A 72,089-nucleotide genomic window follows, 5' to 3' on the forward strand; every position below is an offset into this window, starting at 1 on the left:
ACAAACATGAACAATAAAAATGTATTAACACATATAGATGTTCGAAAATCTTATTGATCGGATTTTTGCATTCACAGAAGTGTTGGCCATACATGATTGCATAATATATAAATAAGCGCCATTGATTCGATGTATTCACTCTTCTTTCTGTTCAAGCTTTAGCATATACATTATTTCATAAAAATACGGAGTTGAGATAACTTAAGCATTAAGTAAACGAAACATCTCTAAATTTCAAATCAAGTAATATTTTACCATATTGTTAGGAGAGGGAGTAAATATATGTTAGCAACTTTTTAACAAGTTGGAATTAAATACGGATTAATACTTCCGTCATTTTTAGTATTTAAAGCTTTTTCGTCTGCCTCCTTAGCATCCGTAATACACTTAAGTTCGAAAGCGTCACCCATCAGATTCTGTATGACCATCCTCACATCTTCAAGGGTAAAGTCATTCTCCCTTTCGTTCTGTACTTTACATAAAACAATGAAGCCCACATATTATTATCAGTAAAGACATTCCCCTCAACATCCGCTAGACTTTTATTTAAGGCAGTGGCAGGTACATAAACGCAATAAATCAAAAACACGACTACAGCCTTGGTCATCGCCTCAGAACGGTCAATACAAATAAAATGCAAATACAACAAACAATTTATGACGCAATGTGATTTTTTAGATAGACGAACGTTTAAACTGTTAGCTTTTTAATTAAAAAAACATTGGTTCAAATCTCCATGGCACTTACTTATAAACCATTTGTCTGCTTTTAAATTTCGTTTTTTTAATGTTTAGTTCAGATCGATGTATAATTATATAATTTGAGAACTTTAATGGCAAACTTCAAAGCAGGGCGAAACTCTGTAAACGCGTACATTTTGATTTATAATTCATTGATTTTAAAATTCTACTGAACAAAACTAAACTACTTAATGATATAATTCAATTACATTGTGTATGTTTAATGAAAATGTTCATAAATGCATCACATTTGTTATAGTTGCTTGTTTACTGGCCTTTTCGGCGAAACATCATAAGCAAGATGCATTTTCAGTGTACTGTATTAAATAAGAGGGTTCTGAACAATAATGACTTAGTCGCCTGTTCACTCATCTGTTTCATTTTTTTTATATTCACAATAATAGTTAACAGTGTTGGTGTCTGGTGAAGTGGTGGATTTAGTACTGTATGGTACTACAGAAAACTTGTGTATTTGGTAGTGTTTGATAAAACGCCTACGTTGCGAGAACATACTATTTAACATCGGTACAATATCGGATTCAAAATGTTATGCATTCTTTGCAAATATTCGATTGGTGGTCCAACTATGAAACTATTTAATTAGATGACAGTAAATAAAATACTCGAAAATGAATACTTTTACCAGCCTATTTAGCGATATATTAAATGATCCCAGAATATTGATTAAAGCACTGGCATTTTTTTATCTGCGTAATACAGATAGAATCGTTCTTCAATAAGAATCAATTTTTAATGAGTTATCTTTTAAATCAACCTTAAACGTAAATACTAATGTTTTCGTTTATAGAAAACGGGTATTTATTTTAGAAACACACCCATCATACGTTGCAATCTTGTAACTTGGTAATTAACCGATAGCTAATTACATGACTGTTTAGCTCTAATTAATTTGATTCTCTGTCAGATAATCTTATCAAATAGGATCATATTCAAACAAGTTTATTGTATTCAAACTTGAAATAACATGTATACAACAAAACTACTTACCTGGGTTTTATTTTTCTTTATCACCTCAAGCAATGGCCATAATAAGCTGAGTTCAGAAATCTTAAATACCAAAAGCAAGCCACATTATTCCCGTTTGCGAAAACAATATATCCAACTGTCAAAATAACTAAAATATAATCGAACTTAGTATTAATTACTTGTTATTAAATACCAAAAGCAAGCCACATTATTTAAGTTTGCGAAAACAATAAAGCCAACTGTCAAAATAACTAAAATATAATCAAACTTAGTATAAATTACATGGTATTAAACTGAGGTAATCAATATGTTGTTGCCTCAGTAAAATAAGTACCGTTTCATAGAGATAAAGAAGTCGTTGTTTAGTAAGAAACGTTTTCAATCTGACCCCATTGTCCAAAAATAATTTAACGAAGTCAAACAGGTCGAGCTGAATCGCAGCAAGCATAAACTCGTCTAAACAGCCAATCTGTAAGAAAAGTGCTTTACAAATCACGTAAATCACATCTATTATACGTATTTAATAAAAAGTATTTAGCGTATACGCGCTTCCGAAATAAGCTTAATTGACAATATTGTTACTATACCTTTATTATGAGATAAATATTCAAATGATGCAATATCGTGTTATGCAATACATGAAAGTCAGCTTAAACTTGTTACCTTCTTTGAATTTTCATCGGTGAAAATGTAACTTTTGGCTTCGTCAATTCTGTTAAAAGCCATGGTCATTCGCAACATTTCCATCACGTCGTATTTATTGGCTGTTTAATAAACAAAAACAACACATAAAAAAAAGAAAAACGTAACACAATAAGTCACCTAAGAAAATATGAAACTCAGAAACTCACATATTTTATAACGGCATATGTTGTCGCGTGAATATGTACTGCATAGAGTTTAACAAAAGGCATGATTATAATTGTAAAAATGGATATCATTAGGAATAGTTAAGTCCGTCATTAACAGTATACCTTTTAATAGAGCCTGCAATATGGTTGCATCAATCTCCTCCTTGTTATCAAGGTCACACACATATATATGGTCAGACTTCTCCAGGCATTTCTTGATTCTGTCCAGGTGTTCAGTTATATCGTCTGATAAAAACTCAAGTCTTAACATCTCTCGCACAATTTCTTCCAATGAGGCCTCTGTATACCGCATTTTCCTGGTGATCGTAATATAAGTCAGTATTTTATACGAAAACAAGTATTTTTTCATTATTTGAAACCTCTGAACTTGTCTATTGCGTGAAATATGTAAACACGTATTTCTTATAATATCACCTGCATGATATAAATAATATCAATATATTGCCTTTTTTCTCTTCCGTGGGAATTTAGATAGGCATATGCAAGAATAAACGCAATTCCTTTTGATCCCTTCACGACCACAGTTGGAATATTATTTTGCAAGCCATGACAGACGGTTTCCAGAGTTTCGTATCCGCCACCTATAACTATCTGGATAATCGGTATTTCATCTAAAACAGAGTAATTTAAGTTAAGATGGATTATAATTTTACAATACTAATAATATTGTATTGACACTAAATTAAGTTTGACGGATTTACCGCCGCTAATGACTAATCATTGGTTATATACTTCTGTCATTTATTGTAGAAATGTTCTTTTCAAGTTCAGCCCGTTGTTTTGCGTCTTTCACAATGATGAAGTGTGAGTGATTTGGGTCGAGAAGCTCTGAGCATTTAGATGACAGAAAACCCTCTTCCAGTTCAACATTGTTTGATGAAATAGAACCTTCGCTCTGAAATATAATCATATTGATTACCACATTCGTCTACACACACACACACACACTTTTCAACGATATTATAAATGATGATTTGTGTTTATATATTCATTTTTGTATAAACAATTCTGTAAATATTAATTCGTATGTGCTTATTATTCAACGTTGTTTACTAAACACGTTTATGTTCAAAATTATTTTGACTTGAATATCCCATTACAGTGCTTAAAAAATAAATCTAGAAATGCACCAACCATACAATCAATGTACCAAAAGAGGATTTTATACAAAATAATCACTAGTCAAATAATTAAACATTCTTTGTCCCAGACGAAGTTACAATCCAACACGTGGTGTAGCATGATATTGATGTATTACATGAGTAATGTATATATATACACTATCTTCTGTTGATGAGCTCATGTTCTGTATGTAATCCGTAGTTACGATTCCGATCACCACCGTTTCGATGGTTGTCTTCAATACTTTACCGACAAGTTTCGCTACGCCAGAATTAGTTCCACTCGTAAGAATCCAAGCGCCTGTATAAAGTTAAACAATATTCACATATTTATTTTATTTTAGTCTTGTAAGTATACATATGTTTTCAATACAATGATTACTGATGCAAATGTTAACGTTAAAGTTATGGTTACACGTGCATTCTCCATAGCTCGACGTGTCCATGAAAAGGCCAACTATTATACACTACCTTGCGTCGAAGTCGGTATTTGTTTTGTCGACTGTGTCTATACTTATATAATGCCTTACCGGTATATTAGTTGACCTAAAGGAATGGATTGATGTATTCTTTCTAATTTATCAACAATGTGCATTTAATTAAATACAAACGCTTTCTTTAAACCCGTAATCAGCTTCGATATCCGGTCTAAGATAATGGTCGGTTTAAATAAATAATTATTGATATTGCCCATTTAACATTTTGCTTTTTCCACAATGGCTTGAATCGTCAGTATAAGATTTCTGCTTTTTAACTCACATTCTCGATAATATTAAAAGCGATATAATATTTTGAGATAGCAATAGTTGAGGCGTAGGCAGTTTCTCGTAAATAAGACAAAACAAATAATCTATGTCAAAATAAATGAATATCTGTATATGAAATTTTATAAATGTGTAATGTATTCGATTAAAAATGAGAGAGTGTATGTAAATCGAGTCGAGTCAAATTCGATTTTGAGTAGAAAATAAATAATCTTTAATAATTAATAATTTGAGAACTTCAGTTTTATTTGAGAAAGTGTTGATAGACGTATGCAATACAAAATATAAAAAACCCATTATACAGTGTATCTCATAATAATCAACGAGTATCACGTTATCATGACTATTTTCAAAAGGCTTTTTAAATCCAACCTGCTCCAAAAGCTGCCGTCCTGAGACCACTTCGGACGCTGTCATACAGTAGTTTGTTCGCATGAAAGTCTGATTCACTTCCATTGACTGATATTATAAGACTCGGCTTTTGGAGACCCCAAGTCATCATCATCTTCTCAAGTATGTTATCCCTGCAATTTTCCACTGGTATATACTGTAAATAAATACCAAATAATAAATAAAACCTATGATGTTGTAAAGATCGCTGCAAATGGAAAAAAACACTTAATGATGTTTTTCGTTCGTTGCCGAACCTACATGAAACTAGGAAAGCAATAATTTATTAAAATCAAATATAGTAAATCTTAATTGTTACATTAAAGGTATATCCTAAATCTTAATACGATTCCGGTACGTTCAGTAATGATAGCACTAAAGAACGCATCATTCTTGCGTATAAAAGCAACAATACTAGTTAATCATAATTTATAAAAATGATTATAAAACTAAAAACAAAACAGCGAATGCCGTTAATGTAAGAATCTATGCCTCCGAAGTATTTTTTTGACAAAAAAGTGATAGTGTCTATCTTACAAATACGTGGAATACAGCTATGATCTTTGTACTTTAAACAATCGTTCAGTAGCCCTAAGTATTGTATGAACATTAATTTATTCCCTTCAAAAATAAAAGAATATTCCTTAATTAGTAAATGGCAAACAATTCAATAACACTATCGAAGGTATTTAACATTGGGAAACATAGATATACATATTAAGAAACGAGTTTAAGATTTTTACACTATGCCCTTCCTTTCCTCTTTAAAAAAAAATAATTTTGAAGTTTTGGTATGACTTCTTCAATTCTGTTCGAGTTATATTCTGCTAATCAACAATAAACTGTTTTTTTGTGATCTGCTCTAGATTTTGTTTATTAAAATACCACTTAAAACAATGGCGAATGAGTTATGGCTTTTGAATTGTGAACTTTCTTTCAATATTCTCTGTAGATCTATTAAGTTTACTTGTAATACATGACGAATTAAGCCTCTCACAAGAATCATACGAAACACAAAATACAATTGGCAATAAATCCACAATACACTTGCATACGATTTGTAGGTCGTGTACTCTGAACTATAAATCAATAGCCCATATTAGCCTTAATAAATATTAAAGTTTAATCTAAATACATTTAATACTAAGTTATGCCATGAACAAAAACAATACATCTTTGAATAATTGATTGAATCCATTCGATACTTTCAAATAAACGAAACGTGTGCTTAAAAGTGCGTTACTCGATGACGAGAGCATTTTACAAATAATTTAGTCTTGGGAGGAATTGAAGGTTACCGAATTTGTTATAAAGTGTGTGTCTACAAACATATTAAGCAGATATTGTAACAAAAGGATTAATCATGTTAGACTTAGATTTCACAAACTAAAATAAGGGAAAATTTAAATTTAACAATAAGATTAGGATGATTATCAAGATCTGCATTTAAAACATGTGTATTACGTTTGGTGAAGATCGGATGAAAACCATGTGACATACAAGGCAAAAAACAACTGAAAAAAGGTAAAAAATATAATTCAAGTGTTATAACTCAACGCTAGCAGGAACGTCTGTATTTAAAATTTAATTAGATAGTTTTATTGTAAAAAATGTAAAGTTTGGTAAAGATAATAACAACTATTGGACGTTCATATCGACCTAACTCAACCGTTCTCAATTGATTATACACATTCATCATGTTTATCAATTCGTACATATTGATCAGAGCTGAATTCCTAAAATGTGACTTTCGACATTAATATTTCCCTTTATTTTAACAAAATATCAATCGCAGCGTGCTTTTTTCTCTTTGTTTTAGCATTTGAAAATAAATTAATGTAAGACAAATTTGCTTTTTCCACATTTGAACTTGAATAATGACCGTGACCTTAGGCTTATAATTTGTTACATGTCGTCTTACTATGTCAATTTTTTTTGGCCAAATTAGTTGAAAATGTATTCATGCTTGAGTTAGTTGTGCTTGAGGCATTTTTTGTTTTGGACAGATTTCTTACTTATAAAGATTGACATTGCCTTTGCCAGTTTAGCTTTTAATTAAGGATTGTTTTGAACTCGATACTTATCATGTCCCCCAAGTCTATAAATGCGAACAAAGTAATGCAATCGGAATGTTGTTAAGGACTGTTTGAACAAAATTAACATCTTATATTGAAGTATGGCACTTATCTCGTATCTAGCGATCCGATCTTGAGTTCGACACTCTGTAAGACTTTTTAGTATAAAATCGATTGTTACTGGACAAAACTGTTCTCTGAACGATGTATTTAAATTCTTAAATGTGGTATTTGACAATCAATTTTGACCTTGAACTGGTTCTTTAAAGCTACACTGAGTCTTATGATTCTAATTAGGTTAAAAGTCCATCCGTGCTTTTAAAAGTTTTGCACCGGACACAATGTTCATATTTTATTTATACGTTTGACATTTTACGTTCATTGTAATTTGGCCTTTGGATTTTATACGCGACCATTTGTCTCATCGCTCTGTAACTTTCAACTAATGTAAAAGCCACCCATGTTTATCAAAAGTCCATAACGCAGGTCAGTAATTAATACGTCCGTTTTCAGATAGAAATATATACCGGTAACGAATCCTACACTTGGTCGCCTGCTGAAATCCTTTGATTACCCACCTTCGCTATTGTCTCTCCATTCCTAGCGAACTTTATCCCCGATGCGTCATTCATCGTCATTGAACTACTATCGTGACTGCTTGTTAGGCAGTCGAAGTTGCTCTCAGGAATCTTATTTTGTGGTTATAAGTTAAAACGCTCTTGGAAGCTATGAAAAACGAGAAAATACACATTGGTCGCTTCACATCATTCATATAGCACTCTTAATGCAGCATATGTTGTCCTCTGAGCAGAAGACTGTAAAAACAGCTATTATTTGATTAATTCTTGATACGTTTGATATATTCTAACTTGAGCACATATCCAATGTGCAATCTATATAATTGTCTCACCTACCAAATTTAAAGAAAACACAAATAATTAAGTTTACTGGTAGAACTTGAACAGCTTTGTAAATACCTATCACTTTATATCTACCTGATCCGTGCTGGCTTATTATCATAAACATTAAACATGTGTGATAATTGGTTCATAAATGAAATGTACACAGCTGAAATACACTACATGTACTGGTATATCACCAATATCCCAATCTGAAATAAAGAAATGTATCCGGATGGCGCATGTACTATCAAAGGGTAAATATAATAATTAGCTAACCCCGATCGTCGAACAAAGTTTTCCTCAATCTTAAGAAAACATTTAGGTACCAAGTGAATCTTTGTCTTAGAAAATATCACTTTTTACATAAATATGTCTGATTTCAGTCTCAAACATAGTCATTGTTTGCCCCCCCCCCCGCCAATAACTCTCTACAATGGGAACAATAGCATATATCTTTTAAAACCGAAGGTATTTTTTCTTATACACATACTTCACTTTATTGTCTCTTTCGTCAAATGATTCGTAAGAAAAAAACGCATTACACGTATTTTAAATTTGTCAAAGAAGTTACTTTGATTTTTATAAGTGGAACTATGTAAGTTAAAACACAAACGGAATACATACACAGATTTATTGGTCACTAATAAATAAATAACTTGAATAACATATATACCTCACTTTGATTCATTAGCGGTGTTTCATTCAAACTGGAAGAGACCTATTGACATCCCAAGTGCATTTGCCCTAAACGAATAAACGCCCAGATAGGGCTTCAGATTTCATATTTCCCGAACAAAAATGGCTTATGTATGAGTCAGAATTTAGCGACCTTCAGTAAGATATTTCGGAATTTGACGAATATTTTGCCGATACTCAATATGACCAATGTGTTTGAAATAAGGATTGGTAAATATTTTCTTATATTTTCTTATATATCTTATTGTTTTTCATGAACGTGTCGGAATTAAAACACAATTTAACTTTTTAGTTCGTTGATTGAAATTATACAGTGCAGTCGTGTTGACTACAGTATACGGTTCATAATTATTAACATAGAGCGGATACGTTCAACAGTTCTGAATGCATAGGATTTTTCTATCGACAAAATATTAACTTAATTTGTATTTCCAGGTTCATATTGCACGCATTATTGCCTGCATATTGAATTCAAATGCTTTACCATGAAGTGCTTCACCGAGCGTCCCATGCGAAATGTCTCCACCCTGATGATATTACAGTTTCTTTCTAGTAGTAAATAATCCCATCGATGATAATGGATCAATACATGAGTAAGATATGATAGATTTTTTAGATATTACAATAAAACCATGACTTCACTTCATTAATAATACTGTAATTATATAACAAAATCGTCTTTTCTATTTCAAAAAACACGCAAAATATATCATTGTTTTATCATAATTTTATATAAATATGTATACAAGTTTAGTCAGTTGGTGGATTTTGTGCACTTAATTACCAATTTGCTGCACTATGATTTGTAGTTGCTAAAAAGGGTGTTTCCGATACGTTTCCAGCTAACCGATTTCTCTCAAAGATCAGTAGCTTTGTTTTATATAACTTATTAATTTTCATATTATGACATCCGTATCCATTTAATTTTAGAGTCTACAGATTCATTGCACATCGGATATTGACTCTTTGGATTTGGCAGCTTATAAACAAGATCGACCGAAGACCGCTAATTTAATGCGCTGTGTCAGTCAATCGCCGAAGGTTTCCGCACAATGCGAACACTGGGTTTTCCTATGCACAAACTATCCTTAACCGTAAAGGGCCTCACACTTTATGATCTATTTTGCAGATTACGACAGTGGCGGGGAAAACAAAACATTAGCCGTGGCAGCACTTGCGTTCGAATTACTATTCATCTATTATTTAAGCCTAATGAGCTCAATCATCGGTTCACCAACAGATGCTGAAAATGATAGTTTTCAATTTGAATATCGATCTTTTTTTTTTGCTTTTTGGTTGTGAATTGTAACACAATGCATGGTTGTCGTAGTGTTGTCTTCAAATATGCATACAATCATCAAGGACTGAAAAAAAATAACATTTTCATTATAGACTGCATGTGATATATTTATTTTCATATTTTATATAATTTTACTGCGTGGTCACAAACACGAGACTTGTATCAGAATTATTATAACGAGTAAATAAAGTCCCATTATCCCGCACAAAAAAATTATTCTGGTCGGGCCTCCTACATGTACACAACATTCCTCACAACCGAATAACTACATTTACCCTGTCTCTGTTGCAAACATTGACCTAATAAACCAAGGTCGGATAAACTAGTTGATCTCCGGCAGTACCTCACGTGACCGCAATCGAACAGTAAGTATGTATTCCTACGCGCCGATTAACATGTTCTAATATTTGACCTTTGAAATTTATTGGGACGCATCATGAATGTTATCGTTATATTATATATCATCCTTTTTGTCTTCTTTAAAATATATCACCGAACCAGCTTTCCGTATTTACCATTTTCATTGACTTGATTACGCAATTTATGACGTATCTAGTGTGACGTCATATCCCAGACGAAACATACGAACTAGTTTCTCTCAGGATTTTAGGGACAACAATTTTGACGTGGTGGTTTTAACAGTATTTCAAACAAAAATATTTTTAAAGCATCAAAGCAATCATAAACGTATTTCGGATTGACGGAATGTGTGTTTGTCATTCATAATTGTTCACTTCGATAGGAATAAAATAATACGCTACGACAGGATTACGATTTCGTTTATCGGGTTTTGGGTCAGAGTGGTTAGCATTCGATACAAACGCTATTATAAAATAGTGTGGTTTAAAATACATTTCGACAATAGAGATGGAAGAACAGAACATGGATTTCGACAAAGGGATGGAAGAACAGAAAATGGATGTGTATACCGTTGTAACTTTATTGTTAGATCTATAAGAAATGCATTTAAGTTGTCATTACGGTAAATACAATTAAGTTTTTGTTTTGCTGCTGCATGTTTTCTTTTTTACAAAGAAAAATATCACATTCTAGATTCGTTTTTTATTTCTTCTCATATTTTCAATAGGAAAGTATTAAATGAACAGTTTAAAGTGGAACTATTTTTCAAGAGACACAATCGGCAGTTATTCGGTCGTCATGAATGTTGTGTACATGTAGGAGGCCCGACACGGACAATTATATTGTTATGCCAATTAATCATTTTTCTCTGATAAAATAAGTCAACGGCATGAAGCAGGATAAATCGAATACATGGTTGGTGCCGAGAGGAAGTAAGTTTATCTGGTTCGGCGCGAAAAAGACAATAGGGCTCGTTAAAGCTCGCCCAATTTTCTTTTTCTAAGCCTCATAGGATAAACTTTCTCCCTCTCGGCACCAACCATGTATATTCTCTATATTGTGTCACGTAAAAATGGGTTCCACATGAAACTGTTCCTGTTAATACTTTCCTGTTGAAAATATGAGAAGAAATAAAAACTGAATCGAGAATGTAATATTTTTATTGTTAGAAATTGGGGAAAAAACAACAGCTAAACAAAAACTCATTTGTATTAACCTCCATGACAACTTTAATTCAATGCTTTTAATATGACAATATAGTTAAACCGATATGCGATTCCATTTTCTGTTCTCCCATCCCTTTATCGAAATGTATTTAAAACCACGATATATTTTGAAAGCAATTAGCATTTGTATCGAATGTTAACATTGATCCAAAACCGGATTTACGAATTATAGTACTCCGCGTTACATCGTATAGCGGAGTACTTTTGTCCTGACGGACATGAGAAAACAAACCGGTTTTGCGAGTTTGTTTTGTGTATTGCTATTTATAGAAATAAATAGCGATAGAAATCAGTTCTAGCGAAGGCGTCAACGTGGCAAGATCGTGCACCGAAAATGGAGGAACATATACACCTGATCAGCGAAATAGTCGATGAAAAGTTGAAATCTTCTTTAACTGAACATAAGAATGCAATGCTTCATGACCTGGAACGCATTGTAGAAAAGATAAGTTCAAAAACTAATGTTACTCAGTTAACTCAAATTTCGAACATTGTATCAGGTATACCATCTTTTAAACGAAAATCAAGTGAAGAGCAATTTAAGCATAATGCGAAAGTAAATTTGGCATTAGAGGAAGTAGAAAGTTCGTTGTCGAATAGAAATATTGAAGAAACGCGAAACAAAATCGCGGAAGGTCAGTATTGGAAAATAATTTTATTTACTTTATTGCGTCATATACATAACATATATTTATGTTTAATCGTTTGACGAGTCTTATGAGATTAATCTATTTGCAGTCAAAGCTATGGTGGCTCACCGACAGAAGCTAATACGTTTAGCTGACGAATCAGAGTTGGGGTGGAGGTTCGTAAGCGAATACGAGTCCAACCCGCTGGCATCTGACTCCGAAGACGAAAAGAGGATGTACAGGGCAGAGGCGCGGGCAAACAAAAAGTTAAAAGCGGAAAAATCGAAAAAATCACGAGGCGCGCGCAACGGGCCGTACCGGAAGCCGATGGTTGCACAAAACAATGCAACCCAGGGGATGTCGATGAGACAGCCGTTGAGACGCCCAGGGCTGTGTTTCGCTTGTGGCAAGCCGGGGCATTGGAAAGGGGCAGCTGAATGTCCAGCAAGCAGCTCTAACAATAAGATAAGTAGTTTTATGTTTGGGACACCGCTATCCATAAAATGGGTAGTTCCTATTCCGTCGGAAAAAGGTATCGTACTTAAACATGTAAACACAGAAATTGATCTAAAGGATCCTATTAAAGAGATTGATACCGGAAGTTCTCCGGTTAGTAGACTGAAGGCACACGTGGCCAAGTGGCAAGAGGCTACTGATAGTAAGTATATTTTAGATGTAGTAAGTGGTGGGTACAAGATTCCATTAATAACTGTACCCAAACATTCTCAGATGAAAAATAATTACTCAGCGAGAGTAAATTCCGTATTTGTAGAAAGCGAAATAAAAGCTTTATTAGACAAAGGTATTGTTTCAAGATGTAACGAGATTCCACATATTGTTAATCCGCTAACAGTAGCATTTAATAAGAAAGGGAAGCCACGATTAGTTCTAGATTGTAGGTATATTAATCCACACTTGCACCAGTTTAAAGTAAAATTTGAAGACATTAAAGTTGCTGAAACTTTGTTTGAGAAAAATTCCTTTTTATTTACTTTCGATATTAAAGGAGCATATCATCACATTGATATATTCATGGAACATAGAAAATATTTAGGTTTTAGCTATCAAGACAATAGCAAACAGTGTTATTATGTGTTTAACTCGCTTCCATTCGGCATAAAAACAGCCGGTCATATATTTACTAAACTGCTTAGAGTTGTAGTAGCATTACTTAGATCAAAAGGACTTAAAATAGTTATGTTTTTGGATGATGGTATTGGCGGAAATGTAGTATATGAGAGAGCATTGTGTGCCAGTGAATTTACGAGAAATACCCTGGTAGATTTTGGCTTTTTATTAGCCGAATTGGATTCCTTCTCAGAGAGTAGAATGGCTAGGGCATGTGCTCGATATGCATACAAATCGGTTGTTCATTACTGAAAACAGAGTGGCTAGACTAGAAAAGAGTATTGATTCGATGATCTATCAAATTCATCAAACGAGAGAAAAAACAGTGCCAGTAAGATTCGTAGCTAGCATTGTAGGGCAGATAATTTCACTTCAGAGTGTTGTTGGAAATAAAGTTAGGTTGTTAACAAGACATTTATTCAATTGCATAAATACCAGAGCTAGTTGGAGAGCTCCCATTATTGTGACAGAGCAAGCTATTTCCGAACTTACGTTCTGGAAAGAAAACGCTAGGAAATTAAACAGCAGTGGAAAATATTTCAAACACAATCAAGTGTGTTTGTTTAATATATTTGCTGATGCAAGTAGCACAGGTTATGGAGGTTTTATAGAAAGTTGTAGCTTTCAGGTAGATAGACAAAATGATATTCAAGTCTACGACTTTCATGGAAATAAACGAGAAAATTTGAGCAATTTGATGTATTCACTTGACGAACAGAGTAAAGGTATGTACTCACGGTCTCTGAGTCCTGAAGATGAGACAACAATTGTGTTGTAACATTACGTAAAGACACGTATCCACCGGAAGTTGGTTTTCAAGATAAAACTTTGCATACGGATATAAAAGGTATGTTATCGCTCCCGGAAGTGAGCAGAAAGATTATGCTATTGTCCCCAGAAGTGGACATGGAGACTAGTAGATTGCTCCCGGAAGTGAGCAGAGAGCGTATGCTATGGTCCCCGGAAGTGGACATAGAGCCTAGTAGATTGCTCCCGGAAGTGAGCAGAGAGCGTATGCTATGGTCCCCGGAAGTGGACATAGAGCCTAGTAGATTGCTCCCGGAAGTGAGCAGAGAGCGTATGCTATGGTCCCCGGAAGTGGACATAGAGCCTAGTAGACTGCTCCCGGAAGTGAGCAGAGAGCGTATGCTATGGTCCCCAGAAGTGGACATAGAGCCTAGTAGATTGCTCCCGGAAGTGAGCAGAAATGGTATGTTATTATCCCCGGAAGTGGACACAGATTCAGTAAGATGCCTCCCGGAAGTGAGCAAAAAAGGTATGATTTGGTCCCCGGAAGTGGACAAAGATTGCAATACATGGCTCCCGCAAAGGAGCCATAGCGAATATGGTAAGCCCGTCGAAGAGGACGGTTAAGATAATAGACGGTTGTCAGAGATGTTTTGTAGAGTATATGGTAAAACCACAGATGACGAGATTTATCCTTTTTGTATAAAGGTTGATGATAATGCGGTTAAAGATGTAGAAGTAATTGGCATTTGGTCTGATATAGAAAAATCACGCAGCTCCACTTGGCGGGAAGCGGAAGCAGTTAACAGAATTGTTAAAACTTTTGGAAATACTTTACAAAATTCGTACATAAAAGTGTATTCAGACAATAAAAATGTAAAATCTATATTACTGAATGGTAGTCGAAAAATGGATATCCATGACATAGCTTTAGATTTAAATATGTTTTGTGATCAAAATAAGATATCATTATGTCCGGAATGGATTCCAAGAGCAGATAATGAAAAGAGCGACTATTTAAGTCGATGTTTCGATTCAGACGACTGGCAGATAGATAAATGTTATTTTATAGCATTTGATAACATATGGGGTAAACATTCAGTTGACAGATTTGCATCGCATGCAAACAATAAATGCAGAAGGTTTAATTCCCGATGGTGGGTTCCAGGAACAGAGGCAGTAGATGCCTTAGTACAATATTGGGGAAACGATGTAAATTGGTTAGTTCCACCACCTAGGTTGGTTCCGAACTGTATCGATAAGATGATATCGGAGAAAGCAAAATGCACCCTTGTTGTCCCAAAATGGGTCAGTTCGCCTTATTGGCCAATGCTTATTTCGTTAGACGGCATATTTAGATATTTTGTAAAAGATTGTAACATTATTGGAAGAGATTGTACGATTCCTGGGAAGGGAAATAACGGTTGTTTTGGCGAAACTAGATTATCATTTGATATGATAGCATTAAGATGCATACCATAATTCATGTATTGATGCATATATCACATATGGTATTGGTTTGAGAGGAACTCTGACTGAGCGATTAGAGGACGCAGGTTTGCATGGGCAACACAGAGACGAAATGGCGGACAGAATGGCTGGATATTTGATGCAGTCAAGAGCAGACAATACGGTGAAGAAATATAATTCTTCTTTTGAACATTTCAAAACTTACTGCGAAGACAATTCATTAGTCGCCATGCCAGCCTTACCCATATCAGTGGCAATGTACATGACTCAATTAATGGATCACGGAAAATCTAACAACGTTGTTTCATCTGTGTTCTACAGTATAAAATGGGTTCATTCTATGAATGGTGTAAATGATCCAACAGAAAATAACATTGTTAAGCAATTATTAGAAGCTTCAAAACGTGTGTGTTCAAAACCTGTTCACAAGAAAGATGTACTTTCATCAGAAATGATACAAACATTATGTTTGATGTATAAGGATTCTACTGATGTCATTGATGTTAGAGATTTAGCTATGATCATTTTAGGATATGCTGGTTTTATGCGTATGAATGAAATAAGTGAGCTTCGTTGTAATGACGTACAATTCAAATCAGATCATTTTGTTATTAATGTGCACCATAGCAAAACTGACATTTATAGGAATGGTTCAGAGATTATTATTGCAAAAGGCACGACTTCAGCTTGCCCATATGGTATTTTAACAAAATATATGTCATTAGCAAACTTGTCTAATGAATCAAATGAGTATTTATTTAAACCAGCTTTTCGTTCTAAAGCTGTATCTTCCTTAATTAAGAAAGATAAAAAATTAAGTTACACTAGAGCAAGAGAATGTATTGTTAAAAAATTAAAACTAGTTAGTCCCGAACTTGATATTGGTACGCACTCACTGCGAGCTAGTGGAGCCACTAATGTGGCAAACGCTTCGAGCGTTTCTGAAAGATGTCTTAAGATACATGGGAGATGGACAACGGACATAGCAAAAGACGGTTATGTTCAAGATTCTATAGATAAAAGATTATCAGTTACAAAAACCTTAAACTTGTAATTTGTTACAATTTGTGTATTCGTTTGTACAACGGATGAAATTATGTATGACTATGTATGAATTTGAATTTGATATTTTATCCACTATACTTTGTAATGCCTATATGCGTCTCTCGCAAATCGCACAACAGTGTTGTTGCTTGTTTGTTTGAAACATAGTTAGGACTTATAGTACTCCGCGTTACATCGTATAGCGGAGTACTTTTGTCCTGACGGACATGAGAAAACAAACCGGTTTTGCGAGTTTGTTTTGTGTATTGCTATTTATAGAAATAAATAGCGATAGAAATCAGTTCTAGCGAAGGCGTCAACGTGGCAAGATCAAATTCAAATTCATGTTTTGTATGAGTACATTTTTATGTATATATTGTATATCCATAATTGTTTTATTTTATTTTTTATGTTATGTATATGCTCGGATAAAGGCCGTAATTCCGATATTCTGAAGAATGGTCTAAGTGCATTGCTACGTGCCCCACGTTTCTTCCTAGGTAGGGAATAAACCCACCATAAAAGGGAGTTGTTCGTGGGCGGCTACCATTCTTGTGACGAATATATGGTTAAATCTGTAGTTGATGCTTTATCGTAATGCGGTTTAATTTTAAACACAATTTACTGAATATTTACTACAGATTTTACCTGAGCATACATTTATGCGCATGATGAAAATGCGCATCAATTATACTTGTAATTTCGTATTACTGTACCTGCTTTATGAAAATCAAATTGTCTTGAAACTCTGTGCACATGCGGCCAAAATATATGCGTCTCTCGCAAATCGCACAACAGTGTTGTTGTTTGTTTGTTTGAAACATAGTTAGGACATCGTAATCATGTCGGAGCGAGTAATTATATTCATATCAAAATTAATAATTATGCATGATAAACGCACAATCCGAAATACGTTTGGATTCATTCGATGCTTTAAAATATTAAATATGTTTATACTTTTATAAAACCACCACGTTCAATTGTTGTCTCTATAAGCACGAGAGTCTTGCTTAAACTAGTCTTTTTCGTCAGAAAAATGACTTCACACGAGATACGTAATAAATTGCGTAATCAAGTGAATGAAAATTAAAATACGGAAAGCTGGTTCGGTAAATTATTTTGAAGAAAAAAATGACATAGGATAATATGTAATATAAACGATAACATTCATGATGCGTCTCAATAAATTTAAAATGTCAAATACTAGAACATGTTAATCGGCGCGTAGGAATGCACACTGACGATAGATCGCGGCCACGTGATCTACTGCCGGAGGTAAACTAGTTGATATGGTGTCTGCTTTATTAGGTCACTGTTTGCAACAGAGAAAATCACTGTTATATTAAAATGTTCTTATGTATTTTGGTGATTTGAATCTAATGAGGGCGTCAATAGGCTGTCTTGTAAGGGTCAACATAAAATTATTTTGGTCAATTTGATTTAAATTTAAACCATTAAATATACCAAATATAACTTGTAAATGTCTATTCTTGCATATGTTTGTTTCTACCAGATTCCTGTAGATTCCGGAATTTCCAGTAACCGCAGGAATACAAATAAGCCGTTTTTGGATTCAAAGGCCTGACAATATAACTTAATAATAGTTCGACAGCCATGCTCCCTCTACTTATGATTAGCCAGTATTTGGCATTTACTTACATGAGACTATTATTCGCTTCCTGCTAAACAGCTTACATAGGAAATTTGAAAGTAAATGGTCTGGCTATTATTATAATCTTATGCTAAGTAAAACAAATTGCATCACTGTAAATATCAAGCATAGATTTACGACATACCGGTTTCAACAAAGGCCCCGTGTTTCTCTGGTTTGTTCTTCACTGGTTCAATGCCTTAATGATTTTTTTGAAGCTGTGTATTCCTCTGCTTTAGGAAATATGGTTGAAATAGCCCCAAGCCTTAAGTTTGAGCTTTATCTCCATTCCAACATAACCATCTATTTCCCTGTTCGATTTGATAGCATGAATAAATTCCTTCTTAAAAATTTAGTCCGTGTGAACAGTGAACAATCCATTGTTTCCCGTCGCCAGGACATTCTCTTCAGCAACACATTAAACAGTGTCGAATGACGATTGTCATTTTGTGTAACAAAATTTATTGATAAAATAGCATTTTTTGTTAGTAACATGACCGTTCACCTTTAAGCAAAATATTACCAGTACTATATTGTACTTCGATATAATGAAAAAATGGTCTTCGGATAAAAATATCATATTTATTTATAATATTATATACATGTGCACGTTTTAACTTTGACGAAACATCTGCTGCAAACAAAAAATTCAAATCATTTGTTTGTTAATATCGGCTTACATAACAGTATTTGATTGATATAAACTACTAAAACTTTGCCTGTGTAAGCTTGCTTATCTATGATGGCTGATGTTTGGCTTATTATTGTGTCATAAAAGTGTGTTTAAACAAGGTGTCACACGTCATAGAAGATCGGCTTCACCCACCAAAACGACAAAAAGTGCGCCTTGTTTGTTGTTCCTTTGGAGAAACCATTTATAAGTGTAGGAATCCATTGAATGTAATTTATGTTAAGAGTAACAAAAATATATGTTGTTTTTAAATATATTCACTCTTGCAAAGAAAAAATCAAAGCCGAATTCTTTTCAAGCACGTTCAAAACCAAAACCTTGGCAAACTTGATTGAAATAAGAAAATAGCATTCTCAAAATTGACAAAATATTGTCAATTCACAATATTACATATTCTAGACTGCGCTGACCACTTATACATATTAGGAAAACATATTTTTCGGATTTTAACAAAACCCTACATATAATTAACTTACCAATGACATCGTGATAACATTAAACATAAGTCAATCCTTTTGGGATAACTTGTAAAACATATATTTTGATAATAGTTCACCACACAACACTAAACATCACTCTGCATTTATTTTATGAAACCTACTACCAAAGTATTTCACTTCAAATATAGATAGGTCCCTGGATTACCTTAAAAATATAGAAAACAAATAAATGTACACATCATGCTTTTGAACGTTCATGTGAAATTGCGTAGGTAATTGTCAAATTAAAAAGAGAAGTATGTTTCTTTTGTTAATTTCTGTCAACCTGATGTCATCATTTATATCATTTAAATTATCAAATCAAATTCATAATCACATTTACCGTTCACAACACTTAGTTCACATAATTCATCAACGACAAAATTTGCTTGACAATACATTCAGTACGCATCATGAAACAACACATTATTTATCAAGAAAGCCGTCACACTAACGCAATAAGTGAATCAACTGATTAAACTATAACAAAACCTATCTAATTACTGATAGCATTAAAATAACACTTACTAGTCTCTGCAGTCATAACACTTTCATCAAATAAAATACTTCAAACTTACTTTCCACAAAGGTCATCACACTTACTAATTAAAATAATTAAACGTTTCAACAACTTTCTCAATCTCAATTACGGATTACTAAACCATAATAAGATTGTGATCACACGTGTAATGACTCTTTTAAATAACATGCCCATAACAATTTACGATAACAACATCAATTACATTTGTTGCACACATCAGCCGTGTTATTTGCTTATAACGCCAGTCTTTAAACTTACTGATCACTTCAGATATTACACTTACTGTTCACGAATATTAAATATCACACGTACTCCTCAAATCATTTTTAGACTCACACTTAATATTACATTCGTTTAACTCGTTTATCACACACAGTTTTTAAAGTTGCGGCAATGTCGTCGTCCTGAAATTATTAAAAACACACAAAATATTCGTACGCCATGATGAGTGTTCATTATATGAATATGTTTATAAATTATATCGTTTAATGCTGTAATTTTATTTATATTGTTAAACACATGAAAATACTGACATATTATCAGATTTTCCATAAATGAAAATAGTTTTATGACGTTTACACATACTAGTATTCAAACAAGACATTCGTTATTAAAACGTATGCCTCCGCATTCTACGCATGTCTCCAAACCCCAATTATGTCGTAAAACAGCCCCGATTATATGAATCAAACATTTTATCATACGAGCTGTTATCCTTTTTTATGTTTTAAGCTACACAAATTGAAAATTCTACTTTTTTGTCAAAAGAAACCAACAACTTATTAGATGTCGAAGGAATAAACAAATATACTCAGCTGAGGACTAATTTAATAGGTTTAATGTTTTGTTTGCTTAAAGTAGGACTCCCCGTTTGAAAGACAAACTGGAACAGAGATAACGATACTGTTTAATATCACGCCATCTACAAAATACTCTTCTCTTATTGGCTGTTTGACGTCACATGCTGACCCCATATATTCTATATGGAGTCAGTAAACTATATGGGGCAGTAGAAACATTCAAAATGGCCGCCCGGAATCGTCAATTCAACAGTAACAGCGCATTTGGATTTTCTACTGCTGATTGATATGAGGCTGATAAAATAACTGGCTGCTCAAATATGTTTAGTATTCTGTGACCTACAAAAGGACTTTCCGCGCTTTTCCTTTCGTTGGGTTCTTTATCAAAAATGAGTTTGAAGAGCAGAAAATTGAGATGCAGAATGACAGCACAGTTTTCAGTGAAACTTACAAATAACAATTTAACTAGTGAAGATATTCATATGACATGCAAGGATTAGCAAAATATGTGTACTCAACTTTCATGGAGAGTTATTTTAAGCCATAAACATTCAGTGTTCAACATTGATAATTTAAGTGAAAGTGTGTTTCCGAGCGGACCGTTTTCATGTCAACTTTACAAGAAAGAACAGTGGCAGGATTCTTGGTCAAAAATGGTTAATGACAAACATGGTTTGATTTATATGTAAGTGGATCTGCGTTTTATCAGATTCATATGCATATTCTGCTTATTATGTTAGTTTAAACGCCAGACCAAAACAACGTAACTGTAAACACATGTCTTTAAAAGGTAAATAGTTTTTTGTACTTATAACCCAGCTCATAACATTACCCCCCACAAATTTTGGCTAAACTCAGAAGCAGAAAATTGAGATGGAAAATTGTTGGCGTGATATAATCGTTACAGGGTAAATTACTGACCCGATACGCGATATACGGTTCTGTGGAAAACAATATCGGGGCTCGACCTTCGGTCTCGCCCCAATATGGTTTTCCACAGAACCGTATATCCCGTATCGGGTCAGTAACTAACCATGTAACTATTAATATGTTAATTTCCATACAATAAGCGACAAAACGTATTCATTGTTCGCGAAACAATTTCAAACGTTTAATTTTGTTAAGATCATTTCTCTGTTGTTTTTATTTTCGTTTTTTTGTTTGTTTGATAAACATAAACAAATATAGCCCATTACTCATGTTCACATGCTATCTCATATATTTCTGAAAATTATGCTCTACAGCAGCATTTATAATACAACAGAAAGTAATGACATAAATAGCATATTTAAGGACAATATGTACGTTACTACATGTATGCGACGAAATGCTTCTCGCAAACTGCGAACCTCAATCACTATATTCACACGATAATTTTTTCATTTGTTCTTACCATTCCACATTACTGTTCAGAATAATGAAATTAACATACGTGGTTAAAGGGAATGACCATGCATCATTTTCGTAATTTATTGTGGCTGCGAGATGAAAATATTCTGCTGATCAGCATCTTGTTGTTGCTTCTGTTGAGGGTACAAAATTTGACGTTTCATTAGCAATGACTGAAGAGAACTGCGGGAACGTTTAGATGGCTGGCTCTGCTTCATTTTCTTTTGCTTCTGCTCCTTTTTCTTTTGCTTGACCTTCGTCTGTGTGTCCATTCTTCAAGATAAACACAACTCTATACGGCGTCCAGTCATTACACCCCCTGGACGTTACACCCCTGGTCATTACACCCTCTAAGCCTGGACATTACACCCACCAAGATATTGATTAGATTAGAAAGGTGAAATCAACTTATAAACCACTAAGTGGATTTGTCATGTAAGATGAAAATTATAGCATTTAAACATCACAAAAGAAGATTTTAATTAAATACGATATTAAATCAATCATTATTCTGTAATTGATACGTATTTTTTAAAGTAATTTATTGTAAAAAAATCTTTAAAGCTATAAGAAGTAATTCTTTATTATTTATGGAAACGGCCTCAAATACATAAGGACTAAAGCAATATCTTTATCTCAGTGTATCACATCTGTTACTTAAGTTTTATTACTATTGTAGTAACCATAGTATTTCACTTATCTATTGATATATCTATTTGATTAGCAGTGCATAAAATGCATGCAGTGTTATGTCTCTGATATTGAAAATGAAGCAAAACTGCCCTTAGGCTATTTCATATCACTCAAACAAAAGGAGGTAACTTGCTATTAATTTAAAGCAAGTATTAATAAAGTAAAAATATCCTATATCTGTTGGTTTCAGTGAGTTTGTTAGATATTGAAATAGAAGTAACATATTTTCACTGTATGATCTATAAAATTTTACTGCAGACTTCAAAGTTCATTAATTACAATATGATTAAACTCAGAATTGATAATGAGGGATCATTGAAGAAATACTTTTTTATATTGAAACACAATTAACAGGAATCTGTCACTTACTGTAGCAATCAAAGCATGTTTTCACAGTTTATGGGAGGGCCCTAATTGGCACTAGTCTGTGTATCTTTTATGGCCCCTAATAAACAGTTAGAGGGTCTTTGTCTGGCCCTAATGTGGCCCAAATAGGTCCAATGTTTATCTAAGTGGCCCAGTGTTACTGTTAGTTTTACAAACTGTGTTTCATAAATGATGACACAAAACTGTGTCAATGATTTAAAATACTAAATTGGGGCATAAGTCTTAATGCAACATAAGATCAACTCAATTATTTGAATGATTACAAAAATATATATTACATGTATAATCCCTCATGTCTCTACCCATTTCCCTTTTCCTGCATAAATACCATTCTGTTACATATCATATCATATTTTTAGAAAAATAATATTTTTGTTAATAAAATGTAAATCATAAGACCATTAAATTGAATTTCATTTATGTAAAAATAAGAAAGTATTTTTAGGATTCCAAACTTTCCACATGATGTAGTTGATTAAAATGTAACAAATAGTTTCTAATTATTAATAATTAATGGATATATTTTTATAGAGACTAATAATTATATAAGTTAAATAAACAGATTAAACACAGATACCAAGTTATACCCAGTATTGTCCATAAGACCATTAAATTGAATTTCATTTATGTAAAAATAAGAAAGTATTATTAGGATTCCAAACTTTCCACATGATGTAGTTGGTTAATATGTAACAAATAGTTTCTAATTATTAATAATTAATGGATGTTTTTATAGAGACTAATAATTATATAAGTTATATAATTGTGTAGGTTAAAGTTTATAAATGAGTATTTACAAAAATAAATTGGTCAAGAATGGCGCAGCTAATAAGCTTAAACCAAGTTGGTGTTTTAAATTATTTATCAGTTACAAGACCATTTGATAACAACGGAAAATGCCCTAAGGTCCAAAATCGCATGATGTCATGGAGCTCAAATTATATAGATCTACAATGTTTATGATAGGAAGAAGAAAATGACTTACCGGTATCACCACATCTAATATGCTGCCATAATCCACAATTATCACATGAAACAGCAAAATCAGAACTATTAACACGCTTTTTTTTACAATTTGAATCAATACACCAAAATATTTGTTTTGGGGGCATTTTGACAGAGTAACAATGTATACCTATAGTATGATATTCTCTAAAATTGTTCTGGTATATATGGGTACAATGAGTAAAAACAATTTGCATTGAGTATTTGTCTTATTAACTTTGTTACCTTTGATGTTTTGATATTCTTTTGCCACGACATAAAGGTGCAATATTCTTTAGAATTCATAAAATCAAACAACAACATCTTCAAATGAATTTTAATAATAATGGTGTGAACAAACTCCTTTAATTTTAGGTGTTATTATTACACTTTGATAGTTAACAAATTATTTGAAAAGATCAAAGAACAATGTTTTTCACACCAAAAAATAGTTTTTTCCTAATTAACACTGCACATCAATAAGACAGACATACAGACAAACAAACAATAAAAAACACTTGGACAGAACCCCATTGGACACACATTAAAGCAGAAACATCATTAATCAAGTGAAGTGTGCCCCATGGTAGGTGTGATCACACCTTAGTAACCTAATCAATTATGTTTACGTCTTGGTGGGTGTAATGTCCAGGCTTAGAGGGTGTAATGACTAGGGGTGTAACGTCCAGGGGGTGTAACGACTGGAAATCATCTAAACTGGATACAATCCATTTATAGGTATCATACACATACATTTGTGCATGTTTAATCCAAGTTAACGTTTTATAAATGTCCATGGCGTATTTAAGGAAATCACTTTCATCTTTCATGTAAATACGAATTATCCTTTGATCTAAAATTTCAACATCGTTTGCAAATGTCTTACTTAATGAGATACTTCATGTTTTTCTGTCATACACACCACCATGTGTACATGACCAGGTATGTTAACATTGTCGTTAAATTGATTTCAAAGTGTCAAGGAAGGACATGTGTCACCTCAAAACTGACTTTTTACTGCACTATTAGTGCAGTATTGAGACCAAACAAACACAACAGATAGATTAAAAAAATTATCGTGCATATTGATTAGAACTATTCATCCCCCAAACTATCACCCAGTAATATTTTAAAGAAGATCTTTCACGATATTACATATCCAATCCAAAATATTTCTCTCGTATGATTATTATTCTTATGCTTTGTTTGCAAATACTCAAGAAACCTCTTGGAGCCATGTTAGAGATGCTTGTTTTAAAATCTAATCAACTAAATAGTTTTTTTTGCAATATTTTCCAATCGAGAGCAGAATAAAATTATTGTATGATTATTTTTGCTCCCATTCGTTACTTTAGCACCGATAAAAAAAATCTATTCAGCGAACAATGTATACCTGATGATTAAGTTAAATTTTGTAAATGCTTAAGATTTTGAAAAAATAATTAAATTTAAGTAATGTCTCATGTAATCAAAACTGTAGTTATCATTCACAAGTGGTTTTAAATGGCGGACTATTTGCCAAACTGGCTGTTTAACGGGTTCCTATTGTGCATAGACTAAAAATCCATTGTGATAGGAGAAAAACCGTACTTGAGAATGTGATACCTAAATTTATTGCAAATACACGCCGGAATAGATACCTCGAAATAAACAATAGGATTTCATATGCAAAAACATGCCTTAATTCCTCCTGAATTATTTTAACAAATCTTTTTATTTATTGCTAGATACAAATCATGGTTTGGGTACCGGGACAAATATATAAAACTGTTGTTTTTCAAACTAAAAATATTTCCTGACTTAATACTCGTGGTAAATGTCTCTTTCATCAAACATGAATCAAACATCGTGCTTTAAATTCATATTAGTTAATTATATGTTAAGCTTCGGGTTTTGTAACCTTGAGCATTTTCACTTAGAATTGTGAAATGAGAAAATGAAAGTTTTTGCGTCCGACTGCGTAGATTATTATTACACATCTGTTCGTAAAAAGACTTTCTAACGAAGAAAAAATCTTCACATTTACAATTGTATTACAACGTTTCTTTATGTTATATGCCTTTGTTCATAAACTTTATATTCCTTGCGTAACAATAAAAATACGATTACCACATGAGTACATATTGTTTAATTTCGTAAATGGAAATACCTGTTAAAGGGGCCTTTTCACAGATTTTGGCATGTTTTGAAGTCTGTCATTAAATGCTTTATATTGATAAATGTAAACATTGGATCTAAAAAGCTCCAGTAAAAAATCAAGAATAAAATTAAAAAAGGAAAAAAAAATAGCCGGCAGCAGGGCTCGAACCAGTGACCCCCGGATTCCTGGAGTAAAAATCAATTAGACCGCTCGGCCATCCTGCCAAGTATGTATTACAAACGTATTTTATACCTTATATAAGCAATCTTCGTAGTTTCACAAAATTAAACGACAACAACAAAACTCTCCAAATTATTCAATCGTTTCGCGTTGCAACGCTTTATAATTTTGAAGTTTTTAAATCGTCAAAAGATGCATATAATGGCTATATTAGACCATGGTAAATGTTCAGTATTACTGTTTCCTCACGAATATCATAACTAAAACGAAAATTTGCTAATGTGAAACAACTTTTTTCAATTTTGTCAATTTACCAAAACGTGAAAAGATCCCTTTAACATATCTTTGGGGGAAGGGGGCGTCGGAGAGGAATAAATATTGTAAAGACTTCATTTATAATTTCATAATTTCGTCTGTAGTCATCGCATGTTTTGCAAATGTGAGTTTGTTTTACTACCTTAGCACAGTGTGAAGTATACGCGGATTTATGTTTCAAAAAAGCAGGACAAGTGATCACATACACGTTCAATTGGACACCGCGTATAGACAGGTTTATATAAATTTTCACCCCCATCCCCAATACAAATTGCAAAACAGTGTATTTTAAATGATCATTGTGTAAAATGAATACTAAATCAAATAAAAAAAAATACCAAAAATCGGACGTTTGGACAGTTGTGTTTTTCAAGATGACCGCAAAGACTTAACTTAACTATTATCATAACTATGTTATGATCTAACATGGCGTCCAAATGGTCGCCGACACATTACGAAGGCCCACACGTCCATATCGTTTGGCACAAACGTGATGATATTTATGTAAACGTCATAAAAACGAAATAGGGAGACCAGAAACACATTGTTTGAATTGTTGAAATCTCTTAGAAGTTAAATAATCCTGAAATCCAATATTCACATTCAGCTGTCAACTATGACCTGATACTAACTCAACTTTGTCTATAACTTTAGTCTCAGAGCGTTGACTTGTGGGTGTCGTCCTCCTCCGTAGTACCGACCTCTTGTCATTTAATGAGATTTTTCACAGCTTTCAATTTTACGAGAGCAACATGCAGCAGTGCACAGGAGTGCATAAGCGCCTGCGTCTGCATCGAATAATGGATGTGTGATGTTGGGTGAAGTCGCCCAAAAGTGACGAATGTTTCATCAGTAGCTCTTTTCTTTGTGAAAACAATGTATGGCGAAGTGATTCTAAGGAATAATTGGACTCGCAACCAAACCGATAAAACAATCAAGCATTTGCACAGATCTAGTGTGTCATCTTGAGATTTGTTTGGGAGGAGGAATAAACTGGTCCATGACTTAACGATAGGAACAGGTTTACTCACTTTAAAAAAAATCTGTCTTTTTTCCGTTGAGAAAAAACCTTGAAGTTTAACCACAGCCTGAGTAAACAAGAGCAACTTATTGTACACTTCGTCTGATAAAAGTTCTTTAAAAATATTAATGTTCAACACGTTGTGTAACTTTAACTGCTTGTTTTTACATCTGAGTGGAAGTAGATAGTCTACATGTCTTTAACGGAGTTATGCACGAGCAAGATTAGCAAATCTGTACCCTTGCCAACCAACGTTGTGGTGGAATTACGTGATCGTTCCAATGTTGCTTTTGCATTATAAACGTTTACATTACCTTGTGACAGAATTACATAGCATCCTCGTTAATTAAGTCAGACCAGAGTAATCATGCCTGCCTTGTTTTTGTTACGTGACATATAGTTATAAAACAAGCTAATTATGTATGATTAAACACAGATGGGACTATGCAGTAAGAATCTAATCATACAATAACCAATATATGCTGCCTGGACAAGTGATTTTGTACGAGTGCAACTTTTGGTTTATAAGAGATGCTTTCTCATTGAGGCTTCTGACCATCAGCCTCTTAAGTTGACCAAAACCAGGTTACAAATTTAGACGTTAGAATCGTGTTAATTCAAATTACACGTTTTTCGTATGGTAGTGCAATGTCGGACATACCTAACCTTTAAATGGCCCATTTTCGTGTTTCCTGTTCCCCAAACACAGTGGCGGTAAACAAAATAGTCTTAACGTTTGAGTCAATAGTCATGCAGTTGCGCTTATTCGTGTTGTGTTAGCGGCCATATGAAACTATTTGAGTGTCTGTGTTGGGTAATAGACTAACATAATGTTTGTTTATTTGAATGTATTCTGTGCCCCTTATTACCTGAATATACACATCGGAATCATCAACTTTCAGGTGAAGGTTACATGTACAGTTACATTCATTAAAAGGCGTTTGCGGCCAACGTCAAATGATATGAACGTCAGCTTGAAAAACACAACTTTCAATTTGGTACACTTTTGATGCGTTATAAAGTACGTTCTACCACTCCAGGATCAAATAATATACCTTTTGTAGCAATTTTTGGATGGTAGATTGGGTATCTTTCATAAATAACTTGTCTAGTAACAGGTGTTTCCTTTAAGACGAGATTTATATGAAACTTTTTTTGAGTGCTGCAAGTTTTCTCATGGATACATGTTTGAGAAAGGGTTTTTATTTAACAGAGGGGAAACATTGGAAACAGCATGGATGTCGCTGCTCGGCATTAAACTTCAATTACCGCTATGGACACTAGTTTGGGATCATCCTACTGCAATAAACATGTCCCGAATGTGAATTTATAACTAATAATTGAAAAAAGAACTGTATTCAATTCATTGGAGAGGAACGTGCTGACAATGTGCTTTACGTTGCTGAGCGTTCAATAAGAAACTATATATTTCATATTACTTATTAATCGTAACCTTTTATGATTTTCTGAATGATCATTTTAGCGAAACAAGCGGGAAATATGTTCATGCCCACCCTATCAGAATATCTAAAAAATACATGTCCATTCTTCAAGAATACAAGCATAATGCATAAACAGTCTTAAAAAGTTCGAATAAGTATTGGTAATTTCTGAGATTGCTCATTTGAAACTGTCATATTTTTAATTAAAGGTAAATAACTCCTGAAAATTTGTCAGTTAGGTATGACAGGACAATATGCGCATATCAACAACAAGTCAAACTGTGTTAAAATTAATTAAAAGAAAATAAATCCATTAAAAGTGATAAGAGAGGAACGACCCAACAACATGTGGACACGAACCCTATGGGGATGCTGTATATAACGTTTCATTATATTCAGTTAAGTAAGTTCTTAGATATCGCGTGATATTACACGAGCAATCAGTATTGTAGGTTGGTTAACAAATCATTAAATAATCAGACCAAAGACTAATTCGATTGCCTTTACACGTTTTTAATAAACGTGTCATTTACGTCTACGCTAAACGTCCCCGCCACATCGACGATCCTAAGTTAATCTTTTGCGAGTAAACCATAAGAATGGTACCAATTATTGAAACTTACCCCTGTTTGTTCTTTGCTTTATTAATGTGTTTAATTGTCACGCAATTTCTTCCCGATAAAGCGCGCATATGATCGATTTTATACGATATCGTCCATGAAAAATGCAGTAATATACACGTTTCTGGTTATTCTTTAATTAAAAAGTGTACCTGGTCAACTAATTATTTCCGTTATTTACATTTTACAGTGCGCTTTCAGTACTGACACTGCGCTTTCGGTACTTTTACCGAAAGATCGCGCTTTTGGTAAATCTAGTAACCGTTTTCGGACGCAAGCGGTCAAAATGTTAGATAAAACATTTTTAGAGCTTGTACCAATCATGTCGTCTTTTTACTTGTGGGGTCATGATTTACAAAATAGAGAGATTATTCTACGATCCGATAATGAAGGCCTAGTAGAAATTATCAATAAGAAAACTTCATAAATACGCAACGCATATCCCGCGATGGGGGAGATTTAAAGAACGCTCCCACGGTGGTGATCGAACCCGTGACCCTCGGTCGCTAGGCGGACACAATATCTACTACACCACGGCGACCTGTCAAATTAAAAATGAGAGGTGATTAAATATGTGCATCACAATTAGGGCGCTTTTACTTCATACTCAATTATTTAAGACAGCGGTTGGATTTTATCTATTTAATTTCGGGTCGTTTTCTTATATTTTATTTGCGATAATGTTCTGATCTGGAAGCGGCACTTGCAGATCATGCTATTTGTTTGAAATGCTTTTTTAAATCGTGAGTCAAGTTTAAACAAGCTTAAAAGTAAAGGCTTACACAAATCTTGTTTTCTAAGTATTGTTATTTCTACAGGCCATTTATCATGTAAAGAAAATTAATGCAGATCTAGTCCAATTGTTAAAATAAATTTTATTTCTTTTTATCTTTTCTGTACCATAAATGCTGATACACAATCTGATGTTGTATTCCAACTAGAAGCACTTTGGGCTTTTCAAAAATATAAAGATAACGATCTGGTTAAGTAAGACGATCATTGTTGGCTTGTAATAAATTCATATTACTATGGGTAGAAAAACCGATGACGGGTCTCTACTGTAACTGGGACTTAATCCCGAAGAACCTTATAACGATAATGTTTCCTTTACACAATATAAGGAGAATAATAAGGAATAATGTCGATAAGGATAACGATGAATTTATTGTATAAAGCGCTCGAGCGTATATTTCAATTCTAATTCAATCATGATTGTATATCTGTCTATCGTGTTATAATAGCCGCTTTTTGGCGGAAGATTCTCTCACTCAACGAGTTTCTTTCGAGATTTTTTTTGGCATGATCCTATTATAATACATCCTTCCGGGGTCAGGGGATATAAGCTATCATAATTGTATTGTATAATTTTTGTTTATGTTTTATTTCTTACAAAAGATAACTATGCATTTGTTGTTTAAACTCAGCCTTGACAGATATTTTGCCAAACTTAAATAATAAATGAATTCCAAACTTATTGTGCTTGTCGTTGGATAACTAATATTTATTCGCTTAAGAATAAACCATTTTATCCAACGCAAGCTATTTAACTATATATATACGTATTATCGGTCATACAAGAGTTCTCTTTCATGAAAATTATTTCCCCGCGTAAGGGCGCTGAACCATAGTATATAGTAGGCTCTAATTCCACGTGCGTTCTTTTACCCTGTTGTCTCACTGCTGAGTAAGTTGCCATTTCATTGTTTATTTAGAAATTTATTTTACAAAACCCACCCACCTCCCTGTGACGTATTAGGATGGACATCGATACTCGCCATTCCTTCATATATGTTCAGCCATTGTTTCCATGACTTCGTGTTCCCTTCGCCTGTCGTCGTCAAGGCTGATCAGAGACTGATTGTATACTAGTATATCATTGACTTCCGGTGCCAGAGTGCTGCCTGTGTTAAGAACTGTATCGGTGACTTCCGGTATCGGCGTCTTGATTGATTGCACAGAACGTATGTCTAAACATCACGCACCGCACAAAACAGGTCCATGGGCGGTTCGTACATGCGTATGTTTGTCACGTGAGTGATGGTCACTCAGGCGGACATAGGCGGGATTTGTGCACGGTTTTCGTTATTTGGTCAGTTCTACGCTCGACTTTGATCAGTAAACTTTTACTTTTTGAAATTCTAACCACATTAATAAATTAGTTAAAATTACCAGTTATGTTTGAGTTACACAATGTCCACAGTAACATGTTAATATTGGTTGTTTTCGGGTACAGTTTTCCAGAATTATTTTACATTGAGTGAAGTTTTATCTCTGGTTTTTACTCTGGCCTTGAAAACACCATTTAAGGATAAAGAATAGAAGTGATGTATACAAATTAAAGTTGTACTGTCATCTTTTTCTGGCATGATCCTATTATAACACATCCTTCCGGGGTCAGGGGATATAAGCTATCATAATTGTATTTTATAATTTTAGTTAATGTTTTATTTCTTACAAAAGTTAATTATTCATTTGTTGTTTAAACTCAGCCTTGACAGATATTTTGCCAAACTTAAACAATAAATTAATTCCAAACTTATTGTGCTTGTCGTTGGAAAATAAGTTCTGTATTTTAACTTCACGAGTTTGTTTGTGTAAATTTATCTAGTGAACGTATTGATCCCCATGAGTCCGTTTTAAACTAAGCCGAGACATCATTATAACATATGTTCTGACCAAGTTTCATGCATGTATGGCGATGACTGTTGTCTCTAGAATGTTCAAAAGCTTTAGATTTCTTCAATTTGGCATTGATTTTGACCCCAAATAATTCACTTTACAACTCGATCGAGGAATCATTTGGACAAATATTCGTACAAAGTGTCAATAAGATTTGGAAATAAATGTGACCTCTAGAGTGTTCACAATCTTTTACTTTCACTTTACTATTGATTTTGACCGCATGAGATCAAGTTTTTAACCCAGCCGAAATATCATTTGGAAAAATGTCATGGGAAGTTTGATGAAGATTGGGCAATACATGTGACTTCTTGAGTGTTTATTAGGTATCACTAAAGCTATATAAGTAATTTGGTAACAATATATTTCTATGGACTGTAAACAGTTTTGAATTCTGCCGAGATGTCATTAGAACAAATGTTCTGAACAAGATTAATGAAGATTGATCCGTAAAATTTGACCCCTAGACTGTTTATAATGTTTCATTAAAGCCGTATCCAAAACACTGCCCCGCCGCCTGACGGCCATGTTTTTTAACGGACCGAAACCATTTCCAATTTCTGCCGAGATAGCATGGGCGCAAATATTCTGATATAACTAACATGAACATTGGTAAATAAATGTGACATCTAGAGTGTTTACAAGGTTTGAAAATGGCTATATGAGGAAAACTGGCACGCGGACTAAAAACAATTTGTTTTTCATGATATTAGGCAAACGAGTGACTTCTAGTGTTCACTTCATTTTCCTTTGAGTTAATCTAGTGACCTAGATTTTGAACCCACATTATTCTGTGCCCAATTCGGAAGATAATTTATTTGGACAAATGTTCTGACCAAGTGCAATAAAGCTAAGGCAATGTATATGACCTATAGTGTTTCAACAAGATAGAATAATAATTGCTTGTCTTAATTTGAGAGTTACCATTTGTCTATAATTCTAAATAATCATATGCGTCTTGATGTAGCACTGACTTGTCAAAAGGCATATTCGCGCCTGTAAACAACTAACTTTAACGACTTTTGAACAAAAGTTAACACATTCATTATTATGAGCTCTGTATTGACCGTTTCATAACAGACTCAAAAAAACAGTGTTTTGTGCACGTTACCACTATTACATTCAAAACAAATACAGCCCAAGTTTACCACAATACATCTTTAGTATTGTTAGATAAAGTAAAATATAATCCTTCCCCTTTCCCGCTTACTTTATATTGAGATATACTATCTACATAGTTGCATAAGATGACATAGATATTTTCTTTTGAGTACATCGCGTCGCAAAATTAAAAATATGCTGCGTGCTTTTACTCCTTAAATGTCGCATCACTACAATATTTAATACAGTTTAAAATATTAATTGGAATTCAGAGGGGGGAGGCGGCCACAACGGATCCGTGGTAGTGACTGTATACATTTAAAATAATAAAAAAAACTTTTTAACGCAATACGCACATTGTATTCTCTTAAACATTCAAACTGAAGGTGAACGTACGGTGGCCGGTGGCATAGAGGTGACATTTACTCCTCTTTTTAAATTGCGCTCCTCTTTTTTCTATCTCGTGGCCACGACTTAGTAACTCGGGATCTCGAGTTAGCTATGTCGTGGCCACGAGATAGAAAAAAGAGGAGTGCAAAACTAAATAAAAGAGAAGTGCAGAGCTGGATTCGCTAAGGTCTCGGATAGGGTCAGGGCGAAGATATGGTCGGGAGGACGATAAGGGTCTTGGGAAGCCCTGAACGTGTATATTTTATTGCACAGAAACCTGCAACAGTGTAGTTTAATTCAAATGTGCTCCATTGTTTGAATAAGTCATGCTTTTTAAATGAGTGTGCTTGCGCTTACATGTATACGGCCACTAGAGGGTATCAAAACATGTCCGTTTATGGGAGACTACTTCGTATTCCAAGTATGCGTATGTCTACTATAAAAGCGAGTGTTGTGCTATTTATTTGTGCGCTAAGTGATACATAAGCACGGCTTATTCCAAATCGTGCCGATCACATGATGTGCTTGAAAGTTTTAAATTGTTTTTCAGTCCTTTTCAAAACATATATTCGAATGAATCATCAATACAAGCAAGATTGTAAAGTAGTTGCATATCGGTACGAATGACCCATTTTTAGAAGGACATCCGATGTTAATGTTAATTATTGTTCTGCGTGTCTTCATTGTGCCGTTGGTCGATTTTACGTGGATGGACCAGTATTATATTTCTTTACTGCATTAATCGCAAATCTTCGGTTACACTCTATTTTGATGAAAAAAAACATCGATACGTTTCGGTATTTGCATTGGACACTAAATCGACATTGTTTAGGTTGATAATAATCACACGCAAAAAATCAACTTTTTATTATAAAGAAAAAACCATCATATTGTTAGCATGCCTACGTGTTGCAGGCCTTTGTGTTCAAAACAGCTGGCGGTGTATTGTGTTAGTAACGTGATTGAGGGACTTATTACAGTTTGTTTGATCTACAACGCGTGGAGTTTCTTGTTCGACCCGGGCACATACGTATATGAAAACATTTAATAAATAGGCAGTAACAGCTGCAAGGTACTGGAACGCTTTTCTTTTTTAATTTCATATTAAATTCTCGTATTCCCTGACCGACTTCAAACTTCAATTGCTTATGTAAACTAATTCTGTAACTTTAAACCTGGTCTCGACACTAACATTGGCGATTGCTGGTTTCAAAATACAAAGTATAACAATGTCTTTTTGACAAATGATATATTATTTTCTTTCATGTTTGAATACAATCCAGCATTTGAGCCATGACACTAATGCAACAAACAATTCTCTGAAAATAAAATATTTTTATACCACGGACGAAAAAGTGTTTTATCAGCATATCACCAGGGTAGAATTGTATCATCTTGTATACCAAGTTTTAATCTAATCCTATTGCCAATATAAAGACTTTAAACAATTAACTTTGACAGTAAAGATATCGCAAGGTCTTTGAGAAAAAAGGAATTTACCCGTTTGTATTCTCATAATTTTTCAACCTATGCAACATGTCTCAAATATTAATGGAAGTGGTGGATTACAATTATTATAAATTGTTAAAATATGCATGCAGTAACGTCTGTATTTCAAAAACGTCGTCACACCAATGACCCTCAGGGACACCAAATAATCGCCACTAAATGGACGCTGGTTTGTCAATTATTAATGTACATTTAGTCATTAAATGTTATAAAGAGAAATGGATTTCAACATATCTGTTATTCATTAAAAATTAAAATTATAAAATCAGATATATAAACACGATATGATTTAATTATTTACGCACACACGCAAACATATATAGGTGACAAGTGTGCAGCCCTGAAAATGATACTGTCCTGAAAATGATAGACATTTGAATCTACACAATCTCTAACAACATCAGTGAAGTCCTGTTGTCATTAGCCGAAGAAGTTCCTGGGAGAAAGAGAAGAACAAACTATTGGAGGCGACCGGAATCTTGGAGCTATGCGACAAAAGAAGAGAGCTGAGTTATGAGAAATTTACGCGCCTGGGCTCTAGGACTGAATACCAGAAAGTGAAGTGCGATATGCGGAAGAAGATTAAAGTCTCCAAGGAGGATTAGGTTGAGGAGCAAATCATCAATATTGACAAAGAGATGACATACGCAACATCAAGAAGGCATGTTGCATTCTCATGACCCCCACAAAAAAAAGTCAGCCAAAGGCTAGCATTTAAGTCGACGCAAACGGAAACCCACGGCAGGAAGGTGCCGCAATCCTGAGCAGGTGGACCGAATACCTAATCGACCTCAATAACTACCCGCTTCAACTAGACCCAAGCCTCCTTTAGAATTATCGAAGACCAGAAGCAGACGGCATATTTAATACTAAAGGCAGAGTTGGCCGAAGCAGTGCGCAGTACGAAGGCAGGAAAATCTCTGGGAGTCAACAATCGTCCGTCCCAAACTGATTTAACAGTGTAGAGAGAAAACTACTGCAGCTATTCCAGAATATCTTGTACGAGAAGAAGTTGCTCAATAATTTGACCCAGTCTCTGGTCATTCCAATACCGAAAAATAGCAACCTCAAGCTGTGCAAGAATTACCGCATCATCAGCATCATCAGCCATCCGAGCAGAGTTGTGCTCCGCAATATCCTCAACAGACTGAAAAGAAAGGCCGAAGTATTTCTGGCGGCAGAGCAGGCTCCATTCGGAGCTGGACGGGGTAAAGTGGGTCATCTCTGCAAATGTGGAATAATGATTGAGAAACACATGCAATACCAACACCAACATGAGATCTTTCATGAGCTCCCCATCGAATTTAAGAAAAAGTTTGACCGATGTTGAAAAGCGGACTTATGGCAGGTTCGTTTAGGATTCAACATCGACAAAGGCCTCTTATAACTCTACGGTAACGCCAGTAGCGAACAGCTTACAAATGTACAGATGAATAGATTTTTCAGGCGTCAGTGGGCGTTCGTCGGGGATGTCTGCGCTTGTTGAGAAGATAATGCAAGAGACCCACCAAGAAAACAACACATCCGTCTCAATTAGTGGCAGAGCCATCTCAAACTTGAGATTCGCTGATGACATGAGTGAACTTCAATACCTCACTAATATACTTTATAAAATGGCAGGATCATACGGAATGGAAGTCAGCACAGAGAAGTCGAAGATAATAGTGGACAGCACGAACACAATCAGTGAAGACATTACCATGAACGGGGAGAAAGTAAATGCAGTGACTACCGTCACGAAAACTGTTCCGTTTCTCCTAAAAATAGCACAAGACAAACGAGTACGTGCGTAGCCTGACGGCAGAATGTGCTAGCCCACAAGAACCCCTCCTGGCCACCATATAACGACAAAAGCTTACTAGGTTTGGGCACGTCACCAGACATGATTCTCTTTTCAAGACTGTGCTCCAGCGCACGCTAGATGGAAGTCGCTATCGAGGCCGTCAGAAGAAAATCTTGATCGATATGTGAAATATTGGGCGTCCCTACTGATGGATCAGCTAATATAAACAGCCCACAATAAACCTGACTGATGGAAGGTCACATAGTGATCGTCCCTCATTTCCCCGTAACGGCCAGACCGGTCAAGGGCATGATGATTATGATGTAGATCCATGTTTGAATTCAAACAAGCCAAAACGCGATACGGTCCATTATATAAACCGTTTTTAGAAAAGATACTTAAGCCAATCATTTTATCAAGCCATTTATGTTGTCACATTTGAAAAGACCCGACCTAACAAAGACCTGAATGAATTTTTTATTTATGGAGTCTACATATTTTAATTTTCCAGCAATAATTCTTTCAAAAACTAGTACTTAACAAAGGGTTCATAATAAGATGTATCATGCTATCTATCGTAAAGAATGGAGTCCAGTCCGCTTTGGTTTTGTTTAATCGACTTTTTATTTACAGTTAATCATCTCGTATTTAAGATACTAGAGGCAACCTGACTTTTATCATGTTCAAATGCCCGATCATTTAATGTTCTATATACATATACCAACCCACATTATCTAATTAGATTATCTCGCTGCGCAAAACCAATTTACTTAGGAACGAGGGCGTTCATTTTAAGCTTGGTATATGTTCCGATACATGAACAAATAGATTCTAATCTATTAAGTTAAAGAAATCCACAATACCAGAGTGTCGTGTTTCACGCGCTCAAGTAAAGGACGAAGGCATGCAACTTACTTCAGTATTGTCAAAAATAAAGTCGACGGTAATATCTTTACCGGATGTATCATACTTTAAAAATGTATAATATATTAAGTATTAAATTATGAACATAATACATTATAGTTTTCAACAATCCGAAAAAGCATAAAAGATAATATTTCTAGTCTAATTTATGGCAGCCAATTCTTTATTTTGACGTTTTAAGTCTGTACATTGCGATCTAAATTAAAACAAAAATCGAATACTCAAATATGTTCGAATACGTATTGTTTTCAGTCCAAGAAACTCCTTCTTAAAGCCAAACAATACTTAAATGCGTTTGATATACATTCACCAATCCGATAAATGCTAGATAGCGCTTGTGACCTTCAGTGAAATGGTACTGGCCAGAAACATTTAAATTGATATCCATAAACGTTGCACCTTAATGTTTGGTCTACAAAAATAACAACATACATACCAAATAGATATCATTTTATATAAGTGAGTGCCAGACGTATACATCATTAACCAATGGTCATACTTAAAAATATACAATTATTCTTATTTCATTGCTAAGCGAGACATACTTGTATTAGTATTAGTAACACTTGCGTTATATACGTATTTGTCCAAAGAGTCACAAACTCATGCAAAATATCATGTTCTTTTTTCTATTGATCAAAACAGTCTTTGTGTCAACACTTTGTCTATGGCTATACTGTCTTCTACTAAGTATATCCGGCGATATCCACCCTAACCCCGGACCATCAGCTAGTGATTCCTCATCATCACTAGAATCCCATACTGACTTATCGCTATATATGTCCCATTTTCTAAACTCTTCTCACAATTTGTCGATTGTTCACTATAATGTTCAAAGTCTTCTTCATAAACTGGATTTGCTAACTGCAGAATTAAGATCATTCGATATCATTACTTTCTCAGAAACGTGGCTATCAGAATCCATCAGTAACGAACAGTTGTTTATACCAGGTTTTAGCCTACCCGTCCGTCGTGATCGAACTCATGATCCACACGGCGGAGTTGCTGTTTATGTCAAGGATGGTATTAATTTTACTCGAAGACCGGATCTAGAAATAACAAATCTTGAAGCAATTTGGTTGAGGTTCGACCTCATTCGAATAAACGAATTCTCATCGGTACTTTTTACAGACCACCAAATTCAGAAAACAATTATTTCGGCAAAATTGAGGACTCAATTGGGCTGGCAAAAGAAGCAGGCATCAATGACATTATAGACTTGGGAGACTTTAATCTTAACACCCGACTTGATCAAGCTGAACGTAAAATCACCTCCATTTCGCAGCACGCGATCAGTGTATACACGATCCCACTCACTTTACTGAAACGTCGTCCTCTATTATTGATTTAATATTTGTTTCAAATAAAGAATCTGTCATTTTCTCTGGGGTAGGTGAACCATTCCTTAATCAAATGATAAGATATCATTGTCCCGTATTCGTTATTCTTAAATTCAAAAGGCAATCCCATCTATGCTATAAACGTAAAATTTGGCAGTACGACTCAGGGAACTACGACTCTCTTAGAAGCAACCTATCAAATATTGAATGGAATAACGTATATAGTGACAATCTTGATATTTTTACTAAAAATCTTACAAACGTTTTTCTTGATACAGTAGCTAAGTATATACCAAATAAAGACGTCACCGTCCGCCCAGCCGAACCGCCATGGCTCTCATCCGAAATAAAATTAAACATACGAAAACAAAAACGAACTTATAGGAAAGCTAAAGCAACACATTCCCAATCTAGCTGGACTAAGTATCGTGTACTTCGTAATGAAGTAGTTTGTCTTGTCCGCTCTGCCAAATCAAATTATTACGACTCTCTTGAATACAAACTTACATCCAACAATTACTCCTCGCGGGATTGGTGGAAAGTCCTGAAATCTTTTCTTACAGTCAACGTTAGTAAAACATTACCCCCACTCGTCAACTGCGCTGGTGAACTGGTTTTTGACCAAGTTCAAAAAGCTGAAGTACTTAATGATTTCTTCGCTCAACAGACAAATATAGATGAGTCTGATCACGTTCTACCGGAGTTAGCCTCCATTGCAAATCAACAGATACTTTCGTCTATAGTAATAACCGCTTGCGAAGTAAAGGGCGTTCTTATGAATCTGCCTATGAGTAAAGCTTGTGGCCCTGATGGTATAAATAACAGAGGAGTACTACTTGAGGGAGCAAATGAACTAAGTCAACCACTCTGTGATCTTTTTAATATGTCTTTTTCGACGTCAACAGTACCAAATGTTTGGAAAATGTCAAACGTTTGCGCAATATTCAAAAAAGGGGATGTTTCTATTCCCTCGAATTATCGTCCAATTTCACGTCTTAATACAATGGAAAAAAGTACTAGAAAGGATTATCTATAAACATATATTTAACTTCTTTCAAGATTCTAATTTTTTCACAAAATTTCAGTCTGAATTTATGCCAGGTGATTCGACTGTCAACCAGCTCACATATCTATACAATACGTGTTGTAAAGCATTAGATGATTGATTGGAGGTCAGGTTGGTGTTCTTCGACATAAGTTAAGCCTTTGACAAAGTCTGGCATCGTGGCCACTTATTGAAACTGAAACATGCCGGTATCAAAGATAACCTTCTGAACTGGTTTTCTAACTATCTCTACCAAAGGCATCAAAGGGTAGTAGTTCCCGGGGTCTCCTCTTCCCAAGCGGAAATCAAGGCTGGAGTGCCACAGGGCTCCATTCTTGGTCCCCTATTATTCCTTGTATACATTAATGACATTGTAAATGACATTGAAGCTCATATCAACTTATTTGCAGACGATACTAGTTTATTTGTAGTTGTTGACACTCCTAATTCTGCAGCCGCCGTTTTAGAAAGCGATATAGACAAAATTGCAAGATGGTCCGATACATGGTTAGTAAAATTTAACCCACTGAAGTCGGAATCACTTATTATATCGCGTAAGAGGGACAAACCCCATCATTTGCCTCTCCATATGTATGATACTCCAATTCCCTCTGTCAATAGTCACACACATTTAGGCGTTGTTCTGTCAAATAATGGAAGCTGGCATCAACAAATTGAGTATATTAAATAAAAGGCCTGGTCACGCATCAACATTTAAAAAAAGCTCCGCTTCCGCATTGATCGAAGATCTCTTGAAATATGTTACTTTACGTTTATTCGACCAATTCTTGAATATGCCGATGTTGTATGGGATAATTGTACGATGTATGAAAACAATGAGTTAGACCTAATTCAAACTGAAACTGCCCGCATTGTTTCCGGCTGTAACAGGCTTGTGTCTTCAAGGTTACTTTTTAACGAAGTTTGTTGGGAATCTCTCGGCACAAGAAGGTCAAAACATAAACTCATTCTTTTCTTCCAAATGGTCAAAGGTCTTAGTCCAGAATATTTGTCCTCACTGATCCCACAATCAGTTGGTGAGCGATCTACAAGATCGTTACGTAATTCATACAACATAGATGGTGTTAGGTCTAGGACTTCTTTGTACCAAAATTCCTTCTTGCCCTCAACAATTTCTGCTTGGAATTCACTTCCAGACAAAGCAAAGCTTGTTGATAACATATCTGATTTTAAAATGGCACTTGATATTAATAAACCTCGTAGTAACCCATTGTTTTATTATGGTAAGCGAAGGCAACAAGTGTTGCACACACGTCTAAGAACTAACTGTAGTTCTCTTAACAAACATTTATATGATAGAAATCTAGGTCCATCGCCGCTTTGTCAATGCGGAAAAATAGAAGACACTACTCACTTTTTTCTGATCTGTCCTTTACATGCAAATTTAAGATTAACTTTAGTGAGAACTATAGAACAATACACGGATATATGATTGCGCACGTTATTGTATGGCGATGATAATCTTTCCTTTATAGATAATTTAGCTGTATTTGATGCAGTCCATAGTTTCATCGAAGGCTCGGGAAGGTTCGAGATGATATAACTATCGGTTCTCTATTTTTTTACATTTTCTTTTCTTAACAATTATTTCTTTGATTCTACTTTGTTTTCTTAAATACACTGTTTCAATATTTAAAAAAACAATTTTGATTCCAATGATACTCACATACTTGTTTAACCTCGAATCATTATTCATTGCTTTGTGTTTAAAATGCAAATTACCGTCACTAAGTATGTTAATATATTACTGGGGAAAGGAACCCTACTAGCTTTGCTACCGTTCCAATCCTATAAACTTAAGATGTTTGTAAAATATCTTGTACACACATTCTAGAATAAATATGTTTAAACCAAAACTTGCGTTAGGTTGAGATTCGGAGATATGGGTGGTAGGAGAAATGGTCATTAGGAACAACCATGTATGATTTTGTGACAGTAAAAAGTTATACTAAATATTTATAAATATGAAATAGCGTCTAAAGAGAGTCAAAAGTGAAGCCAGTTAATATAGGATAGGCAGAGACGGAATGGTCATAAGCAGCACATGTTAAGTATCAAAGCGTTGATGCAAATATGTTAATGAAAGAAGAATCGGTATGCTATATTTGGGTATTTTATATGATCGCATGAAGTTATGACGACTGACGTAAAATAAATACGTCGATTTACAATATTGAGTCCAACATCTTCACTGTCATTGCATTTAATTGTAAACTAAATAGTTGATTATCTTTGTTTGACAGCATTAAAATATCAATGTGAGCTTAAAACAAACAACATACATTACTATGCTTTTATACAAGAATGTATCTTTTATTACCTAGGGGGGGGGGGTTATTTTATTACAATCTATTAGTTTACTTAGCGAAGTCAATTTTATGATCCCAATTAGCTTAAAGTATCTCAATTTATATTCTGTTTGCATTCGTTTATTTGTAAGATTTAACTTATTTACCTACAACTACCATTTTATAAAATCACCCATGAAAATAGGTTGATAGAATTGTAAAATAATATTATTTAATTTAGGTAAGGGTTTAAATACAATGATTGTGAAGTGATTGCATATCTACAAGAGAGAGATATTTCATATATATGTCATCAAACAATTAATCTTTAAAAGCTTACCTTAAGTATTCTGTAACCTTAAACCCCTTATTGAATGAGAACCTGTAAGCAGCTGTAGCTTTTATGTTTAGCAGATTACCAAGTGTGGGTTTATATACAACCGACCAAACAGCTCGTTTTTCCATGAAACGCACAGATTGTGCACGTCGTGTAATTCGAAACGTTATTATTGAACACATGGACTATAGACTATCCGGTTCCGGTGTAAACATTACGAAATAATATGTAGAAATAAGTTTCAAAATAGTGTTTGCAATAAGTTCCATTTTAAGTGTAGGAAGCGCATAATATATGAATATATACGACTAAGCTTCAATGAAAATGTACTTATGAAATCATTTGTTACAATATAATTACTTATCTATTACAATATAATCAAATAAAAAAAGCAAAAACGTCGGGTGGGGTATGATTCGACACGCTTCAAGGTGTAATTATTGAAAATTTAACAGTGCAATCGTATTGGTATATTCGTATAAGCTGCACTATACTATTATTGAGAGATTGGAGGAAAAACCGATTGACGGACAACGACTACCCGGTGAAATCCTGTAAGATCAAAGAAGACATCTTGCATGCTTATAACTAAGCTTAATTTTACCATTTTGAAGCAACTAAGGCTAACTTTAAAATAATATGCCCAACTGAGGCTAACTTCAAATTTGAAATAAAAGGCTAACTTCAATTTTAAAGCAACTGAATTTCAGTTAATGCCACAAAGACTAACTTGAAAATAATATGCCCAACGGAGGCTAACTTCAAATATAAAACTATCACAAAAGGCTAACTTCAAATATACGGCAACTGAATTTTAACTATTCAAATTAGACCAAAATTAGCTTAATTGCAGAATGATAGTTTTATCCGTGGCTGACCCTGGGAAGCAGGCATCAATGCCAATTTAAACTATTAGAATATCAACTTAAGTATAAAAAAAGTAATGGTGTGAGGTCGCTGTCCGTTAAATCATGGAAACTGAACCATAAAACACACGAGAGCACCAAAGCAACACATGTTATTAAACATGATAACACCTAAAGTTTGGGTTAGTGTGGGTGGGCTTAATTATTTTTGCCAAAATTGTTAAAGAAAATTTTAACGAACCTTTGAATTTTCGCCTGATCCGAAAAGAGGAAGTGGAAAGGCGGTGTAAACCCAACATCATTCCGATCAAATTATCCCTACTATTTTACATAAGGCGGTGCTAAACTATATCCGATCAACTTACTTACTTACTTAGTCCTCTTCGCCCACTTCTGGGCATAGGGCCTTGACTACTGTCCGCCATTGGGTACGGTCCCGAGCCATGCGCTTTGCTTTACCCCATGATAGCTTGAGAGGCTTTAGCTCTGTCTCAAGAGTTCTCCTCCAGGTGATTGCTGGTCTTCCTCTCTTTCTCTGGCCTTGTGGATTCCAGTCCAGAACATGTCTGGTGATGTTTGGTTGGTCTCTTCGGAGGATATGGCCAATCCGTTTCCACTTCCTCTCTTTAATGGTGGTGGTGATTGGTTTCTGTCTCGTCCTCTTCCAGAGATCTTGGTTGGAAATTTTGTCTGGCCATCTGATTCGAAGGATGTTGCGGAGGTATCTGTTGATGAACACCTGTAGTTTGTGATCTAGCGCTTTGGTGTGTTTCCCGGTCTCCGATCCATACAGCAGGACAGACTTCAAGTTCGAGTTGAAGAGGGTCAGCTTTGTGGTAAGCCTTAAGTGCCTGTTTCTCCAGGTGTTCCTTAGCATGTTGAAGGCACATTGGGCCTTACCAATTCGGACTTTGACATCCTCATCAGCACCTCCTGTCTTGGAGACGACACTTCCCAAGTATACAAAGCTGTCTACTTCCTCCAGCGGCTGGTCTTCCAGCTAAATGGGCACTGTGCGAGTAGCATTGATGCGCATTGTCTTCGTCTTGCTGGAGTTGATGGATAGCCCTGTATCTCTAGCTGTGTCGACTAGGTTTTGAATCTTCTCCTGCATGTGTTGATGAGTATGGGACAGCAGGCTTATGTCATCTGCAAAGTCCAAGTCTTCTAGCCGTTTGGTAATGGTCCACTGTATCCCACGTGGTTGACTAGTTGTGGTGGTCATTATCCAGTCGACGACAAGCGAGAAGATCAGAGGGGAAATCAAACAGCCCTGTCGTACGCCGGTTGTCACTTTAAAGGATGGGGACAGTTCGCCATTGTGGATAACATTGCAGGTGGTGTTCTCGTAAAGGCTGTGGAGTATGTTAATGATTTTGTCTGGAAGGCCATAGAACTTCAATATCTTCCACATTGTAGCTCGATCTACCATATCGAACGCCTTTTTGAAATCAATGAAGGTCATGTATAAAGGTGTCTGCCATTCCAGTGATTGCTCAACGATGACTTGCAGTGTAGCTATCTGGTCAATACACGATCGCCCGACTCGAAAACCCGCTTGCTCGCCCCTCATCACTTTGTTGACTGCTGCTTTAATCCTTTCCAGGATTACTCTTGTAAGCACTTTGCTTGGCAGAGACAGTAGCTGGATTCCTCGCCAATTTTGGCAATCTCCCAGACCCCCCTTCTTTGACAGCTTAACATTAAGTCCTCTACGCCATTCTGATGGTACCTGTTCTTGTTCCCATATATTAGCGATGAGACCTTGCAGGATGTCTACTGTTGTCTCTGGATCTGCTTTCAGGGCTTCATGATGAATGCTGTATAGGCCAGGCGCTTTGTTGTTCTTCAGTTTCTGTACTGCCTTGATGAGCTCTTCTCTACTGATGGGCCCCATGTATATATTAAGGTCTTCCTTTGCCTCAATTACTGGTGGGCTTTTAACTGGTGTGCCATTTAGGAGTATTTTGAAGTGTTCGCTCCATCTCTCCAGTTGTTCTTTTGGACTAGTCAGTGTATCTCCATTTAGTGATTTCACGGGTTTGACAGAGCTCGTGATTCTTCCTGACAGTTTCCATAAATGTTGTATACCGTCCTCATGTCCCCTTTTTCTGCTGCTTCTTGTGCTTGTTCAGCCATCTGGTCTACCTGCTTGCTTTTATCTCTTCTTGCACTCTTCTTGACTTCCTTCCTTTTCTCTCTGTATTCCTCTTGCAGGGTCTGTGTTCTTGCCATGGTCTTGGCTTGTAGTAGCCTGTGTCTAATATCTTTCTTCTTTTCTATCAAGCTGATGGTTCCTTCAGACAGCCAGCTCTTGTGTGTCTTCTTCCTGCACCCCAGTACTTCCTTGCATGTGCTCTTGAAGACTTCCTTGACAGTGTCCCATTTGTCGTCCACAGTGGCTTCTTTAAGATTGATGAGGGCTTGAAACCTATTTGATAGGGCAATGGTGAAGTCTTGACGCACTGGTCCTTCTTTTAGTTTAGAGGTATTGAAAAAAGGCTTTCTTTGCAGACCCGATTTCTTCACTCTGGGGATCTTTATTCTGAGTTTGGCTATCACCAGATCGTGGTTGGAGCCTATGTCTGCACCTCTGTAAGCTCTTACATCAGCTAGGGTTCTTCTCCATCTTCTTGATATGGCAATGTGGTCAATTTGATTCTCTGTTGCCATGTCTGGTGATCTCCAGGTCTTCTTGTGGATATCTCTGTGTGAGAAAATGGTACCCCCAATGACAAGATCATTGTTCGCGCAGAAGTCCGTGTATAGTTCACCATTCTTATTCATAGTGCCCATGCCTTCTCTTCCCATCACCATCTCTTTTCCTGTGTTTTCTGTGTCGACTTTTGCATTCATGTCTCCGCTGACAATGACTATGTCTCTTCTTGGTGCTCTGTCAAGTACTCCTTGAAGCTGTTCATAGAACTCGTATTTGGTGGCTTGTTCTGCTTGGTTTGTCGGGGCGTATCCCTACTATTTTACATAAGGCGGTGCTAAACTATATCCGATCAAAATATCCCTAATTGTTTACAGAGCAAAACACAAATAGACAGACCGCACTCCAATAACGATCGGTTATCGATTAACGATAACCGCTAGTATAGTGTAATTAGCTGCAACATTTGCTGTAAACTATTATATCCAATGTCACGCCTCTTAAGAAGCTCAACTCATCAAAATGAATGCAAGTAAGTTGATACTATCGAAACTTCTACCAACACAAGGATGCGTCAATAGTTTAAAAAACGAACCAAAACATACCAAAAACACACCTACAAAACCAAAACCAAAATGCAGAAAACTATGACTACTTATCTAACAGATGCGCAAAATATATTGCAAAACAATTGACAATCAAATAACGCCCTTACCAACGAAGATGTATCATTTATGCAAGAAAATATATAATAAACTGCGGAAAAAATTAAAAGATAAGATCCTTGGTAACGTCATTCGTCGAATAGAAACTCCTGAAAATGACGTTTTATGACGTTTTTGAACAAAAACGTGATATTGAAATACTGAAAAGGGAAAGTGCAACATAAATCAAATCGAGGAGCTAAAATCATAAATTGCAGCTTAACAACACACAAATGCCGACGATTCGAATAGCAACAAGGAGTTCGCTAACACAACCGAGCAATATAGCCGACAGAATAACCTCAGAATAGCCCATGTCCCAGAGGACCAGGATCCTCGTTTTCTGTGGCAAACAGCATTCATCATGCTTGTTGATACGAATCTGGGAATCTCGATTGAGTATAATTATACTTACATAGCAAACAGGCTATGAAAATTTGGACCTTACACAAATCGACCTGTAAAAGTGAGTGTCAAACAAAGATCGACATTCGTACGATAGAAAAGCTTTTTAAAGGCCTGGCATTTTCGTGAACGAGGACCTCATGCAACTAAATGCCAATGTGCTGGCATCTATAGCGCTGTTAGAAAGAAATGGCTTTTCGAAGTGAAAATATGCGCCATGTTCAATTGTATTCAAACTGCTACCCAAGTAAAATACTTGTAAGAAACGCCTTGCCTAAACAATCTTATTCTAATTGTGTTGAAAATCCAGCTAGAAATCGAGTATCATAAAACAAGTCATGAATCGTTTGTAGTAACTAATAGCACGAATAAAAGAAAATACGGTATCTTTGTTTCAAGTCCAGCAAATTATTAGTCTACGCACATGCAATAGAGACGTTCTTGAAATATAGTTACATCTATTGTTAACAAACACGTCTTGATTCAATATGTATTAATTGGATTACACAGATTCGAATTTCCCATAGGGTTCAATCATTAAACTGCCAACTTTCAAAGCATTTTCCTTCCTTTTTGAGTCTCGTATAATTTAAAAATTATTGTCTGCTTTCAATGATTGCTGTCACAAAAACATCATCTCGAACCTTCTACGACAGTTAAATTCGCCCAAAGGCAAGCACCCTCGGAAAACTGAGTTTTGTAGTTGAGATTTCAACTTAAGTCCCGTTCCTAAATTTACACACCCCAAGCGTTCTTTCAACGTAGTTCCAAATGTAATGCATTAAAATGTTGCAGACTCATATACGGCACCGGAAATAACCACAAAAAGCTTGTGTGCGATCTTTTAATAGCCGTAATACCAGTAGAGGAAAAGAAGTCTTTAGACTTAACCTTTACTTTCGAAATCGACAAGGAACGGATAAAAAATGATTTAGTGTAATGAAATCTAAATACGGAGTTATGTGTAATGTAAAGTTTACGACAATATTTTGGGCGGAACGTTTTTTTTTAAATAAAGAGGTTTGTTTTTACTTTAATGTTGCATGTCTTTTTCACCTTCGTCATGTTGGTTCTGATATTGTATTTTAGCTCAATAGGAATACCACCTTTTAAAGTTACTTTCCTCAATTTATCATGCCAAAGCAGTAATAATTATATAACTGTATTTCTGTCAGTTTATCATTTATCATACAAAACTTATGCAAGGCATGTTTATTCAAATTACATTGATTGGTTATACTGACAGAGCGTAAAATATCAAAAGAGTTTTTATATTACACACAATCGGTTCCATGTCAATTGTTGGAATAATATTTTCGAAAAGAAATAACATAAAGACTGTATATATTTTATTTATGCTTCTATAAATTACATCTTTGTTTGTAACATGCATTTTGTTTTAAATACACTTTACTCTCCCGTGAGAAACTAGTGTTTACTTATGTATATGAATATGATTGTGTGGTTGTTATTTGAACATGAATATGCACATAATTTAAACATCTGATCTTCATGTCAGCAACTCAAAGTAATGTAAATATATATTTTATAATGCATATATTGTGAAATAAGCTTTACTATTCCATTCTAATAAAAAATAAGAATATCTGCCAACTCTCTTTTTATGTTTATGTTTATGCGTGTTTATTATTGTAAACCTAAATATGCACATACATTAATAAATCTTTTTAAAATACTTATTTCATAATAATGTTGCTTATCTATACATATTTATTTTATGACACGAATTGTTTTACGCGCTAGATTTCTGACAAGTGGCCAATTGCCAAAACAGTACACAACAGGACAATACAAAACAACATACACACATATAAGAATAAAGCTGGGGTCACCGCCTTAATAAACTTAATTGAGTAACCACATGCACGTGACAATTTTATCCAGGATGAAAATATTCTTTTATTCCAATGTTGTGTCTCTGTACATGATGAACGATAGGAACAAATCTGGTTATTGTGAATGTTAGCTCCATTCAGTGTTACCACTCACTGAATAATGTATGTATAGGTTAATTTATAAGGTTATTTATAATACATAGGTCGCTGTAGCATCCGTCTAGAGACCGGAAGTGTTCTTTCGATCTGCCCCAACAAGACACAACGTACTGATTCTACACAGGAAACGCACTCAATAGCGTTTCAATAAGCCTAAGGCTTTTGATGCAATCGAGATTTTTTTTTTTAAACTAATAATGTTTACATTTCAATGCCTTAAATGCTAGTTGTTTTTAGCCGGATTTTTTTCGAAAAAATCTCGGCTTATAGATTGATGTTGTCGGGCGGGCGGGCGGGCGGGGTGGCGGCGTGCTCGAAAATGTTAAAGTTCTTATTTCATGGTATAACTTTGGTATGCTTGGACCTAGAGTCTTCAAACTTGACATGAAGGTTGGCCAGGATTAACAGATGACCACTGGTCATTTCAAGGTCATTCATTTGAAGGTCAAGGTCACTGTGACCTTCAATATAAAAAATGTTAAAGTTGTTATAACTTTGGTATGCTTGGACCTAGAGTCTTGAAACTTGACATGAAGGTTGGCCATAACTAGTTAGTAACCACTGGTCATTTCAAGGTCATTCATTTGAAGGTCAAGGTCACTGTGACCTTGAATGTAAAAATGTTAAAGTTCTTATTTCATGGTATAACTTTGGTATGCTTAGACCTAGAGTCTTCAAACTTGACATGAAGGTTGGCCAGGATTAACAGATGACCACTGGTCATTTCAAGGTCATTCATTTGAAGGTGAAGGTCACTGTGACCTTCAATATAAAAATGTTAAAGTTGTTATAACTTTGGTATGCTTGGACCTAGAGTCTTGAAACTTGACATGAAGGTTGGCCAGAACTAGTAAGTAACCACTGGACATTTCAAGGTCATTCATTTGAAGGTCAAGGTCACTGTGACCTTGAATGTAAAAATGTTAAAGTTGTTATAACTTTGGTATGCTTGGACCTAGAGTCTTGAAACTTGACATGAAGGTTGGCCAGAACTAGTAAGTAACCACTGGACATTTCAAGGTCATTCATTTGAAGGTCAAGGTCACTGTGACCTTGAATGTAAAAATGTTAAAGTTCTTATTTCATGTTATAACTTTGGTATGCTTGTACCTAGAGTCTTCAAACTTGAAATAAAGATTGGCCAGTACTAGAAGATGACCACTGGTCATTTCAATGTCATTCATTTGAAGGTCAAGGTCACTGTGACCTTAAATGTTAAAATGTTAAAATTGTTATAACTTTGGTATGCTTGGACATAGAGTCTTCAAACTTGACATGAAGGTTTGCAAGCACACTTAGATGACCACTGGTCATTTCAAGGTCATTCATTCTAAGGTCAAGGTCACTGTGACCTTGAATGTAAAAATGTTAAAGTTCTTATAACTTTGGTAGGTAAAAATGTTCAAGTTCTTATTCCATGTTATAACTTTGGTATGCTTGTACCTAGAGTCTTCAAACTTGACATAAAGGTCAATATTTCAGTAATTTAAGTATTGCATTGACAAAAACACGAAAGGTACTTTCCTGTCATTTAAATCAAAAATCCGGCTTCAATGCGGTCATCTCCGACCGCGGAACTCTTGTATTTAATTTGTAATTGTGAACATATTTGAAGCTATTAGAAGTGGTAATCATCGCTTTGTTTTCATTTTAAGTAAGCATTTTTCTATAGATTACTAAATATATTCTGTATTCGTATTACACATTTCAAACTAAACAGTAGTTGTCCTTAAACCTTTAGCGTCATGATCGAACGAAACATTTTATTATACTTGTATTATAGTTACATGCTTATCAAACGGATGTCTTTCCTATGGTTAACGTATTATATTTATGCAAAACAATAAAAACTGATTGAGTAACCACCTCTGTAAATTTAAAATAAACTTAAAATTACAAAATACCAAACTCTTTATATACTTTCTATTATAGTGCAAGCTTATCAAACTTATGTATTTTTATGTCTTATATGAGTTCAAGCATGCAACATAATCAAAACGTGTTTACGGCTTCTGAATAAACACTGCTGTTGTTTATTTCCTTTTGCATTATCTTGTGCAAGTACTTAAACCACAGTTGTTTAAATAACCTGCTTTTATCAATTCTAATAAAGATATCTAGCTCTATTACATATATCAATATTAGTTTTAGCTATAAGTTCTAGGTTAGTGTTATGATTTATTGCATAAATGTCTCATATAGGGGCTTTAAGTATTAGGGATGTAGTTTTTTAATCTACAATCAATTTGATAAATACTTTATTACACTACATTTGTATACAACAACATTAAGAATAATTCTCCAAATAAAACAATATCTAAGCAATAAAATATTTTTTATAAATAAAAGTTACCTTGTTCCTGATGTTCATGTGCTCTTTTATTATTGTCATGTTTACCCAAGCTGCTTTAACACATATTTCAGAAAATTTTCATTCATGTTTGTTTTGGTGGTTGTACTGTATTGTTCCTTCCATTCCTTGAATGAAGAAATACTTATTTCGTTGAAATCGACGCACTTGCTTTAGAGTAGCATTATATGCGATGTTTCCCTGCTTCTTGTTAATGTGTTTTTGTTTAATTCTTATATTCCAACTGCTGAGGCACCCACGACAAAATTAAAGATGACAGATTTTCCAATATTTACATGATAAAAATTATGAAATTTTCTTTATTTAAGATACATATTTTGCTTGCGATCAATTTAAAAATATTAACTCAGAATTGGGGACGGAATGTATAATGAGATATGGGTCCTCCAATCCCCGCTGTTGCAATTTGCCTTACAGATATACTTGAGTACAACGTACATAACGTGTATAATGAAAGAAACTTTTTGCTTCTTGATTTAAATCTCTGAGTAAACCCTTTTAACCATGTTTAACATATAAGACGGACTTTAAAAAAATATTTTCCAGAAAAATGACTGGATGATTGCTGATGATTCTTTCTTGATCTGATGGACTTCAATTTAGGTTTAGAACCAAATCTCAATAATGATAAATATAAAACTGTGAATTATCAAAATGCAAGACAAATGGTTATAAAACATATTGCAGAAAGGAATTTTTCAGACCTTTCCAGACTTAACTACCCTGTTTTGAAACTGTTGCCGGCCTAGCTACGCGCAATTTGCGTACTTTGGGTTCGACGACAAACTATCGAATCAATCGAGGTTTAAAGTTTTAATAGATCGATAAAGGTATCTGAAATAGAAACAATTAATACATGCAATTAGGTATATAATCAAGATAATATATGTATGCATTCAAATGAAATACACATTAATAATGACTAGCGTTGCATGGCGGTGTGAATATTACTCGCAATAAGTTATTTTAATAAATAACTAATAAACACAACCGTAACCGTCAGATGTCTTAAATTACAATACAAACAATTGACAGATAAAATAAATAAAAGATTCAAATAAGTTACCTGCAGGAATATAAAATGTCCTACACAAACTTGTAATTTATGAATAACCTTGGAAATTACTGGGTCGGCCAGCTGTGACTTTCTCCAATTGTGAGAACTCAGGGCGTTTGTTTGCAAGACATCTTCTGGAACTTGATCACAAGCCTCAGGTTTGTCTTTTACAGGTGCGGATGTACTGAAACAGTAGGGCGCTTGTTCAATCCCTGCTGTTACGGCAGTGGTTATAGCAGCTATTGTTTCTGGTTGCACTACCACCCTGCTTAACCCATCTGCGTCGGCGTTGTTTTTACCTGCCCTATAACGTGTCGTAAAGGTGTAGTTTGATAACGCAGCAAGCCACCGTTGCCCTGTCGCGTCCAACTTAGCACTCGTTAACACGTAGGTAAGTGGGTTATTGTCCGTTATAACCTCAACTTCCGCGCCGTAAAGATAGTCGTGAAACTTTTCCGTCATTGACCATTTCAACGCTAAAAATTCCAACTTGTGCGCAGGATAATGCTTCTCTGACGGTTTAAGTGAACGGTTTGCATAGGCTATGACCTTTTCGTGGCCGTCTTGGCGTTGATAAAGTACAGCACCCAATCCCTTTGAGGAGGCATCTGTGTGCAGAATAAACGGAAATCTATAGTCTGCATAACCTAAAATAGGTGGATTGGTAAGCTGTTTCTTTAACTCCTCAAAAGCAGTCTGTTGGTCGGATCCCCATTGAAATGGAACTGGTTTTATTGCTTTGTTGTTTCTTTGTGTTGTACGTTTAGTCGGATGGCCTATCAGCAGGTTATTTTATGGCCTTGCAATGGAAGCGAACCCTTTAATGAATCGCCTATAATAGCCAACAAAGCCGAGAAATTGGCGTACTTGTTTCACAGACTTTGGGGTTGGCCAATTTTTTACTGCTTCTATTTTGACCGGATCTGCTTCTATGCCATCTGCTGATACAACATGGCCAAGGTAAGTGGTTCTTGTCTTGAAGAATTCACATTTTGATGGTTTGATCTTGAGGTTATATTCAGCCAAACGACAGAACACTTGGTCTAGTCTTGCAATCATGGTATTGACATTTTTGGAAAAAATAATGATGTCATCCAAATAAATGAGAAAATCTCTAAGATTTAAATCGCCCATACAGCGTTCCATCAATCTTTGAAAGGTTGCGGGGGCGTTGCAAAGTCCGAATGGAAGGCGGTTACATTGATAAAACCCTAGTCCACCCACTTGAAACGCTGTCTTTTCCTTGTCCTCTTCTTCTAACTCCACCTGCCAGTATCCACATTTCAAGTCGAACTTTGAAAAGTACCGTGATCCTGCTAACAGATGAAGTGTGTCCTCAACTTTTGGTATTGCATAACTATCTTTCTTGGTGTTTGCATTTAGTTTTCTAAAATCTATACAAAATCGTATGGTTCCATCTTTTTTCCTGACGATTACACAATTCGATGACCATGGACTTTGAGATTCTTTTATAGCTCCCATTTCTAACATTTCTTTGAGATGTTCTCGGACTTCATTGAAAAGAGCTGGGGGAACTCGTCGAAAAGGCTCTTTAAAAGGTTCTGGATTTGTCAGTTTGATGAAGTGCTTAACTGCGGTTGTGTGTCCGATGTCAAATTTTGATTTTGGAAACACTGTATCCCATTTTCTAAACAACTTGTATACCTCTTGCTTTTGTTCAGTTCCGTCGAGATCAACATCATATTCATTTTTCATGTCCTCTAGTTTTGTTTTGTTTTCTGTTTCAGTATTGACAGTTGATATGGTTGCGCTTGATGGTTGCAGTATTGGAGCTTCACGCAGAACTTTCACTTCCTGTAATTGACACAGTTCTTGTTTTGCTCTTATCTTTACAGGTCTTGCAGATATGTTGCACAATCTCACAGGTACCCTCGCAGTTCTTCCACGAGTATTTATGGAGACAACTCTTGGACATACCAATGCCCCATGACTTTCAATTTTGCATTGTTCTGTTACTGCTGCTTCAGTGTTGTGAAGTTTTCGCAGAAGACCTACAACTGTCCTGGTTTCATTTGGCTGCAACATTATGTCTTTGGTTACAAGTACTTTGCCGATGTTTAAATGTATTGCATGAAAAGCCGCTTTCCATTTATCATCCGGGCATTCATCACTGCACATGTCTTTCATATGTCTTATAATGTTTGTGCCAATAATGACATGAGCACTACCATGACTCTCGCTAACCGGTGCAACAAGAAGAATTGTTTCCATTTCCATATCAAAAATTTCGCTTCTAATCGTTGCCTGTATATATCCAGAATATGGAATGTTGGTGCCATAAGCTGCTTTTAGTTCAAGATCGAATTCATGTAGTGACATCAGTTCTTGTTTTGGCGTCATTCTGTTGTAAAACGTTTCAGTTACCACACTGACTTGTGACCCGCTGTCAATAAGTGCGGTTGTCTCTTTTCCGTTGATAGTAATAGTAGATAGGTTAGCATCACCTACCATTCTACTAAAAATGTTTTCCACTGGTTTCTGTTTGGGGATAGTGGTATCTTCACAGCCCTCATTGACCCCATCAATTAGAGCTGGTTCCCGTTTAAATGATGTTGAGAGAAAAGGTCGTCTTCCTCTATATGGTCCTCTGTTTCCGGAGTAACCTCTGCCTCGTGAAAACGTTCTCCTATTTCCGGATTGTGGTTTATTATCTCATCTCTTGTAATCTCTTGTCACATTTTCACTTATATTGTCCTTCCTTGCTACTTTCTCCTGTGTTAATATATCTTGTTGTTTTTGCATACTTTGTAATTTCTCTGTTAGATCATTCAATATTCTAAATTGTTGATCTAGTTGCATTGTATTGATCTGTTTGGTATGTTCTTTTCTCTCTTGTGATACTGTCATTTCCTGTTCTTCTCTTCTCACTCGTTTCCGTAACTCTTCAAATGTGAGAGAGTTTTCAAAGAACACTCTAGTGGCATTCTTTAATTCAGAGTTTCTCAAGTATTTCCAATACTTTGTTCTCAGTATTTCATCCTTCTTGTTTTCTTGTATTTCGCCCTTTTTTCTAAAGCTCTTTGAATCATTTCATCAATTCGTATACCCCATGATGTTATGTCTTCGTCTTTATTTTGTCTGGCTTGATAAAATTCTTCATTATAATTTGTCCGCTTTTTACCTCACCGAAATAACTTTCCATCGTTGACAAAATGTTTTCTAAGGTTGCTGTGGCTTTCAATGTTGATAAAACTGTTCTTGGTTCTCCAGATATCGCATTTCTTACGCACTGTTTCAGTATGTCTTTCTGGTAAATTTCTGACCGAATCATACTTTCGATTTCTATTTTCCATCCTCTAAATTGAGTTGGGTCCGAAAATTTAGGAACACTCGGTTTCAACATTAATGGTGGATTAGGAAGCACTCTTCGTTCCGCATTTCTTTTATGTTTGTGTCGGTGATGTATATCTTCATGTTCCAATGCCTCTTCTAATGACGTAATTGTGCTCCGTGTCTCCATAATATCTTCTTGCAATTCTTGTTTTGTTCGTTTCAATTTCCTTATTCTTTCTTCTTTCTGTTTACAACGTGTTTCTTTCAATAATTCTTGTTCCTTGAATCTTTTTGCTTTCTCTTTCAGATGAAGTTCCTCTTTTAATTTCATCTGTTGAAGCTTCATTGCTTTTATTTCAGCTTTGAGTGCTTTTGCATCATCATCTTCATCACTTGTAATTTCATCAATGTCACTTTTGTGGTCATGTTCACATTCGTGACATTCAGATGGTGTAAGTGTTTCAGTACTGCACCGCACCCCCTCTTTAAAAATTCTGTCCTCAGAATCAGCATGTATCTGGAATGTTTCCTCCATCTTCTTAGTCAACCAACTAAGTTCCTCATCTATTGAATCCATGTCACTTTCATAATCGTTGCCATGGTAATCATCAGTCTTTAATCCAACAGTTAATCCAACAGCACCATCAACATCATTATCATGGTAAAGTTCAGTCCTCCTTTCATGTTCCATTTCTTTACAGTTGTGCTGTAATCTTTCTCCAACAGTTTCTCTTCTTAATTGTTTATGCTTTACATCATTTACATCATTCACATTGCTATGTTGGGCTGTTTTGTTTTCTATTCTCATCTTTATCAATTCATCTCTTTGTCGCTGAATTTCACGAATCTTTGAGTCTCGTTCCTTTATTTTATTCAGCATTTCAATGTCCTTTTGACTTTTCAACTCTTGTTCCTTTAATGTGTGTTGTTCTTTATGTTTCTCCCTTCTTTGTCTCCTTAATTGTCTATCAGAATCCATTTTCAAATAGTTATATTCACACTCACACTAATTTCACACTAAGCACTAAGTTATGATATTGATCCGAACCATATGCAGATATCAAAGTCTTCTCTTTAATTCACTTCTCTTCACAATATTCTTAGCACTTTGCAACACAAAACAATTCATTCCAAACTAGTATGTAATTAGTATTTGTCAACTTCACTCACTCTAGATTCAATTTCATAATGTCAATCAGTAATAGTAATCACTTGTCGTTAATATTACTTTCAATGCAACAATTCACAATTAAAACTATTCTCCCAGTGACTATTCCACTTCAGTCGTACGCAATTTTCTTTTATAATACTTTGTAAAACACACACTTCAATTTCATCAACCTTCAAATTCACAATTCATAACTTTCGGTTTACAACAGTTGCCTTTCTTTTCAACTCAAAATAATACAATATACATGTAATACAACACTAAATCACTAACTTCAATAGTGACCAATACATCTAATTCAATTTTAACACCTATGTATAATAGTAACCGTATATGTCATATAACACAATACAATAAAAAAAAATTGTACACATTCATTCAATTATTGAATACCAAAAATAGGTATTATTATTAAATGTTCAACTATTTATTTCTCTTTATTAGCTCTCTATTTAATAATCACTTAATTAATAAACAATTACTGTAAATTAGATTAAACTAAAGTCAAAATAAATGTTCAAGTTTTATCAAACTCAACAAAAATCTAAATAAATGTCTACAAACAATTAAAATAACTTCAGTTAAATTAATTCACAAATTATGATTTAATTGATGAATTAATCTTATTTAATTATAATAATAACACCTATAGATGCGTATTTATGAAACAATTGAACAAAACAAATTGATTAAACTATTTACAAATACACTCTCACACACGTACAACTATTTACAAATGCACTCTCACACACGTACAACCATACATATTAAATCACACAATCATTGAATATTATGTAACATACAACTAAATCGCTATCTGTACAGATTCGATACCCTATTTCCGGTCCGAAAATTACACTGGTCACTTTTACGTAGTGTCAAGTGTAACCCGCAACGCAATTACTATTTTTCCTACCAACGAATATAGTATATACGCAATCAATTATTGCGCGACTTCTTTTCCCGTTATCAAATAAATCGATTATTTAAAGCACTGTCCACAAACCGAATGTGTACGCTTTTAAATTGCTACATCGATTTATTTTTTTCTTCGCTCGAATACGCGGTAAATCGACGCGATTATTTTACCTTGCAAGGCTTAAACGCAAACCAGTATTTCCCAATGAAATTAGATGATCAGTCTAATTTCAGTAAGAAATAACTCGATTTTAACGATTTCCTATTTATAAAAGTACTATGAGTGAGCGTTGTTTCAAATTTTTGTAAGTTTGAAACAAATAAGGACAATTTTGATTTTACATGGGTTGAAACTTTTTTATAAGTGGGCAGCAAATTTATTGATTGTCTTGATCCCAAATTATGACCTTTAAACCAGCACCTGAGCTATCTACGTGCCTACCTGTCTGTATTGTACTAGTACTACTTAATGTACTTCTATTGTTATTGAAACCGGATTAGTGACAGTGAAAACACAGTTTACACAAATGCAGGGGCGTATGTTAAACGGGACAACCTATGGTTAGTGCATTGAAACAAAAAATCTTTAACCTAGGTTGGACAAAAATTTACATTTACATTAATTAAAAAATTAATGATATAAAGTGAACAATAGTATATATCAAATATTATCAAATAAATAAACTAACTAATCAATAATAAAATGTACAGCTCACCACACCGCCATGCGTCATGAGAAATAATCACTATTGTCAGTGTTTATACACCAAGTCACACACAGTTTACACACTTCCAGCGACGAATGGTCCTTGGTCCTGATGATGTGACGTAACGGTCTTGAAGAGGGCCCTTAGCATGCTTTAACGTTAACCCGGGTATTAAACGACGTTTTATGTGGCCATCAAGTGTAGATCCTCGTTAAAGGATTGTGCACACGGATTGTCCAAATTATATTATTTGATCGATCAGTGAAGAACGTTGGGCGCCATTGTTGCCGGCCTAGCTACGCGCAATTTGCGTACTTTGGGTTCGACGACAAACTATCGAATCAATCGAGGTTTAAAGTTTTAATAGATCGATAAAGGTATCTGAAATAGAAACAATTAATACATGCAATTAGGTATATAATCAAGATAATATATGTATGCATTCAAATGAAATACACATTAATAATGACTAGCGTTGCATGGCGGTGTGAATATTACTCGCAATAAGTTATTTTAATAAATAACTAATAAACACAACCGTAACCGTCAGATGTCTTAAATTACAATACAAACAATTGACAGATAAAATAAATAAAAGATTCAAATAAGTTACCTGCAGGAATATAAAATGTCCTACACAAATAATATAATGTTTCAATCAAAGATTGAATGGCTGTCTGAAGCAACCTTCAGCAAACAACTGAATAAAGGAGGGAAAGTGTATGATTGGTTGTTACGTGCACGTGCTAAATTAGGTTAAATTCAACTATATGTTAACTATAAAATAACTAAGACTACAGACTTTATATCAGAGCTACCTAAAACTACTCGACATGAATGACGAATAACTTACTAACGATAAATATGAATTTATACCCTGTGACAAAACGATATTCATGGGGGGAACACGCCTATTTCATCCCATTACATAAAGCTATGCTTGACCGTTTATCCCCAACTTTTATATTCAACAGTCATCATTGTAAACATTATCCCTTGCTTCCAATGTGATCATTCAATTGTAATCATGTCCTTAAAATTTACAAATTTTAACCATGGCAATAACAATCGCAAACTGCGACTAAAACTCGAAATCTAAAAACTAGAAAAACAATAACATCAAGATGATAATGTTCAACATATGAATATTTTAAAAGCTGAATTAAAAAAAATATCATGTGATTAAAATTAAAAGGGTACGTTAAAAGGTCTGGGGCTGAATGGGTTAAACATGGAAATAAAACACTCTAAACGTGTATGTAACCTAGGAAAAACATTATTCGTCAAAAACCATGACCAATTTAATAAATGAAAATTAAATTGTAATTAATAAACAATCTGCCATTTTTAAAGAAACCACCCATATTTTACAAAACATTGGACCATTATCAAAATTAAAACGTTAACGATGAAGATTTTAATAGGTCTGTTAATGACATATAAAAATCAATACTTTAAAGTGCACAATTAAATAGTGTGAAATGGCCAATCAAATTAAAAGAGGCTAATATTGTTTAAAATAACATGGCAAATTATAACACCTTTGGTTGATCCGTTTCTACAATTGACTTTGTAAAGGTATTTAAAGCGAGATTATACGATGTTCATATGTGTTTAATTGTAATATATTGATAAAAATATGTTACGATAACACAAAACAGGCAAGAAAAATTATACATTGATGACGAACTTTAAAAAATGCAGCAAAGACAAGTTAGCGCCCCGCGCCGATTGTGACGAAGATATTTCGTACATATTTTCCTATAATGACCGAAGCATTTGTCTTTTTATTAGGATCAGAGTTAGTGTTCGTGTGTCGTTTGAATAGATATGATTGCATGAATTTAAAATGAACCGTTAAAGTCTCTATAACGCTCAAAATCAACGAAATTTCGTAAAGTATTTCATTAAATAAAGTTAACACCTAAACAATCAGTGTTCCTTATACACGGTGCCTATACCACGTGACTTTTAAAGATCTGTGTTGGGAGAATAAAGCGCGACCCAGTTTATATTTTTAATGATGTCTTTTTAAATAGTTCACCATTTTTAATAGGATGAAGTGGAAAACCCGCTCATTCGTGAGAGTTTTCTATAGTGAGTGCAACCGCGCGTTTGTAATATGAAGTCCCCACACTGATCCGACATTTTTCTAACCGTTCAAACGCGCGGTTGCATTTTACTGAAAAAATACATATTTGTTTAAAAAGAACATGATTCGTATAGAAAACTCTTACGAATGAGCGGGATCTCCAATTTATCCCATTAAACATTGTCCTTTGTACGAGTACAATGAATCCAATAAAAAAAAGGTTTATCTAAAGCACTGCATTATGTATGTTATTGGTTAAATGGGCTCCATAAAGAAATAATAAATCAAGTAAAACGTTATTGCCTCGTAAGTTTTGTAACATAAAGGAACGGTCTTGTTTACTTTGTGCATAGATGTTTTTAAACACAATATTATTTAACATCTAATTAAGAAATAAAATATGACACATTGATGTACAATATACAAATTTTTACAGAACAAGTAAAATTATGTTTTTGTTTCAGCATTTCTTTATCATATATTCTTTATACATAGAATGAATGTTAGTCCCTCGTATGAAATTGCTATACCAATATCCAAGATAGATTAATTACATTTCAAAGCTTATTAGGCTTATAGTTTTCAAATTTCTACACATTGTGGCAACATACATTCAATACATTTGAATCATTTATGCCTCTCGATATGTTAAGAAAAATAAATCAACGTGTAACCCGCATATTAAAGGGACAGTCAACCGCGATTGAAGGAAAAAGAAAAGTTTTAAAATACCGAATTTTTATACAATGATTAGTTTATATTGATTAAAATATCACGACTGGTATATTACATTACTTGAAAAAAGTTCATATTTTCAGTATATTCGGTAATACAATTTTGCGATGTGAAATCGAAAGTACATCGCAAAAATATGTGACATAACGATATACACACTATAAATAACGCAAGTAGATTGATCATTTTATATATAAAATATATACAATTCACTACGCATTCACAATTTGCATTCCTGGGTTTACCACGTGACGATGATGGATCAATGTACTTGCCTTATTTATAGTTAACTGGTAGTTACCTGGTAGACATACTCAGTAAAATTTATTACCGAATATACTGAAAATATGAAATTTTAACAACGTTGTTCAAGTAATGTTATATACCAGTCGTGATATTTTGATCAATATAAACTAATAATTGTAAAAGAATACGGTATTTTAGAACTTTTCTTTTTTCGTCAAGCGCGGTTGACAGTCCCTTTAAGGGTCGCCTTCTATAGTCTGGCAGAAAAGTGGCACATTTTAACTAAACCCGACATTGAGGTGTATATTACATGAAAACGTGTTTTTTTGCTAGGGAGCATGTTACTGATGAAGAATCCAAATGATGCTGGGCTGGTTTCTTTTTTTTGCCATTTAGGATGACGTCCAAGATTGCGGCCGTTTTCAGTCTTATTTATTAAAACATGTAGATATTAATTTTTCATGTATTATAATGTCATTTTGAGACTGGTATACATGTTCAATATAAATGAAGAAGTGCAAACGTGTGTAATACAAAACAATGAAGATGGCGTCAAAAATGGCTGTCAGAATTAAGATGACTGCTCAAAGATTGCGCCTCAAACCAAGATTATATCCAGATTTCTTATAAGAATATGTAAAAATATTTCAATTACGTAGCGATTTAGTGTTTACTATGTGTTCCAATTTTTTTTCAATAATACATATGAAGATTATAGTATAACAAGAACATATCGACCTAATTCTGACGATTGGAGAAACGTTATATCATCTTTGTGTACAGGAACAGCAACTTCGTCAAAGGTATGATTTGTGTTATAAAAATATACCGGTGAAATACATGTCATTAAACACGTTATATATCTATTGACACACCATTATACGTATGTTCAGCCTTTTTTCATCAAGGTCATGATGATTAGATCACACTTTTCAAACATCATGGTATAAATGAGTATGTATTCTAGTTTAGCTGTATATGTTGTGAGTTGTTGTCTAGCATATAGTGATTTTCTTATGTAAATATTAGGTCAGTTCCTTTGATTGTCTTTTATACCAACAATTACATAACGCAATAAGCTATAATTCTCAATCTTTCTTTTCTCATCGGCAAAGTAAGTTATCTAACGGGTAAGTTTTGTCTAATAATTGTTACATTATATAATGAAGCTTTTAAAGGGACCTATTCACATATGTGTGCATGTATTAAAGTTTGTCATTAAATGCTTTATATTGATAAATGTTAACATTGGATCTAAAAAGCTCTATTAAAAAGAAGAAAGAAAAAAATCTATTCCCAACTGGGCGCAAACCACTGACCCCTGGAGTAAAAGTCTAACGCAAGAGACCACTCGACCATCCGTGCTCATACAATGAGTGGTATATTTATACTTTATATAAGAAATGCTCGTAGTGTCAAAAAATACGACAACAACAGAACTCTCAAAATTTTTCAATCGTTTCGCGTTGCAACGCTTTATAATTTTTAGGTTATATCGTCAAAAGATGCCTATAATGGATATTTTGGAGCATGGTAAATATTCAGTATTACTGATTCCTCACAAATATAATAACTACCACGAAAATTTACGAATCTGAAACATTTTTGTTTAATTTTGTCAATTTACCAAAACGTGAAACAGTCCCTTTAACAAGCGCAAATTATAGTAAATAGTAGTCGCACTTGATGACATAAGAATCAAAGTGTTTAACATGGGTTATCGCTTGTACACCCACATTTTATCAATTAAATCACATTGTTAAGAGCTAAATCAACATTTGATGCTCCTGTAATCGGTAAAAGGATGTTTGATGCCTCGTCCTTTCCCCAACCATAAGCACATGGATTTAGATCTGGGGGTCTGCATCTAATGCGTGTTTTTATATACACGCCTGAATGTGAATACGTTTTACAATTTAATATAATGATTTCGTGGTTGGCTGCGAGCTTGTTAGCGATAGCATAGCCTTACCCGACTTGCATACCCTGGCTGCGCAAAGGGTTTGTCTTGTAAAAGACATTTAATCTCTCTGCATCAGGCTTAACGTAGCATGCTGAGACAAATCTGGTCGCTTCCTTTACAACTTCTTTTATACAAGCTGTCATATCGTCTAACAGTCTGATGTAGTTACATGCCCTCAGCATATTAATACCTGCCACAGTGTCGCATCCAGAGTTAGCGTTAGTAGACAGCAAGTCGGTTGGATATTTCTATGATTGAAGGCAGTTTTTGCGAATGTCTATTACTCCTCTTTCTCTCACTGGTGGTTCCATGATGATCAACAATGAAAGTTTAATAACAACAAAGTAATGTAACAACAAAACACACACGTCTGTATCATTAGCTACCACATAAATGCCAGTGAGTTCTGCTTTACAGCATCAACCATTTGCTTTATCATAATAAATCAGCTTCTTCGTGTTTTGTTTTAATTTTATTTAATTAATTTGATTATGACACCTTTATATATGTCAGTGGGCGTATCATGATCTTTCCTAACGACCAACTTCTGTGTTAGAGTGAATAAGAGGTGAAATTCTTTATCCGTGCATAAAGCATTACACATCAGAGAGATCAGCTGTTGTTTGTTCTCAGGGACACCTAGTATAACATTCTGTGGTGGTGATACAATTTGAACCGTTAGTTTGTACCCCCTTGAGACATTGGATTGTCTATCTGTCCTTGCCACACTCTTGGTACTGAACATCATGTATCGGTCAAACAATAAGTAGTTTCAACCTATTTAGATATTGACCCATAAAAAGTGTCCGTCAATGAATTTTCAAATTCAATAATCTGGCTATTTGCAATATATATTGCTTGAGCAACAGTAGCAGACGTTGGTGCTATTTTGTCAGTTATAATGTTGACTAGACTGGGTGGATACTTGCTTGGATCCAATGCATCTCTACATTCTGTCAACTTTCTCCGAATACTTGCTTTATCTTTAGCATTTGCATTAATCCTCCCCCGCCTTTCTTCTTTGTTGTCATCAGTGTCCACTAAATTGGCACGGATCACTTCTATCAGATCTTCTTCCATCCTGCTGCAAATATGCAGGCTAAAACTCCAAACCTTGAGGGTTTCAGGTTTAAGTGTCGTACCTATAATTCCCTTCTTACCATGGCCATATCTCATAAAAGTCGTTTCTATGAACATGTCGCACCATATGATATTCCATAACCACGGAACATGTCTCATTACATGCTCACCCTTTAAAAACTTGTATTGTGCGCTTTCAGTTATTTACTCTATTGATCTTAGATAATATAAGCCTTATCTCGCGTAGTTTATGTGTGAAGCGGCAAAGAAGTATGGTAACATGAACTTAACTGATGCCAAGTGCAGCGGCCAATCATATTCTCTATCTACTCGAACATATATCATTAAAAGATATACTGCCTTAATCAAGCAATCAACCCACAATTAAGACGTACGATGTTGTTAAGATTCATTTCTAGATCATCAAATGTCTGAAAAATTATTTTCAGTGAATACCTTGCGCAACAAATCCTGTGTCACTATTCGTTATGCCCGCACAATCTCAAAATATTTCTTCCCATTTAGGATTTGGAAGACTCCAGAAAATGTTGACTCAAGCAGCTGTTCCAACCTCCTATTTGCCATTAGAGTCACCCTGACCCCCAAACAACTCATCAGGAAGTGCATACAAACCGAGACGTAGACATTCTGAAACTTGTCTGGGTACTCCCAGATTATATTGACTGCAACTCTATATAGTTGTAAAACACCTGTAAAGACAGTGCAGTTCTGACCACACTGTGATGATAATACTTTTGCATTTTTAGATATGTGATTATCGTGTCTGGGTCTGCAGGTGTCATATCTAAAAGTGGGTCTGACTGTATGCCCCTGCTCTTGGCAGAACCGTATATTATATCAATTGTATTCAGGACATGACTATGTGGTAAGTGTATCTTGATGAAATCTAGTTTGCTTCGCATGATTCGCGGACACAACCAATTCGGCCAGAAGTTTAAGAGGCAAAACCTGTTTTTGTGCCATTTCTACTGGAATATGTAGTTTTTCCGGTCCTTGAAATCGCTCAACTCCTACTTACCTTTGACACTACATTTGCTTACTGAGCTGAAGAAACATTCACCCTATGTTTTTTCGAATTAAACATATATCAACTGAAACAATAATGGTAAAAGCAACAGCAAGGGAAGTAACTAATCTTTAAACATGCTTCACTCTTCAAAGGGAAGTAACTTGCGTAAATTGTTATTTTATGTATTAGGAACAAACTTAAGAATTATATTTTGTGTAGTCAAATCTTACTCGATGTTAATCAAACGGGTGTAAAACATTGGTGCTTAAAGGGGCCTTTTCACAGATTTTGGCATTTTTTAACTTATTCATTAAATGCTTTATATCGATAAATGTAAATATTGGATCGTAAAAGCTCCAGTAAAAAATCAAGAATAAAATTAAAAAAAGGACCAAGTTTCGAACCAGTGACCCCTGGAGTCCTGCCACAGTCCTGAAGTAAAAACGCTTTAGCCTACTGAGCTATTCCGCCGTGTACATACACTAAAAGTATTTTATACCTTATATAAGCAATCTTCGTAGTTTCACAAAATTTAACGACAAAAACGGAACTCTCCAAATTAAATAATCGTTTCGCGTTGCAACGCTTTATAATTTTTAGGTTTTAAAATCGTCAAAAGATGCATATAATGGCTATATTAGACCATGGTAAATGTTCAGTATTACTGTTTCCTCACAAATATCATAACTAAAACGAAAATTTGCGAATCTGAAACAACTTTTTTCAATTTTGTCAATTTACCAAAGCGTGAAAAAATCCCTTTAACGAAATGTGTACATGATGTGCGCGCCTAGTTTATTATGCAGTACTTTTTGTGTTGCTTATGGTTTCTTAGTTTCCTTGTTGGTAATCTCTTCGTTTTATGTAAAATAATACATTTTAAAGATTGTAGTGGATAATATTGACTGGTCTTTACAAAATGCCATTCAGAAATACAGTTTGTTTAGTTTGAATAGCATGTCATTTTGATAAAATGTAGTGGAATGGAATTTAAACTTCAATTATTTGCATAAGCGTCTATATTGGAAGCAATCTTGTGTATTTGGAGTTTGATTTCGATTAATTCACTTCAGAAACATTAACCATCATAACCTTATTCTATTTTAGGCTGAAAAAGCTCAGAAATAATGTATAAAGTCATGATTATATCACCACACACGTTAAAATGCTGAAAACGGCGGACATATTGGATGCCATATTGGATTTCTGAATACCCCCAAACAAACCAGCCCGGCATCATTTGGATTATTCATCAGTAACATGTCCCCTAAAAAAATACTTAAACATTTACTATACACCCAAATGCCGGGTTTATATCATTTTCTGCCGGACTAAAGCGATTTATGAGCGTAATGACATATAAACAGAATCGGTGACGATTTATTTTGTTCATTTTGTAAACAGTTTTCTTAAATTGTGAATGGCATTTTAGGAAATGAAAAGAACTAACCCGAAACGCATAATAAGTTAGGAATTGATAAATATGTGACAATAGTGGTCCAACGTATATTCGCATTTCAATATTACAGAGGTCAATTAACTATTAATATAAGGATGATTGATAAAATATGAGGACAAACAACAAATGATGAAATGCATCCTTGAAAAACGCTGTTAGGACACTCGTTTATTGTTTGTATGTTTATGAACTCACCTTAAACACCTGACAGAACCAAATGACTGAATCTAGTGCCATTGAAAATAAGAATATAAAATAACGAAGCTAAAGTTATTACTGCATGTATTGTATGTTTAAAAAATAACGCAAATATATTGTTTCCAAGGGATATTATAAATACTTTATAAGACACAGTGTAAGTAAACCCAACACGATTTGAAGATTGTCTTGTTTAACTTCGTTTGTAAGGTGCATTGTTTACATATTCCAGGATAACCATCACATTTTAGTCAAAACTTTTGAAATTCTGGATTAGCGCTCGTTACGAAAAAATCTACATACGTTTGGGTAACGCGACCAGTAGAATTTTCTTCTAAATCAACCATTATTTGTGTTCCGCCATACAGTGCTCGGACAAAAATAGATCTGTTTAAACCACTGCCGGAAACTGGAAGGGTTACTCGATATGTGTACATCCGGTATCTGTAACAAATTGTACTTTTTTTTCCCCGTGGTATATATACGAAAACAAACAAAAGACTGCTTTTTATCACCATTAAGCATCTCTTGACTGTTTTGTTTTTCACCAAAAACTAGTGGTTGTCAAGCATGCACGAGGACCTCAAATATATCAGCGCATCGGACGCCAATATCCAGATCCTCGCGCTTATCGACGGGATGCATTTTCTCATAAAAAGTAAACGTATCATACGTAAACTTGGACGATGGGAAGATTACATTCATTTTCTGAAATTCGTTTTGAATTGTGTCATGAAGAAACCGGGTAGCCTCCACTATCAGATATGTGTCAACCCAAAGAATTTTAAATATATGTTGTACACTGGTGTCGACTGAATCCTTTAAAAAAAAGTTCGGAAAAGGCCGAAATAAGAATAAAACTAAGTTGAAACACATCACTTGATGCAATTGCAAACATTCCTTCCTCATATGAAGGAATTTAAGAAAACGATTGATACAATACATGAAAAGTCTCAAATCCTTTCCATGTTTTGTTAAAGAATTAATGACCATGTTTGAAAATCACAAACTTGACTGCGTGCTCATTTATTTCCAACAGCCTTTCGTATTACAAACTCAAAACCGCAATGCACATTATATAACCTCATGCATCTACGATAAGGTACTTCTTTCCCGACTGGAAAGTTGAAAGGCCACCCATTCCTTCATTGTTCAATTTACTGTGTCTACTGTATATAGACGCAGCCACTGGTTCTAATGCAAAAGTAAGTTTTTCCTTCGCTAATCCGGCCTGTAAAAAGATATTTAACTGTTATCCGTATATCCAAACGAATTATGTCATCTGGAAAACATATCAAACTTTAATTTTGTATGATTTCATCTAACATAACACATGATATTACACATCCAAACTATATATATATTTGCAATAAGAGAAATGTATATTACCATGGTAAACACAAAACAGTACGAACAACACAACTGTTAAGTTGTTATAACGTCAACACGAATTGCCGGCATTGAGCATATGACGTTGAAGTCATCATTATTGTTATATCACAGAGATTAGACATTGAACACAAACAAAACACAAACAGTTGGTCATCAAAAGTACGGGACATTCTTAACCAAACCGGTTTTAACGATGTTTGGCTATTCCCCGAATATGTGGACGCTAATCAATTTATCCAGTTACTTAAAAACAGATTACGAGACCAGTATATCACTAACTGGAATATAAAGGTCACATCATCTAGTTCAATGATTTTATATAAGGAATTAAAAACAGTATTCGAAAGATCGGCTTATCTTGATATTGTTGAAAATAAAAAAACACAGGAACATTATATCTAAATTACGTTTGTTATCTCACAAATTAAATTATTTATTGAACCGGGTAGACACCAGAACAATGTTAGAGATCAACGTAAATGTGTTTTATGCAACCTTAATTATATCGATAATGAATATCACTTTGTTCTTACATGTCCTTACTATGCCGATGTTAGGAAAACATTAATTCCAAAGTATTACAGATGTCGCCCAAATATGTTTAAGTTTATCGAATTACTTAATAGTTCAAATAAAAATGTGTTAAGAAAACTAGCCATGTTTTGTTTAAAAGGCTTTGAAATGCGAGAAAATGTCTTACATATGTGAACATGTTTCATTGTAGTATATTTTATTTACTTGATTGTATTTGTAATGCATTGATGCACTCTGACAAAATTGTGTTTACTTGTTTGTCAATGGTCAAAGGCGTTTTGCCGATTTTCCAATACAAAACTTGAAACTTGCTATGTAGTATACATTATATATCTTTCATAAAGCTACTAAGCGTATATTAATGTTATACTTGTTGCAATCATTAAACAACGTTTTTACATTATGTGGCTACTCAGTATTAACCTCTTCCATGTGACATTCTCACTTAAACATGTTGTATTTCATTCCTTTTTTAATTGATCTTCCTTCGAAATGATGTATAGATTCTATTTTGTATTTAATTGTAACGCATGCTGTTATTGTATATGTATGTTAACGACGATGACCTGTATATATGCTTAAGTCAAATAAACTAGTATGTTCTGTTCTGTTCTGTTATTGTTAATACGAATCACACGTTAGAGAAGGAACAAACCCAATAGAAGTTACACTGGCGAAGTATCAATGTCTCAATTAAAACATTACTCAACATACTAATCATTAAATGTGTGGTTTTCGCCTTTTAACCACAAATAACACTCATGAAAGCTGTGCCGATCGTAATATATACGCAATATCTAAATATAAAATAATCACTATTTCGAAAGTATTCATTTAAGACGACGTGATTCATTATAACGAGATGTTACGTAATTTACAGCAGGGTCATTGAAAATCATGTTTCCAATTTAATTTTCGTTTCAATGTCTTTATCCCAAGTTATTTACCCAAATAAATGACAATTTTATATATACAGGTGCATCCGTATACTTAAATATTCCAACTAGACAATAACCAGTCTCAATCTGAACTGCACATCGTGGCTGAAATAACTGATCGACTGCAGTCTATATAAATTTTATATTTACTTATAGTCAGAAGGCATTTGTTTGTGTCTCATCTAACTTTTCGTTAAAATAAGATCCGGATGGAGGCACCAACAACACGAATGTAAGCAAATATTTCGGGTTTTGTTATCTGTCAAGAAAAGAGAAATAATATAAAGAAGTGCAACTCCAGCTGCTGGAGCAGTATTGCATTCTCATTATATACAATTAGTTGGTCCTTTAATTGAGGCAAGTGACCAATTGCCAAAACAGTACGAAACAGCACAATACGAAACAACATAGAAACTGTTGGAATCGTAGCTACACGCATTTGGCCCGGCAGTTCACCGATAAAGTTTGCAGATATATCAGGTTTCAGTTTGCAGAAAAAACAAGAATGCTAGCGTTATTTCTCATTATCGCGCATAAATACTCTAACTACAACCAACAAGCAGATTTTCCGTTTCAAATGTGTTCCGATACTTTAAAAATCTACCAAAATTCAGTTTCATGTCTAGCTATGTTAGAGATACTTATTAACAACATTACTGTCTAAGCCGGATGCTCGTTTGGTCTTAGTATACATTTGACTTCAATACTATTGAATGATGTATTTCGTTGATTCTTTGCCTTAAGTAATGTATTCTCCTATAATCAAACGTCTTGTTACATCAACGCTACGTACAATGTACGTCATTCCCTATATTAGGAGTACGTCTCTATCATAAGCATTAATACAATGGACAACATTCCGCATTATTCATATTTAAACCTCGCTAAAATGGGTAATTATACAGTGTAGTATGATGACCAGTATGATGAACAGTATGATGACAAGAGTGACGACCAGAATGATGACCAGTAATATGACCTAGTGATGACCAGAGTGACGACCAAAGTGACGACCTGAATGATGACCAGTATGCTGAACTAATGATGACCAGTGTATTGA

General features: G+C 34.6%; 2 protein-coding genes across 2 annotated transcripts; both read left to right on the forward strand.

Annotated features, from left to right (window-relative positions):
* The first annotated feature begins 11,603 nt into the window (after window positions 1–11,603).
* LOC127849815 (uncharacterized) lies at window positions 11,604–13,442 on the forward strand. Its single transcript, XM_052382567.1, has 2 exons — window positions 11,604–12,068; window positions 12,172–13,442. The coding sequence occupies exons 1-2, from the start codon at window positions 11,768–11,770 to the stop codon at window positions 13,440–13,442; spliced, it is 1,572 nt and encodes a 523-aa protein (XP_052238527.1). The 5' UTR covers window positions 11,604–11,767.
* Window positions 13,443–15,448: 2,006 nt separating this feature from the next.
* On the forward strand, window positions 15,449–16,900 carry LOC127851538 (integrase/recombinase xerD homolog). The gene has a single exon (XM_052385364.1). It carries the CDS (start codon window positions 15,520–15,522, stop codon window positions 16,459–16,461), a length of 942 nt encoding a protein of 313 aa, XP_052241324.1. The 5' UTR covers window positions 15,449–15,519; the 3' UTR covers window positions 16,462–16,900.
* Window positions 16,901–72,089: the final 55,189 nt, after the last annotated feature.

Source organism: Dreissena polymorpha, chromosome 11 (assembly GCF_020536995.1).
Source record: "Dreissena polymorpha isolate Duluth1 chromosome 11, UMN_Dpol_1.0, whole genome shotgun sequence".
NCBI classification, from domain to species: domain Eukaryota; kingdom Metazoa; phylum Mollusca; class Bivalvia; order Myida; family Dreissenidae; genus Dreissena; species Dreissena polymorpha.

Excerpts from the sequence above, each read along its gene's own strand:
- LOC127851538 (XM_052385364.1), top strand. The coding sequence starts at position 15,520 with ATGGCGGACAGAATGGCTGGATATTTGATGCAGTCAAGAGCAGACAAT.
- LOC127849815 (XM_052382567.1), top strand. The coding sequence starts at position 11,768 with ATGGAGGAACATATACACCTGATCAGCGAAATAGTCGATGAAAAGTTG. Across the intron at positions 12,069-12,171 it reads GCGAAACAAAATCGCGGAAG|TCAAAGCTATGGTGGCTCAC; the intron begins GTCAGTATTGGA and ends ATCTATTTGCAG.